This window comes from Solanum pennellii, chromosome 2 (assembly GCF_001406875.1).
Source record: "Solanum pennellii chromosome 2, SPENNV200".
In the NCBI taxonomy this organism is placed as follows: domain Eukaryota; kingdom Viridiplantae; phylum Streptophyta; class Magnoliopsida; order Solanales; family Solanaceae; genus Solanum; species Solanum pennellii.
The window spans coordinates 9174794-9244029 of NC_028638.1; the positions used below are offsets into that span (position 1 = coordinate 9174794).

The 69236-nt window shown below is 36.4% G+C and overlaps 2 protein-coding genes across 7 annotated transcripts in view; both read left to right on the forward strand.

Annotated features, from left to right (window-relative positions):
* The first annotated feature begins 11873 nt into the window (after window positions 1–11873).
* Window positions 11874–42309, forward strand: LOC107011312 (N-lysine methyltransferase setd6). Of its 5 annotated transcripts, XM_027914341.1 has the most exons (13): window positions 11874–12099; window positions 12591–12689; window positions 16203–16328; window positions 23304–23598; window positions 27619–27645; window positions 27735–27853; window positions 33877–34009; window positions 39873–39949; window positions 40678–40875; window positions 41155–41344; window positions 41444–41625; window positions 41819–41919; window positions 41991–42309. In XM_027914341.1, the coding sequence occupies exons 1-13, from the start codon at window positions 12094–12096 to the stop codon at window positions 42124–42126; spliced, it is 1689 nt and encodes a 562-aa protein (XP_027770142.1). In that variant the 5' UTR covers window positions 11874–12093; the 3' UTR covers window positions 42127–42309. The 5 variants fall into 5 exon arrangements, with proteins under 5 accessions (XP_027770142.1, XP_027770143.1, XP_015066233.1 ...); XM_027914342.1 differs by lacking the exon at window positions 16203–16328; XM_015210747.2 differs by lacking the exon at window positions 27619–27645 and having other exon boundaries at window positions 11876–12099.
* Window positions 42310–68167: 25858 nt separating this feature from the next.
* Window positions 68168–69236, forward strand: part of LOC107010530 (glycerophosphodiester phosphodiesterase GDPDL6-like) — a 5665-nt gene continuing 4596 nt past the window's right edge. Inside the window, exon 1 of one of the 2 annotated variants that reach the window (XM_015209818.2) lies at window positions 68168–68295. In XM_015209818.2, coding sequence (XP_015065304.1) covers window positions 68260–68295 — 36 coding nt within the window. In that variant the 5' untranslated portion in view covers window positions 68168–68259. Of the gene's footprint in view, window positions 68296–69122; window positions 69181–69236 lie in introns of those variants that run through there. The other variant, XM_027914406.1, reaches the window with a different exon arrangement.

Here is a 69236-nt window from a genome sequence, read left to right on the forward strand (position 1 = left end):
GGTTGGTTGATGGTAAGACCATGATGATGTCTATTGAAGGAGATTAAGTCCTTATGATCCTAACCTTTACTTCAATTATGATGACTTGCGATTGATGATGTTGTTCAATTGAACCATGCCTTGTGATTAGCCTAAGTAGGTGCTGGTATGATGTTTAATTGAAATGTCTTGACTATATGATTGTGAGATTTATTCTTAAGATGAAATGATATAAGGTTGGTTGTTAAGTACCTATGTGCCTTATTATGACATGATGATGATGTTATGCTTATGTAACATATGAGGGTTGCCATGAAAGGATATTCTCATGCAAATTCCTAATGAGCTAATGACAATGACTATACAAGGGATTAGACCCTATAACCTACATTAAGCAATGATGATTAATTAAAGACATTTCAAAAGGGACTTAGCTTAGCACCGAGTGAACTTGACAATGGGAGGTGATGACTTCCCATAGAGGAAGATTCACCCTATAGCTCCACATGTGGTATTGACTCCCCAATGAGGGATATTCATACAATGGATTCCCATGAGAGGAGGCCCCAATTGCCAAGTGGTATTAGAGGGATTATATCTATCTCCTAGTTCTTGAACTATGTTTCCTCCATAGGAAGACTAGCTAGTGGATCCACCTAGAAAGCTACGTTTATGTTTGGTTTTACTTTGGACGGTAGACCACCTTCCATCGGTGTAACTTTTACAACACCGGATTCCACACTTAGCTCATGTGGACTATGTCGGTCAAGGAAAGTGTTACCTAAACTAAAATGAAGTAATAAAGTACAAACCAACTAGGGTGACTTGAGAGGTTGACTTAGCTTAGGTAGGGGTATGGGACTCTACCTATGTCTTGCACTAGTTTGCCTTGAAGTGAACTTTTTGAGGTTGTTCTTACGTATGAATATGCTTATGATTATATGTGATATGTATATGATGAACTTTCACATTGTTGATACTATATATTGAGTAGTTTCACTTATAAATATGTGTTGGTCTATATTGTTAAAGTATGATGATGTGTACTCTTAAATGCTATGCTATGTAAAGTAGGATGTTAGTCATGATTCTTGTTGTGTTACTTGATTGAGTAAGATTTTTGGGCTTTGCTTGGTCATTGAATTTGTTGACTTAATAAGGGTTAATGGGTAATTGTCTTGCTTTTATTATGCTGTAACGAACTCTTATCTATGCTTGTTGCTATTATAACTTGATGATAGAGTTGCTTTGACTATATGTGTCCAATTATATGATATCCATGTTAACTTTAGTAAATTTAGTATTGTTTGTCTTGTGGAGTACATGCTTTGGACTTAATGAATGTGCCTAATTAATTGGTATGGTCTTTTTGAATGTGCATAAAGGTTTTTAAATGAAAAGTGCATACTTTATGAAATGTCCATTTTTCTTAGCATGATTTCAAAGTATGTGTACATATGGTCTCATACTTGGTACAAGTGGTGTACTAATCCCATTTCTTCCTTTTCCATGACATTTTAGGTTCTGGTCGTTGAAGGACTTTTGGAGACGACTTTGAAAATGACTTGGAATTCTTAATCATCCAAGTTGGGTAGGTCCTCACTTTCCGAGGGCAATGCCACTATCAAGCTATGAAGTTGTTTACTTTTAGGACTCTTATGTTTCTTTCCATTTCATTTGGATACTAAACGTTGTATGACCTATATGTGGTCTTATTGTATTGATGTATGGGCTAGGCCTAATTTGATATATTCTTATTAGATGGTTATGAGATGAGACAAGTTTCTGAGACTATGTTATATATTATATATCTCTATGCAATAAAATTAGAAGACTAAGTAATCTTCCTATACGAAGGGTCTATGTGTACTCGATATATATCTACTATGTGTATGTAGAAAGGTCTATGTAAACCTCAATGTAGAAGTAGTAAAAAGTTTTAAATTTTCCGCGTTTTTGACCTATGAATGTAATGATGTAAGCTATGAGGCTAGTCTTAGTCCTCAAAGAGGACGACGACACCAGTTACGTCTAGGGGGTAAACCCGGATGTGAAAATAACATAATCATAATTCAATGACCAACATGATAACAAGGCTAGAAGAATCACTACATCACAATTCAATACTAGATCATAGCTTAAGACAAGATACTTAGGTCAAACTTACATCATACTTCATAACCTAGATCACCTCTCAAGAACTAGCATGAAAGGACTATAAATCACCATAATTCGTTCATGATTAGTATAAAAACATCATCTTGTAGTAATTCAACCAATAACCAAGTCAATTGAATCAATATAACATAATTCATATAAGGATCATAACCTAAGGTTAAGGGGTAAAGGTCATCTTCTACAAACTAGACCAAACCATCAAGATATATCATAATTAAGTTAGAGTACATGTTAATGTATTCTTAATGTCCAAAAGATATCATAAAAAATCAATTCATAACATCAATTTCGAGATTGGTTGAAACCCACTTGAAAACTCAACTTTTGATATCAATTTGATGGAACCCTTTGAGGAAATAGGTCTCAAAGGTGAAATAGATCTCATATCTTACTTATTGATGAACATTGATGGTAAAACTTGAATATTTGAAGCCCTTAAACCCTCGCCTATCTAGGCTTCAATGGAGTTCTTCACTAGAGAGAGAAAGAAGAGAGAAGGAAGAGAGTTTGGGTTTGTGACTTATGAGAGTTTTGATTAGTCTAATGGGTTGGAGTCTTTATATGGGGTGTTAATTAACTTAATTAGGCTTCCTTTAACCCCTAACTAACGACCTAACCCCTTAATTATTTAATTGGAAATAAGTCAAGACGTGCAGCAAATTAGACCCCTCAGAGACGAGATCCCGATCGACGGTCAGTTTGTGAGACGACGGCCACAGGACCCTCCGTCCTGTTGGTCCATCGTTTTGGTCAGAGACTGGTCCAAAACCAGTCTTGGGAAAATTTATAAGTGTTCATCCGCGTGGAAAATGATGCCCCCATCGATTGACATAGGGATCGTCGACTGCTAGTCGTTGGTCACACTGCCCAGGCAGTCTTTGACCCCAACATGCAAGAGTCCTCCTCAAGGGCCCTTGGTTGGTCATTGGGGAGTCGTACGCAGACGTTTCAACCATGAATCAACCTAAACACATGCTAGACACCCTTCCACCAAATTTTAATCATTTTTCGACTTCTAAAAGCTAGTCAAATAGGCTAAGGCAGGCTAGTACCTCCTTGAACTGATTTTCAGACGTCATGGACATTCTTGGACGTTTTGGTTTCTAGTCTTCCTAAATGACTTATGATCATTATAATAGACCTTAAAACAGTGTCTAGACCTTATGACACTTATGTTAGGCTCTAGAACACGTCTTGAATTTTCGAAGTGTTACAACTTACCAATTCTCCAAGCCATGATTAACATAGATCAATCCTCCACAATTCATAATTAATGGATATAGATAATAATCAAGTCTAACAATCAATCCAATCCAATCCAAGTACAATTCATTGACATAAAATCATATTCATAAAGACCCACATTACAATTCAATTTTGAGAATTAGGAGGATCATGGGTTCTCTAATAAATTTCATATGAAAGCATCATAAAAACACTAATTCATCATTTATTCGTCATTAGAATGACTTACAAAATAGTTTGATAAGGAACCCATGCTTAGATTGAAAATTAGGAAATTTGATCATTGAAACTCTTTGAAAAATCTTTGATAGTGCTCCTTGAATGAAAGGTTATTCAAGAATCAAGAGTTACCATACCTCATTGGTTGAAGACCCAGAAAAATTGGAGAAGAAATCAGTTGAAAACCCATCTTCTAGCTTGAGCTTGGCCTCCAATAGAGTTTTAAGAGAATTAATTTGGGAGGGGAGGGTTTAGTTTTGAAGAATGGATTTCAATTCTAGGTTTAGGGGTTTTAACCAACTTAAAATGCCAAAGAATAGGTAAAATGATTGTCTCCCAAAAATTCCCAAAGCACCGTTGTACTTAATTGGACTTTTAGAAACGTCCAACTTGACTTTAAACGAAGCAACCAAATCATGGTAGCCACTACGCGACGCGTAGGCACCTCCCAGATTTGTTTCTCGAAACCATTTCGAGGCAGAGGGATAAGCGAAAAGCCCGCGGTGTGGGGCCAATTTTTTTCCTTTGAGTGAGAGCGTGCGACGCGCCACTGTCCCCAAAAGTTGCTGGCCACGCTGCGCATGACAACTTTCTTGGCCAACGTTTGGGTCCTCTTCAAGGACCCTTAGGGTTGTCCTTGGGGAGTCGTACCAAACGTTTTGACCCTAAACATGATCATTAAGAAACTAGGGTCACCTCCACTGATTTTAGACTTCAAACGACACACCGAAACAAGGAAAACATAGTAGAACACACTAGCACACAAAAGACTATTTCCGAACGTCTTGGTCGTCCCGTGACGTTTGACTGTCGAACTCTTTGAAACTGACTTCAAAGGTTGTACTTCATTATAGTAACAAGTTATTAGCTTGTAAAGCTCATGTGATCTCTAGTTCAACCTATTTCATTTTGAGGGTCGTTACACTCTCATAAGTTGCAACTTGGCTTACTGATGACAATGTTGCATTTCATGAACCTGATCACAAGATTAAACCTAGGAAATTTCCACTTTTTTATTCCTGTTTAATTCAGCCAATTTATTCATTTTTAGCTTTGATGATCTAGTTCAACCCTCTATCTTTCTTGTGTCTGTTCTCATTAATTAAGACGTTTATTTCACCATTTATTTAATTTAGTGTTAATTATAAATAAATAGTTTGTATATGTAAACCTTTTTTTGATAGAAAGAATATATATATTATATATAGTTGAAACAATACATGATCACAATTAGAACTAAATATTACAGATAAATTTCCGTAACGAGCTAACTTATTACATGGTGACCCAAGTATTTGCTTACTAGCTAGAACTCCTTCTTGTCTGCTTTGAGAAACTCAGCTATATCTTCAGGAGGATTATGTACTACATATAATTAAGGGGTCATTGTTAGCTGAGAACCTATCTTACAGAAAAAGTCTGCTACCTTGTTCCCTGCGGGAAGTTATGGCGGACCACTGGATTGCCCAACCTCCTCAACATTAACCTGCAAGAAATGATAATAGAAGAATATAGTGAGTACGTAAATATATTTCGTATTTATATTTTGGTTATTTTATCTTCTACTCTTATATGAAAATTAATAATTAATTTTTAATGTCATAAAAAATATTTTGTTTTATATAGTTAAAAATATATTATTATTATTATTATTATTATTATTATTATTATTATTATTATTATTTAAGAAACCTAATTTACATAAGCAAACTTTTACTATATAAAAACCATACCAAATAAATACTACTTAATAAGTAATACGTTTAATTATTTTATTTCTCTAACTTTTTATCATTAAATCACTTTTTATTACTACTTTAATGTTAAATTAGTAATATTATTTATACAAAAAAAATATGTCATTGAATTTGAAAAATAAAACGATCGCAAGTAAGACTCTTCAAATTTTATCCTTACAACGTAAACCATGACACAGAGAATAACATATTCTTTAAAAATTGTGTGAATTTTATAGGTCACAGTAAGTAACAACTTATTTTTCTTAGAAAATATATATTAAAAAATTGAATGGCTCTCCAAATTTTATCGTACCACATAAATTACGACAAAATAAGTAATATATGTTGTGTCCATACTGGCACGAGTTCAACATCTAGTTTGAACAGATATATTTAAAAAATAATATTTTAATAAAATTTATAAAATAATTAAATTGATTATCTCTTGTTTTGTAAAATTAGTTTTAAACTAGAATGTTTTTTTAACAAAATTCTATAAAATAATTAAATGAACTTTATAATTTCTTAAAAAAATTAATTTAATATAATATTTGTGTTTCAACAAAATTCAATATGAATTTTTTATTTAAATTGGTTGAGTGATTTTCTAAGGGAAACATTAATAGTTGAGTGATTTTGTTGGTAAAATATTCATTTTTGAGTGATTTTGAGGTTATTAAAGAAAGTTGAGTGATTTTATGTGAAAAAATACTTAGTTGAATGATTTTTTGAGAAAAATTTATAGTTGAATGAGTTTGATGTTATCAACGAGAATTGAGCGTGTTTAAGTGAAAATAAAGATTAGTTGAATGACCATATAATTTATTAATTTTTTATATAATAATAATAATAATAATAATAATAATAATAATAATAATAATAATAATAATAATAATAATAATATTTGTTGTAAATCCATTGTATATGTGGATGCTCCATTAGAGTTATCCAACAATTAATTGGATTCATGTATTAGTGTTTCCAATGTGATAAGATTTCAAGGGGATATGAACCTTGATGATAACTATGTATAATTCCAAGGTGGCCTTTGACTATGATATCTCAACACTATAAATAGAGATATCATCCACCATTGTATGATACACTTGAATAAGAAAATTTTCTCCTCTATCTTATACTTCTTGTCTTTTTCTTCTTATATTATGAGCTTTCTTTACAACACGTTATAAGCACGAAGTTGCTACTTGCAAAGGTATTATATAAATATTTTTAGTTTATTCACATATACTCTCATAATTTCATTATGTCGAATTTATCCAAACTTGAGTTTTTGGCATTAGATATTTCTGGAAAGAATTATCTTTCATAGGTACTCGATGATGAGATTCACTTGGCTGCTAAAGGTCTTGATGCCACTATTACTCAGGGAAATGAAACATCGAGTCAAGATAAGGCGAAGGCTATGATTTTCCTTCGTCAACATCTTGATGAGGGCCTAAAGATTGAATATCTGACGGTAAAAGATCCACTTGAATTGTGGACTGATTTAAAGGGGAGATATGACCACCTAAAGGCAACAGTGTTGCCAAGAGCTCGTTATGAGTGGATGCATTTACGGTTTCAAGATTTTAAGACCGTAATTGAATACAACTCTGTTGTATTCAGGATAACCTCCCAGTTAAAATTATGTGGGGAGACTATAAAAGATGAGGACATGTTGGAAAAGACACTTACTACTTTCCATGCCTCAAATGTGATATTGCAGCAGCAATATCGTGAAAAGGGTTTTCAGAAATATTCTGAACTAATCTCATGTCTTTTGGTGGCTGAGCAACATAATGTTCTTTTAATGAAAAATCATGAAGCTCGTCCCACTAGAGCTGCTCCATTACCGGAGGCAAATGTGGTGGAAGCACGTGATCAATCTAAAGTAAAAAGAGATGATCATCGGGGATATAATAATGCACGGGGACGTGGCAAAGATAAAAGACGATACACTAATCGTCAAGGTGGTGGTCATAATAAAAGGGAGAACAACATGCATTCTCAAAATAACCCCTCAAAAAGTAATTGTCGTCGTTGTGGCATGAAAGGCCATTGGAAGAATGAATGTCGCACACATGAGCATTTTGTAAGGCTCTATCAAAATTCCTTTAAAAAGAAGGGAAATAAAAGTGGTGCTTCCTCTTCCAATGCTCGAGCTGAGTCACATATGACTCTTAAAAATGATGATAAGCCGAGAACATCTCAGAAATATGATAAGGATGTTGAAGCAAATTTGGCTTTAAATGATGATGTTTTTTATGGCCTTGATGACATTACTCATATGGAAGTTGATGACTTCTTTGGAGATCGAAACTGATGTTTGATCTTTTAGCTGGGGAATGAAGTCTGTTAATATTTTACATAATATTTTACTTATGTATTTTTAATTATTATGTTATTCATGTTGAAGTATTTAAATTTCCGTTGTTAATTTTGTTTCTTCCTTCTTTTAATGTATTTTATTTTAATGAAAATTAATAGAAATCCCCAGTTGTCAGTTGGATTCAAGATGAGTAATGGAGATGTATGCCTTCTTGATAGTGCTACAACGCATACAATATTAAAAGAAAAGAAATACTTTTCTAATTTGGTTATGAAAATGGCATATGTCAACACAATATCAGGTAGTACAAAATTAATTGAGGGCTCTGGAAGAGCGACCTTATTACTACCTGGAGGGACAATATTAAGCATTGATAATGCATTATATTGTAGTAAGTCTCAAAGAAACTTATTAAGTTTCAAAGTTATTCGCCAAAATGGCTATCATGTTGAGACGGCTAATGAAGGAAAGGTTGAATACCTTTACATTACTATAATTAATGTAGAGAAGAAAATTGTGCAAGAAAAATTACCTGCATTTTCTTCTAGGTTGTACTATACAAGTATAAGTACAGTTGAATAACATGCCGTAGTAAACAAAAGATTTACTAATTTTAATGATTTTATCATTTGGCATGACCGGTTGGGCCATCCCGGATTTAATATGATGCGCAAAATCATTGAGAATTCACATGGACACACCTTAAAGAGCCCAAATATCCTTCAATCAAAGGAATTCTCTTGTGCTGCTTGTTCTCAAGGAAAGTTTATCATTAAACCATGAACAGTTAAGGTTGGAACTGAATCCCCTACGTTTCTGGAACGTATACAGGGTGATATATGTGGACCAATTCAACCTGCATCTGGACCCTTTAAATATTATATGGTCTTGATAGATGCTTCTACAAGATGGTCACAGGTGTGTTTATTATCAACTCGCAACATGGCTTTTGCGAGATCGCTGGCTCAAATAACAAGATTGAAAGCACAATTTCCAGACTATACAATAAAGACAATCCGTCTAGATAATGCTGGTGAGTTTACATCTCAGGCATTTAATGATTATTGTATCTCTACTGGTATAACAGTCAAAAATCCAGTTGCGCATGTTCACACTCAAAACGGTCTAGCAGAATCATTGATTAAACTTCTGCAATTGATAGCTAGACCATTATTAATGAGAACAAAGTTATCTGTGTCTATGTGGGGGCATGCTATTTTGCATGCAGCAACACTTGTGCGCATAAGGCCGACCAATTATCATGAATTCTCCCTATTACAATTGACTTTTGGTCAAGAGCCAAACATAGCCCATCTTAGAGTTTTTGGATGTGCGGTGTATGTCCCAATTGCTCCACCATAACGCACAAAGATGGGGCCCCAAAGAAGGTTGGGGATATATGTTGGGTATGAATCTCCTTCAATCATAAAATATTTGAAGCCTATGACTGGAGATTTATTTAAGGCAAGATTTGTTGATTGTCATTTTGATGAATCGGTATACCCAAACATTAGGGGGAGAACACAAGTCATTGGGAAAAGAGATAGATTGGAATTCATCATGTCTATCTCATCTGGATCCTCGAACAAACCAATGTGAGCAAGAAGTTCAAAGAATAATTTATTTGCAGAACATTGCAAATCAGCTACCAGATGCATTTACTAATCTTCCAAGGATTACTAAATCGCATATTCCAGCTGTTAATGCTCCAGTTCGAGTTGATATCCCGACGGGAAAAATTGTTAAGGCAAATGAGTCTAGACCACAGTTGAAGCGTGGTAGACCAATTGGTTCCAAGGATAAAAATCCTCGAAAGAAAAAAGGAATAAATGATCAAGATGATCATGGGTTGAAAGAAATTTCTCAAGATGAGACCCAAGTCATAACACATGATGATGAGGAGGTTCGAACTTCTGAAAATAATGAAATTTCAATGAATTATGTCTCGACGAGAAAGTTGTGGAACCGAAATAATGTTGTGATTTACAACATATTTGCCTATAATGTTGCTATTGAAATAATGCAACAAGATGAAGATTTTGAGCCAAAATCTGTTCACGAATGTAGACAGAGAAATGATTGGCCAAAATGGAAGGATGCAATTCAAGCTGAATGGGCTTCACTAGAAAAACGTGAAGTTTTTGGACCGATAATCCGAACACCTGAAGGTATCAAGCCAGTGGGGTACAAATGAGTTTTTTGTAAGAAAAAGAAATGAGAAAGGTGTAGTCATGAGATATATGACCCGACTCGTTGCTCAAGGTTTTTCTCAAAGACCTGGCATTGATTATATGGAGACATATTCTCCAATAGTAGATGCAATCACCTTCAGATATCTCATAAATCTGGCAGTTCATGAAAAACTTGAAATGCGTCTAATGGACGTTGTCACAGCCTATCTATATGGCTCATTGGACCACAACATTTTCATGAAAATTCCTGAAACATACAAAGATTCAAGAGAAACTTGTTCAATAAAGCTTCGAAAATCTCTGTATGGATTGAAACAATCAGGAAAGATGTGGTACAATCGTCTGAGTGAATATTTGTTAAAGAAAGGGTACAAAAATGACCCGATTTGTCCCTGCATTTTCATTAAACGATCGGGGTGTGAATTTATAAATAATAGCTGTGTATGTTGATGATTTGAACATCATTGGCACTCGTAAAGAGCTGTTAGAAGCTGTTGAGTGTCTGAAAAAAGAATTTGAAATGAAAGATCTCGGCAAGACAAAATTTTGTCTTGGCCTACAGATTGAGAATTTGTCAAATAGAATACTTGTTCATCAATCAACGTACACAGAAAAGATATTAAAGCGTTTTTACATGGATAACTCACATCCATTGAGTACTCCAATGGTGGTAAGATCGCTTGACATCAATACAGATCCATTTCGACCTCAAGAGAATGATGAAGAGTTTCTTGGTGATGAAACTCCTTATCTTCGTGCGATCGGGGCACTAATGTACCTAGCTAACAATACTCGACCAGATATTTGTTTTGCAGTAAGTCTACTGGCAAGATTCAGTTCCTCCCCAACAAAAAGACATTGGAATGGTGTTAAACACATACTTCGATATCTTCGGGGGACCATGGACATGAGTTTATTCTATTCCAATGAATTCAAGTCAGAATTGATTGGTTACGCAGATGCATGGTATTTATCTGATCCGCATAAAGCTCGATCACAAACAGGCTATTTATTTACATGTGGAGACACGGCAATATCTTGGTGATCAGTGAAGCAAACGTTGGTAGCCACTTCTTCAAATCATGCAGAAATAATAGCCATCCATGAAGCAAGTCGAGAGTGCGTCTGGTTGAGATCAATGACCCATCATATTCAGGAAATGTGTGATTTTTCTTTGAAAAAGAATATATCAACCACAATGTACGAATATAATGCTGCATGTATAGCTCAATTGAAAAGAGGATACATCAAAGGAGACCGGACAAAGCATATCTCACCAAAGTTCTTTTTCACGCATGATCTTCAACAAAATGGTGAGATAGAAGTTCAACAAATTCGTTCAAGTGATAATCTTGCTGATTTATTCACTAAGGTATTGTCAACATCAACGTTTGAGAAGTTGAAATACAAGATTGGAATGCGCCGTCTCCGAGATATCAAGTAAAGTTTTCATCAGGGGGAGCAAAATACGCGTTGTACACTTTTTCTTAACTATAATTTTGTCCCAAGTTGAATTTTCCTGGTAAGGTTTTTAACGAGGCAACATTCAAAGCGTATTATGAGATATGTGTACTCTTTTTCCTTCACTAGGCTTTTTCCAACTGGATTTTTTCTAGTATTGTTTTAACGAGACACATAATCTATGGATATCCAAGGGGGAGTGTTGTAAATCCATTGTATATGTGGATGATCCATTAGAGTTATCCAACAATTAATTGGATTCATGTACTAGTGTTTCCAATGTGATAAGATTTCAAAGTGATATGAACCTTGATGATAACTATGTATAATTCCAAGGTGACCTTTGACTATGATATCTCAACACTATAAATAGAGATATCATTCACCATTGTATGATACACTTGAATAAGAAAATTTTATGCTCTATCTTATACTTCTTATCTTTTTCTTCTTATATTCTGAGTTTTCTTTACAACAATATTATTATTATTATTATTACTTATTGATAAAATTAAAACGTCGCAGCTAGTATACGACTAATGATAAATTAGCGTTCCGAGTGTCTTCACCTCTTGTTCCTCTGCAGCTCTGCTTCTTCTTCTCTCCTCCATTTACTTCCCAAACATGTTTTGAATATCTTTGTTTGCTTCCCCCAACAAAATAAAGCTCAGTACGCACAAGCTTTCGGCTTCTCTGTTTCAGAATAGAAACAGCCACATCAACGAGAAGATTTACCAAGAAAAAAGCTTCAATGGAGGTATTTTGTTTCAATCTACTCAAATCCTTACTAATAGGGTTTTCCAGAGACAGAAAGTGAGAAAGAATTTCATAACATAATTTTGACTATTGAAGTTTAAGTAATGTGTGTATATATATTTTTTTCCAATGTTCGTAATAGTTCTATCAGCTTTTGCTTCCTTTAGCACCAAAATTAAATTAGATTCATGAGAAATAATTATATAAATATCGAAAACTGAAATACATCCCGAATCACCATTTCAAGTAAATTGGATGCTTCAATTGATTTTAGAGCAAGTTTTGAACCATGAACGCCCCTCATTTGACCTTAGGCTGAATGTTTCGATGCAATACATTTTCTGTACTTCTTTTTATCTGGAAATTTGAAAAACTACAGATTTATATTTTCTGTAACGCAAATGTAGTATATTATCTTTAGTTGCTAAAACAGTCAAATTATAGATTTATACTGTGTAAGTTGAAATACTTCCTTTTTCTATTTTCTTGTAGTTACTGAACCAGAACTTGCCTCATGGTGCTAATATTGGCGGTGACATCTCGTTGATGCTTGAGCTTCCAGAAAATGACAGGTTCTTCAAGAAAAAGAAGGTTTGAGGATTTGAAGCAAATTATTGATTATCTTTATTCCTTCTAGTTGTCTGTCAGGACCCAAAATCCCAAAGCCTCATAGCAGACGCCTGACAATTCCCATGTCGAGCGAATCCCATAAAATCCAAAACCATCACATACCAGATGAGTGCAAGTCTAATAATAAGAGAAAGAATCACATAATCACCCGAAACTAATTATCCAGATGCAATGCGGAAGCTCAAATAAAACAGGACTAGTTACATACTAAATCACGACTGTCCATCAGTATATAAGTTCAAGTCTAAAGTGTAAAATAGTAATCAACTGAATAGCGTAAAAGAACTTCCAGCTACCGCATAACTAAGCAGTTAGATCACCAGTGGAGGCCATACTTGAACAATCAACAATGATCAACCCAGAGGCTCGCTGGTACTAAGAACCTATCTGCATTTAAAGTGTAGGGAAGAGAAGAAGGGGGGTGAGTACGGTGAAATACTTAGTTAGTAATGTGATCATCCTAACATGGCAGTGGCATGGGTCATGATATGAAAGTATTCTTTTAAGAAAATCCTACACATATATTTAACGACAATAACATGCACTTAAATATGGTATCAACATAGCCCATATATGATGGAAATATAATCTGAATATGAGTCCACATGCCCTAACATATCCCACAATTCAGTGTGAATTGTATATGCAATTCAACATACATATACACAGTGCGTGACAAGCAATACAACCATGTAAACTAATGTACATGACATTGATAATATTATTCTTGCATCAAGTGATGCATATAAGCGACTCCAAGTTTGAGAATAGAATCCAATTGAGGTCATAATCTTAACTTACCTTAGTCCAAGCTAAGTTTAACCTTCCAAAACAACTTTACCGCATTCGGAATGCACGAAATGACTTCAAAAACAATTAGTTATGTCAAAAAATGCCATTGAATTCAATTCTATAATTTACAACAACAACTACATACTTAGTGTGATCCTACAATTGGAATCTGAGGAGGGTGGGGTGTATACATACCTTACTTCTACCTTTTATGAGATAGAAATGCTATTTTATAGACCCTCAACTCAAGAGGAACATTTTCAAAAATAGGTTTGACAAGTACGAGAGTAAAAAGCTATGTTGAAAAAGTATCGTTGAAAAGAGAAGTATTGACTACGAACATAGTAAAGATAACCCAAGTTAAAGAAACAACAATGATTGTACAAATGAATATACGATAATAATAAATAATAATAATGATACTGATAAGTATAAAAGGGAGCCAACAAGGTGCTCTAAGCTAGAACCATACTCTCTCACTCTCATAAGAAAGAGAGAAATGACTTCGCTATATACTAACCCTCTACCCTAATTCTTCACCTTCATGCTTGCTTATCGAGAATCATATTTGAAATGTATTATCACCTCTTCCCAATTCTTCCTCAGTTTACCTGTACCTCTACCGCTCTTTAGACAATCACCGCCAACCTATGTACACTGGGGCATCTTTGCTCCTCCTCTTTATATGTACGATCATCTCAACCTTGCTTTCCGCATCTTGGGGCCACTCCTATCTTACCCTATACATAATTTTATCCTAATCTTATCTCTCCTAGTGTGCACATTCATCTAAGCATCCTTATCTCTACTACATTCATCTCCTGAGCATGTGAATTCTTGAGCGGCCAACACTCTGCTCCATTCTTATGTTGCTCGGATTCTTCAAAAATGCCAACGAGGTGCGTGTTGGATCGCCAAAAGTGGTGTATTTTTGATGAATCCGAGACGGGTGTGGCATCAAAAGTGAAGAGTCCGCACAACTAAGATCCATACAACATAGTTGGCCTTATAACCACTTTATAGAACTTACCTTTAAGTCTATTCTTACCACATATGAACATTGGATGCAAGCTTATGTTCATCTACCCTGTTCCAATACAATGTGTGACATCGTCGTCAATCTTCCCATTTCCTTGGATTATTGACCTGATATACTTGAAGCTTCCTCTCTTGGGAATGATGTGTATCAGTTCCCACTTTCAAATTTGCCACATTTGATGTATCATTGACCTTCCACTCCATATACTGTGTTTAACTCTTGCTCAACCTAAAACCTTTAGGCTTTGGGGCTTGCCTTAAAACCTCTACTTTATCGTTAACTTCACCGCATGTCTCTTTAATCAATACTATGTCATTTGCAAATAGCATACACTATGGTAGCTTAGCTTTAACATGTCGTGTCAATTCATTCATCACCATGGCAAATAAGAACGAGATAAGAATACATCCTTGATGCAACCCCATCTTGACTTAGAAGTGTTTCGAGTTTCCTCCCCTTGTTCTCACTCAGTTTTTGGCTCCATCATACATATCCCTAATCACTCTAATATATGTCAAAGTACACCTCTAGACTCCAAGCATCTCCATAAAACCTCCTTCGGGACTTTGTCGTATGGCTTTTCTAATTCTATGAACACCCATATGTAAGTCTCTTTTCCTATCCCTATACTACTCAACAATCTCCTTAGAAGATGAATGACTTGCATAGTTGATCGCCCTAACATGCTTACAAATTGATTCTCGAAAATAGACCTATCCCTCCTCATCGGCTCATCCTCATCTCTTCCACCCTCTCTCAAACTTCCATTGTGTGGCTTAATAGTTTAATTCTATAATCTAAGAGTCGATAAAAGTAAAAGTTAACCCCGGGTCAACATGGTCTAACCCCAAATTAAAATTGAAATTCAGATTACGCATAACCGAACGAGTTCAAAGCTATGCATGGATTTCCATTTGAGACTTCTAGTCTATCAAATCTAGGATTTATTTTTTTTGTAGTGTTTCGGCTCTAATTCCCTAATTTCCGCCGTTAAATTCCATGTTATAGGGTTAACGTTAGCACACTAACATGATATAAACTTAAGGTACTGATTAAAATACTTATCCCAAGTCAAAGGGGGTAATCCCAGTCTCTGATTACCGAAACTTAGAATGTAAAATATGGTGATATAATAGCTGCTGTCCACCAGGCTGATCTTTATATACCCTAGGAGCTTGGTCGTGATCGTGACACCCTACTCGCTATCGCAGAAATAATCCAGGCCCAGGCTCAATGCACTCGTGACAAGTTATCCACGATAGGGAAGTCTTGCTTGACGCCTAATCCAGTGTTCACGATCTCCCACCATATGAATGGCGAAACTAGATTGTTCAATACCTCATGGCCGTGAGACAAGCTTTGTGATCGTGGTTCACACTTGAAGCTGTCTCTAGTTCCAAATTGTGCCAAAACACACTCGAGTCCCTCAGATCCCAAACCATACCCTACCAACAAGTCCCAAATAGTAATATCTATTTATGCAAAAGCTTAAAACATAAATTGGATGCCAACACGTGAAATGAGCGGTTGGGTTGTTACACTACGTCCTTTGACTTTGTTACATAGTCCATAGAAAAACTTAAAAACTCTGTTCTTAATCTCGCATGTGCTCTGGTCATGGTGTTATCTAATCTTGTCTGCAGAAACTGCTGGAAGACATGGGTTCTCATGCAAAACATACATCCATACATAGCTCTGCAAGTCCTGGTGAAGTTGAGTCTTCTTTACTTTTGATGCTTCAGAGAGCTAGAATCATAAACTTAGATGAGGTATTCCTTTCTCAAAATCTAACATCTAGAAGTAGTTGAGTAACTTTTAAATGCTAATAACACTTCTGTTTTTCTTTCTGACTTGGAAAATGTGTTGAAAGTCTTTCCTCGGACAAAATGACTTCAGTAATTTTCCAGCAAAATTAAGCTTAAACTTCACCTTACTTTTATTCTGATCTATTCAATTCTTCATCACAATTCTTACGAGGGTTTAGATGGAAGATTTATTTCTTTGTTTCTGCAAACAAGTCATTTGAAATCAAGGAAAATGGGAGAGATTGAAACAGTTGGTATATTTGGGTGGAAAGGAAGAATTTTGTCAGTACACTCCCCATCAATGCTAGAATGCTGCTATGGGTTTGTCAGATTCTACATTTGGCATTGGAGGGTACTGATAAACTGTGCAGATGATGGAAATTCGTGGATGATGTTTTTATTGTTAATGAACTCTTGGACACCAGAAAGAAACAAAAGAAGAGTTGAGTCATCTGTAACTAGACTTAGAGAAGGCTTATGATCATGTTAAATGGGAGCTTCTACTTTACCTTTTGAAGGTTTTGGGATTTGGTAACAAGTGGATAAAATGGATCAAAATGTGTAATATGTATTTTCTACTTGAGGTTTTACAGACTCACATCCTATGTATGCCGTCTCTGTTCTCTTCATCAAAATAGGTGGAAAAGAGACTAGATACTATAAGAGGTGAATTTCTCCTGGAGGGGAAACAAGGAGAAAAAAGCATTCCACCAATTGAATTGGACATCTATTATTCAATCAAAATGAAGGAGCTTTATGGAAAGTGGTGGTTACCAAAAAGTACGGAAGAGAGCACAACTACAATAAGAATAACATACTCATTGTAATGCCACAATGGGGTCTGGGAGGTGGTGTGTGTAGCCTTACCTCTACCCTATAAAGATAGAGAGGTTGTTTCTGAAAGACCCTCGACCTCAAGTAATGCATATCAAAAATCAAATTAGTAGAACAATTACAGTAGTAAAGGAGTCATACTAACAACAATTTAGAAGAGAACACAAGTTACAACAGATAATATGATACTTGAAGAAATGGAAACATCATATAGCTCTAAAATCGAAGAATAACCTAGTAGGAGAGTAATAACAACAATATTGATTAGGGAACTAAACAACGGTTAGTTACCTTCTAACCTTCTACTTTAATCCTCGGCCTCCATATCCTCCTATCTCGGGTCATGTCCGAGGTTAGCTGTAGGTGTGTCATGTCCTGTCTAATCACTTCTTCCTAATACTTCTTCGGCCTTTATCTGCCTCTCCTTATACCCACCATAGCCAACCTCTCACACACCTCCTCACTGAGGCGAGGCACCTTTGCATCTTCTCTTCGCATGCCCAAAATCACCTTAGCCTCGCTTCCCTCATCTCAGTGTTGTGAATGGCGAGCGCCTCATCGCCTTTGGCGAGAGGCGAGGCGAGGCCTCCTCGTCATTCCCCACTGAGGCGAGGCGGTATGCAAAAGGCGGCCCATGGCGATTCATGGCGACCTAATGGCGCCAAAAAAGGCGGTGCCTTTATTTTTAAAAAATATTTGACTTAACAATATTAGTCAAAATTAGGGCTTTTTTTTTAATATTTTCAAATCTGCTGCTGTGCACTCTTCTCCCCGACTCTCTTCCCCTCGCGACTCTCTTCCCCTCGCAATCTCTTCTCCTGGTCTCCATCATCTTCGAGTTGCTGCTGCTGAAGACCTGAGGTATACCTCTTTTTTTCTGTTCTTCTTCTTCAATTTTCGTTTCAGACTTCCAATTCTGTTTTCTTCAAGTTTTCTTCACTACTCTTTTTTTCCTCTATTTTCTTCACTCTCTGTTTTGTCCCAGATTACTGTAAAATGCCTTCTGTTTTCATTGTGCTGTGAGTCTGTGACTGCTGTCCATTATTTTTTTGAAAAAAAAAATTAATTCTTTCTATAGTAATTATTATAGTATTTGTAATATATGTAATTGCTATTGAAATTTTGATTATTATATGTGCAATTATTTTTAATTTTTGGTATTAATTGGCGCCTCTATTCAAAAAGGCGAGCGCCTCGCCGCGTGGCGAGGCAGACCCTTGTCGCCTTTTGTCGCCTCTCGCTGTCCAAAACACTGCCTCATCTTGTCTGCCACTAAGTCTACTCCACCTTTTCCCTGATGTCTTTATTCATGGTCCTATATTTTCTAGTATGCCCACACATCTATTTCAACATCCTCATTTCAGCTACTTTTATCTTCTAGCCGTGAGAGTTCTGGACCCACCAGGCGCCAACACTCCGCCCTATGTAACATAGCTGGTCTGACTACCACTCCATAAAACTTACAACCTAAGGCTTGATGGCACATTATTAACACACAACACACTAGATGTGAGCCTCCATTTCATCACCTCACTCTAATATGATGTGTAACATTCTTATCAATCTCTTCATTTCCTTGGATTATTGACCTCAAATATTTGGAACTCCCTCTCTTGGAGATGATTTCTATATCAGTCCCTACATCCACATCTGCCACGCGATTTATGTATCAATCCCCACATTCACATCCCCACATGATTTATGTTAGTAAACTTGTATTCTACGTATTTTATCTTAGTCTTTCTCAACCTGAATCCTTAAGACTCCAAGGTCAAGTCTCCAAACCAATAATCTATTATTATCTCTATTGCGTGTCTCGTCAATTTAACTATGTCCTTTGCAAATACCATACAACAGGTCACCTCTCCTTGGGTATGCCGCGTTAGTTCATCCATCACCAAAGTAAATAGAAACAATCTAATGGCTGATCCTTGGTGCACCCCATCACGACTGGGAAGTGCTCCGCGTCTCCTCCGACATCCTTACTCGGTTCGTGGCTCCATGATACATGTCCTTAATCCCCCTAATGTAAGACACAAGTACCTCTTGACTTTGAACATCTCCATAGAACCCCCTAGAGACTTTGTTGTATGTGTTTTCGAAGTCAATGAATACCAGATGTAAGTGCTTGTTTCTCTCCCTATACTACATCAGTCTCCTTACTGGATGAGATGTATGGCTTTGTAGTGGAACATTTCAACATGAATCCAAATTGGTTCTCGGTAGTAGACACACCCTTTCTCATCCTCATCTCTATGACTCTACTATCCTCTCCCAAACTTTCATATTGTGGCTTAACAACTTAATACCCCTATAGTTGTTGCAATTCTGAATATCCTTGTTCTTGTACAGCAGGATCATATTTCCACTTCGATTCTTCAGGAATTTTAGACGTCCTAAAAATGATGTAAACAACCCAGTTTGCCACTCCATACCCGCTTTACCTGCACTCTTCCAAAAATTTCATTGGACCTGGCTGGCTCGATCGCCCTTCCCCTTCTCATCCAAAGAATAACCTCCTCAAACGTTATACCCCTACAATACTCAAAATCTTGACTACTCCAGGATGCTCTAAATCACCCAAAAAAATATTCGTGTCCCCCTTCTTCATTCAAGAGTTTTTTTTTTCTGGAGATAGCAACAAGTTGTAGTAAAAATCAAAATCAAAAGGGGCCAGTGAAGACCTAACTACAAGGCTAAATCGAAAGTGCAGAAATTATTAACTAGCAACTAAAGAGACTCTAGGAATATTAGTGTCTCTGCGTCATATATGTACTTGTCTTTACACCAGAAATGCAAAGTTGAATACAATTAAGCTTTGTATTCTGAATAGGGTTGCTTTTGTTTTGAAAACATCTTGAGTTCCTTTTCCCCCAGATAGTCCACCATATGCAACCTGGGATCAGACTCCAACATTTTTTTGAGCTCTAGTTCCTCTTCTTCTGCTCTACGTAGTACATCTAGTGTATTTGTTGGCATTGCCCAACTCAAACCAATGCTTGCAAGAATATGTTCGACAGTTCAATAGTCACCCTAAAATACAAAAAGAGGTGACTATTTGTTTCAGCATCATAAGTGGTGGATAGAGCATAGGTGTATTCTCTTTCTTTGCAGTCTGTCTCGTGTCAAAAAAGCCTTCTTTGATGCCAACCAAACTAATTATACCACCTTCTACGGTATGTTTGTCTTCCATAGCTGTCTCTAGGGTCAGTTTACTTGAAGATTGTTGTTATGATTCCTCAAGTGATATGCTGTCTTGACTGTGAAAACTCCTTCTGTCTCTCAATTACCACAATCTACCTTTTTCTGTTGAGGTTCCATTGAAGAAAATTAAGTGTGTTAAGGAAGGCACTAAATCTGTCCATTTTGCAGTCACTCAAAAGTTTTCTGAAACTCAGGTCTCATCCTTTGATTGTTCCATACCCTCATTGATACTGGCCCTTTGCTGCAAGTCAGGATGTAAACATCCTAAGTAAGCCATTACCTAGCCAATTATCTCCTGAAAGAGAACTATCTTGCCCATTCCCAACTTTGAATCTGATATTAATGCTGATATCATCCAAGGATTTCTAATAGTCCTCCAAACATGACCCAATAAACAGTGCTAACAACTTCGGTTTTCCTAGTATTCTTTTCCATATTTTTCTTTAATCACCCTCCATAATGATTGATCTTGATTTGAGTATCTCCAGAGCCACTTCATGAGTGAACTTTGATTTTGCTTCCTAAGGATTTGTATGCCAATCCCCCTTTGTTGTTTTCTTAGTGTTAGAGTTTTCCAGTTGACAAGATGAACACCCTTTTTTTCCTGGTTGTGTTGCCACAGAAAGTCACTTCTCAACATATCCAGTCTTTTGTCAACTTGTGGAGTTATGTGAAAAATAGACATCGTATGAGTCATACAAGGCCCCCCATCGCCATCAACTTCTCCCCCATCTCCTGGGTTTTGACAGTAGTCAAGCCACTGCACTTGATTGTTGATAGGTCATACAACGTCCTATTCTTCCTCTTCCTCTTCCTCTTGATCTCTAAATCCATTGCTATGAGCTTATGTTGAGTTGTAAGATACTCAGTCAGGATGGGGCATAATGATGAAGGAAAGTTCACAGTAAGGCAGCCTACAAGATAGAGATGAACCTGAATACTATCACTGACAACTGGGTTTGGAAGCTAGTCTGGAAGGTCACCTTCCACCCAAAGTTGTTTGCTTTAGCTGGACAGCGATCCGTGAAGCCAGTTCTACACAGGACAACCTTGCAAGGAGGAAGATTCGGATTGTGAATAGATGCCACATATGTTATTGAGAAGCAGAACCTCATAGCCATCTGTTTCTGCAGTGCCTGGCCACAACAGACTTATGGCACCTGGTTCTCACCCTTTTTGGCCTCAGATGGGTAATGCCAAACTCTATCAGGGAGTTTTTGAATGCTGGAGCCACTGAAAACTTGACAGCACCGTCAAAAAGATTTGGAAGATGATACCAACTGCCATCTTATGGACTATCTGGAATGAAAGAAATAGAAGATGTTTTGATGGCCTCTCAACTAGCCAATCTATGTTCAAAGCTAAATGTATTTTGTATTTATATAGTTGTTTTTTCCCCCAATAGATTCCTCTAAAACGTTTTTAGGTTTTGTTTGCTCTATGATAGTGTACTAGAGATAACATACTAGTGCTCACTATCGTGTAACTTCTTTTCATCTTCTTGATATCATGAATGGAATCAATTACTTCATCTAAAAAAAAAGATACTCGAGATATCCTTGCAGTGCTTACATAGACTTCTATCACACTTTCTAAGGAGTAAGTAATTTATCTAAATCTTTGTCACCGTACTACAAAAGTCACCCAGTGATCCTCCTTCTTCGGGGAACTCGAATTAGCTATCACCAAATCAAAAGCATTAGCAAAGTCCGAAGGCGAAACTCCTTTCATTTCTATCCCAAAACCGAAACTGCCATGAACATCAACATAACCCGTTGAAGTATTCCTGATGTGGCCATTGGAATCACCTCCTATGAATAGCTTCTCGGTGTGCGGGACCCCTCACTACCTCGTCCAAATCCTCCCAAAACTGCCTTTGTTCCTCCTCATCCAAGCTCGATTGTCGTTCATTTGCACTAATAATATTCAAGGTAAGTCCTCATAATGACCACTAAAATTGAACAGAATCACGGCTTGTTTGCTTGGAGGCAGATAAGATCCAGGGCACCTTACAAAGTGGTACATTTTGTTGGACTGTCATATATGAAGCAGTTCTTACACAACACTGTGACAAGAATAAGTATTCTTATCATCTGCTTTTGCCTTGTAGCTTCACAACTCAAATCTGGAATATGTTTTTCAACACTACTTATGTTAGCTGGGTGATGCCTAGAAGGCTACGACTATCGAGCAATTGCTTCACATTTGAACTGGTAAGGGTATTGAGAAGAAGAAAAGACGAGTCTGGGAGACCATTCCCGCCTGCATGTGGTGGGTGATTTGGAAAAAAAGGGAATCAAGGATCTTCTGAGAGAAAACGTGGGAGTGTACATACATTGAAATAAGTGTCTTTTTTTTGGGCTTTTTGGTATAACTAGAATATGTTAAGTACAAAAGATGAGATGTTCAGTTTCCTGAAGTGATTTAAATGAATTGATTTGCGTGTATTTTTTCATAAACTTTGTGCCTGTCTATAAAATCTTACCCTTCTCAAAAAATATGAAATAATGCTGATAACACTTTTTTGAGTAGCTTTCCACGAGTAGTAGTTCATAAATCCTCTTTAATTCTATAATTATGTGGACAATCAGTTGTCAATAGAACTGTTATAATTTACCTATGGATGGTTGGTGAAGCAAAATTATGTAATCAGTTGCTTTCTAACAACCTCCTTACTATGTCGGTTTATATCTGCCAAAAGAGCAGTTTTACTATAAGTTAAGTTTTCTTTATATGTTGTTACCTTTGTCAAAAAAAAAAAAAAAATTTTCTGAATATATCACAGTTTGTCAAAGGAGCGGAAAATTCATTAAAGTGCCACTAACATAATGCAAATCAAGATATCTCCAAGTATCATTTTGTTGAGATTTTTCGCACTGATAAAAGTTGTCTTTGGTTTAGCTGGAACTTTACTTTGGTGGCGAAGATGTCAAGGACATGGTAGGCTTTAATAGTCCAAGGAATGAGATGGAAGCCTTGAATTCAATTCTTACAGCCATTGCTAAGTTGGATGGAGAACATTGTTCAACCACCACATTGGAAGAATTACGAGTTGCAGCTGTCAACTTGATTTCTGAATTGGGAAAGAAATGTGAAGAGGAGAGCAAAGTTGTTACTCGGTCTAGCTGTGAGGCAGAGAAATGTTTACAACAGTGGGGCGAAGACCAAGGTGTGAAGTCACAATTGGAGATATCTTGTAAGTTCTCATCTCACCATTAATCCAAAAGTAACGTATTTATTTTTGCATGCATGATCGAAAATGCTATTGAGGAAAAGGGGAAACTTCTATTTTTTCTCGGCTAAGCTTTGGAGCCTAATCTAGGACTGTAGAATTGCATTTCAGTTTACCATTGTGTATATAACTTCCCTGTTTACGTGGGACTTTTGTATGATTGCCATTTAATTGGTGTTTCTAAACCACTTCTGTGAATTTCAATTCTTTTCGTTTGAGTTGTACTTGTCTTTAGTGTCAGAAAATTACTTCAAATAAAATGGAATAACATTCACTACTGTCTTATTTTCACTTATTTGAAAGTTTTTCAAGGCAACCTCCCTCTTCTGGCTGCCTTTCTTGCACCTACCCCGGAGAACCTCTTCTCCATACTCTCCTCGTCTTAACCTCTTGCCATCTACTTTGTACTTTCAACTTGTTGCAAAAACATTAAATGCCTATCAAACTTGCTCTTTGTTTTTTTATTATATAAATTCATGTCTTTCAATTTTCATTACATGTTTAGTGAAACAAATTAGCACATGTTTCAAATAAATGCGTTGTGGTTGAGGCATGGGAGTAACAACTTGGAACACTTGATGTGGGCCCATCTGTGTCAATCTTGGTGGGCAGGATTACCATAGCAACCTGTGGTTGTGGGCTGGGCAGGCTGCAGGGTTGATAAGTCGAGGTGCAATAAAGCTGGCATGGAGATGGCTAAGATGGATGAACTTCGGCATTCAAACTGTCAAATTCTCAATTCTTATCAATGGCTCCCCTACAGGCTTCTTCTCTGCTCAAAGAGGCCTAAGGCAAGGTGACCCTTTATCACCTTTTCTATTCATCATTGCAATGGAAGGGCTAAGTGATAGCTGAAAACTGCTCGAGAGAAGCTATGGTTAAAGAGATTCAAAATATCAAACAGAGTGGGATGTGAACTGGAGATCACCCATTTACAATACGCAGATGATACTCTCATATTTTGTGATGCCAACAAAGAACAACTCAGGATGCTGAGGGTGATTTTTATTCTCTTTGAAGCTATATCAGGACTTCATATAAATTGGAACAAGAGCTTCTTATATCCAGTTAATGTAGTTCCTGACCTATCCTCTCTGGCTAGGACCCTTGGCGGAAGAACTGGTGACCTCCCTACTACTTATCTGGGGATGCCTCTTGGAGCAAACAGTAGGTCTTTGGGTATTTTGAATGGGGTGATGGAAAAGTGTGAAAGAAGATTAGTGAATTGGAAGAGCCAATACCTTTCCCTAGGGGGAAGACTAACACTTATTAATAGTATATTGGACTCTATGCCTAGTTTTATGATGTCCCTTTTTCCTATCCCTGATGGAGTAATTGATAGATTGGATGCTCTAAGAAGGAACTTTCTATGGGAAGGCAACAACGAGAAAAAAAAATTTCACCTGGTTAAATGGGCAGCCTTGATTGGGAATAAACAAGTTGGAGGTCTAGTGGTCAGAAACTTGAAGACTCAAAACCAATGTCTACTAATGAAATGGCTTTGGAGACTAGCCTCCAATGAACAAGCTTTGTGGAAGGAGGTAATTCAGGCAAAATATGAAATGGAAGATCATTAGTCAACTAGCATGGTGACCAACACTTATGGAACTAGCCTTTGGAGAACCATAAGGAACCTATGGCCAAAACTTAGAGGGAATTGCAAAATCAAAATTGGAAATGGTGTGAAGGTCTTATTTTGGGAAGATAACTGGCTGGAACTAGGTCCTTTAAAAACACTTTTCCCTGATGTGTTCATCCTCAACCAACAACAGAGGGCTACTGTGGCAGAGGTTTGGTCAAACCAAGGATGGAATTTCAGTAGAAGACCTTTCAATGATTGGGAGATCCAGAGAGTAGTAGAATTCTACAGAACTCTCGAACAATTCAGAGGAGGAAACAACGTCCAAGACTGCCTGGAATGGAAGGATCTCAAGCAAGGAAGATTCAGTGTCAAGGGGGCTTACAAAAAGTTCAACCCTTTCAATAACCAAATTAATGGGTGGCCCTGGAAAATGATTTGGAAAGGCAAAATTCCCTATAAAGTGTCTTGGTTTACTTGGCTACTTGCTAAATAGGTTGTTTTGACTCAAGAAAACCTCATGAAGAGGGGTATCCAATTGAGCCCTAGATGTTTCCTATGTGGGAAAAAGGCTGAGACTGTGACTCACGTGTTTCTTCACTGTAGGATAACCAACCAGCTATGGGACCTTTTCATCAGTAAAAAAGAATTGAATTTGGTGATGCCAAGGAGAGTAACTCAAACCCTGAAGATATGGAGTAGCTATTCCAACATCTCTTGTCACAGGGAGAGATGCAAAATCATCCCAGCTTGTATTTGGTGGTCAACGTGGAAAGAAAGAAACCTTAGATGTCATCAGAACAAGAGCAACACTATTCAGAAGATGAAAATGAATTGTCTTGTGCTGTTTCATTTTTGGTGTAAACAGGAGTATATGGAAGATCTAGAATTTATGAATATCTTAGGATCACTGTAATTTTTGTCATAGGATTGAAGATCTTCTCTTATGCTCTCTTTAATCTGTAACATGTTGTGGCAGGTTTTGATTTTTTGGAAATAGAAATATAAATCGTTACCTTCTAAAAAAAAATTTCTCCTTTTTCCCTTCACATCTTCGCCTGCTCTACCTACCATCTTCGCTACAATGTTCTCTGTGGATTGTTTGTTGTTCTGTTTGGTTGAGCTGTCGAGAGATGGTGAAGGAATATGGTAGAGGATTGAGAGGTGGTATCAGGTCAATTACGGGAGGGGCACTACCGGCTGATCAACTCATTTTGTGTTTAACCTGTTGATCAACTCTAGGCTGAGCTTCTAGTGAAAAACTAAAGCACTACTTTACACAATGAAATCCCGTACTTTTGCAATAACTTAGCTTCTCAAATAATAAGTAATTTCTGCTGGGTCTTTGTAGACCTAAGGTGAATTAGATAGGTTTTACACTTTTATCTGTGGTCTTGCAGTGATTTCAGGTGAGTGGAACTTTGGACGCGTGTCATTCTTTTTATACTCTGTGTAAAAAAATGGTGAATTCAACTGGAAATCTGTTGGTTGCTGCTTGTTTAGGACGGAATGCATGCTGTATGTTTGTTAAAAAGAGTGAGTCAGTGAAGAATTTTAGTGAAGGTGTCAAAAGATGGATAAAATTGGTAGAGATTTTTCGCATTGAGAGTCTGTTTTAAATGTATATGGACTATTATAACGAAGGTGATCTTTAGCTTGAATGGTGTTGGGTGGAAATGATGGCTGTGTTTGGTGGTGAGTATGGATGGTTTACATGGTGAATAGACGTGGTATTTTTCAGAGGATGGCTTGTACTGTTGCTGAAAAATGGTTGGAGAGGTGGTACAGGTCCTATGTATGTCAATTTATCTTGAAGAGTAAGGTTTTGTGGAAGAAAATAGTATTTTTCCAAGAAAAAAGGATTGGAACTAATGAACTTCAAGGCGGACTGGCGGAGTGAAGCAAACATGTTGTTCCAGCATGGTCCAAGGTGAAACGCTGGGGTACTAGCTACGGAATTTGAAGTTAAGGTGTGTAAAGGGTGTGTGAGTGTCAATGGGAAAATAATGCACATCAAGGGGGGAAGTATGCAATTAAGTCTGTGCTTCTATAATGCTTTATGATGCGGTCTTACCTTTGGTGTCTCTCTAGGGAATTTTTATGGTGAGATTCCTGGAATAATTCTCAGCCTCTTCCTCTTGAAGTTGCAGTTTGCCAATGCCAATGGCATAGTGAATTTCTGTTCTTGTTCTCTTTTGTTGATTGCCCAAGTTCTCACCATCCTTCAGTTATAGCACAACAACTTTACCATCAGACAATTCCCATTGTTGCAGCCGTATGGCCTTATAAACTGTTACTGTTTCAGCAATTTACTGTCCTAGACTTGCTAGATAGCTGGACAATTACCTTCAGTGCAGGAGAAAATTTTCACTGGTTGATCTGACACTTCCTATGTTCATTTCCAGTCATTATTTCACCAACAAACTGTATTAGTAAGCTCCTTCAATGGCTAACTTATTGATTGAATAAGGTAGAAATACTATTTTCATTTCCTTGCACATTTGTGTATCTTGTGATGCAGACTTTGAAGGAGCTGGAAGGGGAGCTATTGCAAGACAAGATCTGAGAATTGGAGACATTGCCTTGGAGATCCCTTTATCCATTGTCATTTCAGATGATATTGTGCATGAATATTACATGGTATGCTTTGTCAATGTTATGGGCATTTGTTGATTGAATCAGTTATGCTTTTTCTCCTTGCCTTCCCACTTGGCTTGCTAAAACAATTCGACAATCAGATTTCACTGTGTCGGCTTTTGCAAGCTTGACACTTCAAAATTTTAAACTATAGCTGATTAAAGTGCCTATAAATGAAGTCATCATAATTTTGTAAAGTACAATGTCTAATTTTCTGTAATAGAGCATGCGATTGGGTAGGAGAATTGCAAGTCCATTTGGAGTCGACACTTCAGTTCTAGTAGTCTTGTAGGAACCTTGTCTCCACACACTGACTCTCAACTTGATACTTTGAAGGCACTTCTCCATTTGCTTTGAGTTCAAAATTTTGCCCTGTGGTACCAGTTAAGAAGCTTTCTTCTGTGCAATAATGATTTATCTTTGAAGAAGTGTTTGGGTAGTATTGGGAAATTGATATAGCACTAGAGACGAGAAGGGAGAAACAGAGAATAGTAGTGTGGAAATAAGAGAACTATCAGAGAAAGATGAGAGTTCAAGAGATCAATGATAAAGTACTAAGTGTGTCAAAACATAGATGAACGGGATATATCTATAGTAGAAAACCATGTACTTTTTGGAGACACTTAGAACTTTGTCTTTAATAAAAAGTCAAGGATAAAATTAAAGATTCTCTCAAAACCTGTATGGGCAGAAAATCCTTTAGGTTCTTGTGCTTGTGAGGGGGACCATTTACCTACTGAATTAGTCGAGGTCTGTGTGAGGTGGTGAATACATCACCACTTCTAAAAATAGGCTATATTAAAAAATATGATAAATCAAACTAAGATGGTGATTTTAATAATAATGAGGATAGAAATATAATGTACAATGATTTGAACATAATAAAAAATCTGAAAGGTGAAGATGAAATAATAAAATATTCTTAAATCTGACGAGATTTCAAAATTTTCCCGTTCTTCATTTCCTACTTTATATTCTCCCAAATCACTTGAAGGTGCATCATTCTCTTCTGGTTGAAGTGAACTCGACTACTATGGATACCTAAACAAACCACTAGTTGAGAAACTATGATTGCATTGATCAACATACTAGAATCTGAGAAGGTGTAGGCTCTAATATACGTGCAGAGCTACTAGAGAATGATACTCAAATCTAATGGCCATATAATTTGGTGAATCCATCAAAAATGTATTTTATCCCAAGCTCATTGACAATAGACTGGCACTAACTTTCCACGTAGTGCTGAGAGTTGTGGAGAGTTAATCTTTTTCTTAGACCACTATGATAGTTGGGGTCCTAGTAGAGTCAGGTCAACCTTAGAATATTATTATTAAATTAGTATCATTGATGATTATTCAAGATGTACTTAGAATTTATTAATAAAAGATTGTTCTGAGCTGTTTCTTTATTTAAGAGTACTTGTGCTAAAATACAAGATCAATTTGGTGTCTCTATTCTTGCCTTTCATAGTGATATGCCTTTCACCAAGGAATTATATCAAACATCTTGCCGGTGTTCCCCTCAATAAATGGGATACTAGAGAGGAAGAACGGGTAACTCTTTGAGACTTCACACACTTCTCTAATTCAATCTTTTTTGCTGCTGTGTTTTGGGGCGACACAGTTCTTACATCTTGCTATTATTAAATTGGATGTCCTCATCTTCAACTCCGCCGGATAACTAAGCTGTCCCTCTCAGACTAGGGTTTTGGTGGATGGATTGTAACAAAAATGGGATGGACTAGCTCGGATGAAGAGGTGAACAATACAGAAGAAGGAACCTCACCGGAAAGTCTTTAGAATTACTTGCATACGCAGGCGTGTGGACAAATCTAGCCAAAAAAGTTGGGGTTTTCCTGCCGCATGACAACTTCGACAGGGTTGCCCATTGATGGGTTTTCTCACCAAGATGTGCCGAGTCCGAATCATATGTGGTTGACGCGCCACACGCACAAAATCCACAAAATTGAAGTAGGACGAGACAATTGCTGGAAAGGAAGAATAATTGCATGATGGCTATTTACATTCTTCTTGATATCACTGTAAATGCACAAATAACTACTAACTCACAAAAGCTCTGTTACCATGTTAGAGATGAAACAAGGAAGAATATATTGAGAGACAACACTTCTTGATTATTTCCTCAAGCGATTGAGGTTTAAATATCAAAGTGTACATGTCCTAAGAAAGTAAAATATAATCAATCACATAATTATAGGAAACTACAATATTTACAAGATTCTTAGTAAGTGCCAAGACTGATGTAACACTAGAAAAGAGAGGGAAAAGGGATAAGGATAGATAGAGAACAACAAAAATAGGAGAGAAGAATAAGATGAGGAAGTAGAAAAACTGATTAAAAAAATATTTATCAAATGTGTCAAAGAAAAGTACTAAGGATCCTGTTTATAGAGTAGGGAACTCTAAGCATATTGGGAAAAATGATTGTCACATCCAGATTTACCCCCTGGACATAACCGACGTCGTCGTCCTTTTTAAGGACTAAGACTAGCCTCTTAGTTTCATGCATTACATTCATAGGTTGAAAAGTGCGAAATTTTTTAAAACTTGTATTATTACTACTTGGAGGTTTACATAGACCTCTACATACACATACTATATATTCATATAGAGTATACATAGACCCTTCATATAGGAAGGTTACATAGCCTTCTACTTTTATTGCACATACATATATAAGAATATGGAATAAAGTCTCAATGATTGTCTCATCTCATACCATCTAAACGAATATCACAATGTGGCATAGCCCTTACATCAATTCAACAAGATCATGTATAGTCGTACAAAAGAATAATATTCAAATAACAAGAAAAGGAATGATAGAGTCAATAAGCTCATAACAAAATCCAAAGCTAGAACATGGCATTGCCCTCGAGAGTTGAGGACCTACCCTACTTGGATGAAAGGAAGAATCCAAGCCTTCAACAATGACGCCTCCCAGAACTCTTCAACGACCGGAACCTAAAATGTTTGGGGAAAAGGGAAGAAAATGGGGTTAGTACTCCACATTTACTAAGTATGAGATCTTATGCACATATACAAGCAAAATATGCAAAAAGCGAGCTTTTAGTTAAATCATGCCATTTTACTCCTTTAAGAACTTATGCACAACCAATAGTTAAGGAAGTCAAATGTATATCAGCACGCTTGAACCCATAATATCGTATGCTTTATCACCAAGTAATATCATCACAAGCATGAATAAGAGTAATCACATAAATAGCAAAGTAAGGTAACAAATCATATATTCCCATATAGTCAACAAGTGCAATGACCAAGTAAAGCCCCATAACCCTACTTAATCAAGTCACCCAACAAGAACTATAATTAGTATCATACTCCACACAATATAACCTCATATATTCATAAATTCATATCTTTAGTAATTAAGACCATTAAGGCCATTTGCATGTTCGTAAGCATCATATAAAAACATTTACATTTAACACAATCCATATACACAATATTAACTTCCCAAAGCTCTCATCAAGGCAAACTAGTGCAAGGCATAGGTAGAGTCCCATACCCCTACCTAGGCCAAGTCAAACCCCTCAAATCACTTTAGTTAGTCTATACTTCATTCTTTCATTTTAGTTTAGGGAACACTCGATTTAACCGACATTGACCACATGAGCTAAATGTGGAATCCGGTGTAATAAGACCTTACACCGATGGAAGGTGGTCTACCGGCCAAGGTAAAACCTCATATAAACATAGCTTTCTAGGTGGATCCACTAGCTAGTATCCTATGGTGGCAACATAGTTTAAGGAACTAAGAGATAGGTATTCCCTCTACATACAATTTAGTAATTGGGGCCTCACCTCATGGGAATCATTGGATGAGTATCCCTCAAAGGGGAGTCAACATCACTTATAGACCTATAGGGTAACACTTCCTCTATGGAAAGCCATCACCTCCCATTGTCATGTTCACTCGGTGCTAAGCTAAGTCCCTTTATTGAAATGTCATCAAGCCTTTAATTATCAATCATAACTTAATTTAGGCCACAGGATCTATCCCTTGTATAATCATCATCATCAATAGCTCAATAAGAATTGTATGAGTATAAGTCCTTTCATCACAGTTCATATAAGTGAGGTTAACGCTTTAGCATTTTATAATATATTCAGGCACATTGATAGTTTTCACCATCCTTATAGCACATACACCTTAATCAACCTCACAACATAGTCAAGACATTTCAATTAAACATCATACCATCATGTAATCCCAATATAAGACATACTCCAAATGTAATATCATGACTTAACAACAATTAATCACAAGTGGAAGTGAAGATAGAGATTCTAAAACTTACCAAGTCTTCCTCATAGTCTATCATCAAGATCTTACCATCAACCCATAACTCAACCCGACTTGGGGCGTAACATCATCACACAATGATAATCAATAGAATAACAAGGCCAATTGCATATCTATAACACAATTCATCTTTAGATCACAACTTGAGACACGGTACATAGGCTAATTTCACATTATAATTCATAACCTAAATCACATCTCAAGAACTAGCATGATAGATCTATAATTCCTCTTAATTTAATCATAATAACACCACAAGATAGTAATCAAATCAACAACCAACTTAATTGAATGATCACAATACAATATAGGTCAAGATCACTACCTACGGTTAGGGATAGAGGATCATATTCTTCAATTTAAACCAAACCATCAATAATTATCATAAACAAGTCGAATTACATGTTAATGTACTCAATATAACCCTAAGAATTCATTAACAACTCAATCCATAACTTCAATTTCGTAATTGAATGAAACCCATAAGAAAGCTCAACTTTTTGAAATCTCTTTTGAAGGAACCCTTTGAGGAAAGGGTCTCAAAGGTGAATAGAACCCATACCTTAATGTTTCTGAACAATTTGATGAAGAATCCACCCTTTTCCAGCCCCAGTTCACCTTCCAAGCTAAGCTTCTATGGAGTCTTCCAATTAGACAGAGAAAGACAAGAGAAGGAAGAGGGTTTATTTGAGAGTTGTGTTTTGATTAATGAGGGTTGAGGGTATTTATAGTAGGACTTAATCAACTTAATTAGTCTCTCTTTAATCCCCTACTAACACCTAAACCACTTAATTAATTAAATGAACTTAATTTAAAACTTGCAGGAATTTGCAGACCCAATCGATGAGACCTCGATCGACAGACCGTTGGTCCACCGACAGTCCGTGATGCACATCCGTAAGTTCGGTCAGAGACTTGTGCAGGCGAGACTTTTCTCCAATTTTCTAAGTGTGGGACGACAGTGGCATCGACGCCCCATCGATCCACACACGGACCGTAGCCTGCACTACTGCATTCCGTCGATGATTCTAGGGACTGTGCAGGTGAAGGGACCTTCTCCACCAGCCTACGTGTGGGACGACGGTGGCATTGACGCCTGGTCGATCCACACAAGGGCCGTCGTCTGTCCAGTCGATGCACACTGCCAGGCAGTGCTGCATCAAACTACAGGGGTCCCCCTCAAGGGCCCTTGGTTGGTCCTTGGGGAGTCGTACCCGGGCCTTTTAACCATGGAACAACTTGAACACCCATTAGCTACCTTTCCACCTATTTTTGTACATTTCCGACTCCTAAAAGTTAGTCGAAAAGGCTAAGGCACACTAACATCCCTCTGAACCAACTTCCTGAACGTTTTGGACGTTTTGGTTCTTAAACCTCCTAAAAAACCTCATTAAAAAATGGACTTAGAAACACTGTTTAGACTTTATGACACCTATGTTAGGCTTTACAATGAGTCTTGGATTTTCAAGGTGTTACAATGATATAGATGAAATCCAATCTGAAAAAATCCAAACCTCATTTTTAAAATCTACAATAATTCAACTTATTTTATGAAACCTCTCAACTGCAAATTCTCATGCTTTATCGGCATGAAAAGCTGAGAAGAGTGTATAGGTATTTGCACCCTAACACTGACAGTCTTATAAGAGTAGCTAACAAAATTTTTCATTATGTGACAGTATTCCATTTTGGAAAAGATCGAGGGCATGTCAGCAGAAACAATGTTACTGTTGTGGAGCATGAAGGAGAAGCACAACCGTGATTCCAAATTTAAGTTGTACTTTGATACGCTGCCAGAGGTATTTAATACAGGTTAGTTTCTTGAAACAATGTTTTAACTCGAATTAAAAAAAGTATTTTTTCGGTTTGTAATTGCGTCTAATATGGAGTTGGGCCTTCCTCTATACTTGTCCCTATATTGTGAGCACTAAGTAGTTATTGACCTTAGCCTGTTGATCCATAAGTGGACAATTTACATGTGTGCATATGTTTATGTATCAGGTGCGCAGTTGGTTTGAGAATGGCATGTGTCCTTCTGGTTGTATAAATTACCAACCTTCTTTTGTTATATAAAGTAACGTTTTGCTCCTTCCCCCGTATGTTTTACCCACCTGATCGAAAGAAAGAAAATTGTTCAAGAGTTAGACATACAACGATATGGTCTGGATATTGTTAAAAGAATGCATGTGGACACTCTTCTTTATAATGTAAATGGCATAACATATCCTTGGGGATTGATAAACTTTCTCTTTTTTGGTTATTTCGTTAATTAGCATAACATGAATGTATATATACCTATCACATTGTTGAATAGATGACAAGGAAATTACTCGAAATTTTTGTTAAGTTACATGGTATAGAGCCTCTAAGGCTCAAATTTTTGCTCAATGATTTCAAAATCTGTTGTTTTAGAAAAACTGTACTTATCAACTACCCTAAAAGAGTGACTAGTTTGTGTCTCGGACTCTCGACCAGCGAAGAGGATTTTAGGCCACCAAGCTCCATTTCCAGAAATTGGGTGAGCTTCGTCTAAGGCTCAGCGCCACCTCCACTTCGCAGCTGTCTCCCACTTCTCAATTGTCTCCCCCTTATGGGAGCGTAGGGGCACGTGCTCCAATAGAATCAGCCCCGACTCAACTTACCAGTCTTGCCTCGCCATTTCCCGTTCCTGGTACTCTTTTAATCATCCAAAGTTGTGTGTAGACAGATTCATGGATTCACAGCCTTGGCTACATAAATTTCATATATTCAAATCGGGTTTGATGCTGTCAATTTTCTTTTCAAGTTGAGCACTCTTTCAGTGGGATTTGTTTGGAGATTTTAAGAAGATTTTGATTTGCAATTCCTTTTGGTGTCAAACGAGTTCCGATAGATTTGATCAATTTTGTTTGCATCTTTTGTCTTTCGATTGTTGATCGAGTAGTTTGCTTTTGTGGAGAATTTTGCAACTAAGTTTGATAGTGTTGAAAGTTTGGATTGATCTTCTCTGACTTTGGGTGTTTGTATTGGGGTTTTCTCTTGATTTTCACTCCACTTTATTTTTGATATTGTGAGTTATAGGGGATTGGTGGTGGAATGTAGAAGTCTGAGGAGAAATGGAAACAAAGAAGGCTTCCTATGCTAAGTTGTGGAGTGCAAGGACGAGGAGAAGAAGCAGATGAATAAGGTAAAGTATAAGGTGACGAAAAAGAAGGCTAAGGTAGAGGTTATAGAGGAAAAGACACAACTTCAAATGCTTGTATGTTGAACCGGGGGACAAAGATGGAGATAAGAAGTTGTATAGGTTCTCGAAGGCTAGAATGTGGAAGGTTTGAGACCTGGATCAAGTGAATTTCATCAACAAGGTGTTGGTGGAAGAGACACTCATTAGACAAAGATGACAAGTATACTTGCATACTCTTGAATGAAGAAAAGGATAAAGACTTGGTGCTTGGTGATTTAGAGCACTCAGAGAGACATTAAAATTTTGGGTAGTTTAGGTGTTTTATGCTTGAGGAGGGTAAGCTTGGTATTTACTTGAGGAGTAGGGGAAGAGCGACCTAACTAGATAAGATTCTGGTAGTGTTTTAGTTTTAGAAGGGCACAAACAAGGTAGACATGGAGTGATTAATTGGGTTGTTTAATGTCATTTTAAGATAACAAAAGTGCTTGAAGAATGAAGGTGGAGTATGATAGTTGTGTCGTAAAAGAAAAAGGGTTATACCATCCCTTTTTGGAGGTAGCCAGCATCCCTTAATGCTGAAGAATTCAACCTTACCAATTTTTTTTAAAAAAAAAACAAAAAAACAACAAGGGTTATATCCAAAATTGTAATTGTTACTAGTTGTTAAACCACCCTATGAAATTCTGGGAGAGAAGGGGGAAGATGAGAATTAGGAGGGATGTGTCCATTTTCGAGAACTAGTTCAGGTTCAAGCCAGGGCAATCTACAGCAGAAGTCATCCATCTTGTGAGGAGATTGGTGGAGAAATATAAGGAAACAAAGAGGGATTTACATATTGTGTTTATTGACCTTGAAAAGGCCTACAACAAAGTTATGAGAGAAGTCCGCTAGAGATGCTCGGAGGCTAGAGGTGTACCAGTGGTTTATATTAGCGTAGTGAAGGACATGTATGATGGAGTCAAGACCCATGTTAGAATGGTGGGAGAACACTCGGAACACTATCCAGTTGAGATGGGGTTGTACCAGGGATCAACACTTAGCATGTTCCTATTTGCCTTGGTGATGAATGAATTGATGAGATATATCCAAGATGAAGTGCTACGGTGAATGTTATTGGCAGTTGATATCTAATTTATTTAACACGCAACAGGGTTAATGCTAGGTTGGAAGTGTTGGAACAAACTTTGGAGTTATAAGGGTTGAGGTAGAGCACAAACAAAATGGAATATTTAGCGAGCAAATTTAGCGGTGTAATGCATGAAGCAAATTTGGAAGTGAGGCTTAACTGCAAAACTATCCCCAAGAGAGTTTCATGTATATTGGGTTCTTAATTCTTGGAAGTAGGGGCATCAACGATGTCACACCATATTGGTGCTTTGTGAATGAACTAGAGCCTTGCCTTCGGAGTCTTCTCGGACAAAAAGGTACCACCTAAACATAAAGGTAAATTCTATAGAGTGGTAGTTAGACCGACTGTGTTGTATGGGAGTGGGGGGTGGGAATGCTAGCTAGTCAAGAAATCTCAAGTTCAAAAGATGCAAGTTATGGAAATAAGGATTCTAAGATGGATGTGTGGGCATATTAGAAGCGATGAAATTAGGAACGAAAATATTTGAGCCAAGATGGGAGTGGCCTCCATGGTGGACAAGATGAGGAAAGTGAGGCTAAGATAGTTTGGCCATATGAAGAGGAGATGCACAGGTACCCTAGTGAGAAGGTCCGAGAAGTTTGATATAGTGGACACAAGGACAGATAGAGGTAGGCCAAAAAAGTATTGGAGAGAGGTGATTAGAAAAGACATGGTATAACTGCAACTTACCGAGGACATGACCTTAAAGAGAGGAGGTATACTTCAAAAAGGGTATCGTTATTCACATGATGTTTATCGATACCTTATGTCCGCTGATGTTTTTTTGAGTCTTAGCCTTACTATACATCTTCTAATCATCTTGATGTATCTATGGTCTTGTCCATGCCTCAAGTTTTACATGTACCTACTTTTGAGGAATCTACGGTTACTTCTACATCTCCAATTTTAGTGTCGCCACTCCTAACTTATCATCGCCGTCCACGTCCAGCGCTAGTCCCGGATGATTCATGTCATGTGTCGGGCCCTGCTCCTATTGTGGACTTGCCTCCTCCTAGCCAACCGCTTGCTCTTCAAAAAGGTATACGATTCACTCGAAATACTAACCCTCATTACACCTTCTTGAGTTATCATTGTCTATCATCACCCCATTATGCCTTTGTATCGTCTTTGTCCTCTATTTCCATTTCTAAGGCTATAAGTGAAGCACTTTCTCATTGTGGATGGAGGCAGGCTATGATTGATGAGATGTCTTCTTTGCATAAGACTGATACTTGAGAGCTTGTCTCCCTTCCTCCCGGTAAATCTATTATTGGTTGGTCTAGACAGTTAGGTTGAACGACTTACGGCTCACCTTGTTTCCAAAGGGTATATACTAAGATATTTGGGCTAGATTATAGTGACACTTTTGCTCCTATGGCCAAAATAGCAAATGACCGTCTTTTTCTATCTATGGTTGTCGTTCGTCATTGGCCTTTTCATCAGTTGGACATTAAGAATCTTTTCTGCATAGTGATATTGAGGAAGAAGTCTATATGGAGCAAACACCTAGTTTCGTTGCTCAGGGGGAGTCTAGTATGCAGTAGCCTTGTATGTCAATTGCATAGGTCACACTATGGTTTGAAACAGCTTCCTAAAGCTTGGTTTGGGAAGTTCAACACAGTAATTCAGCAGTTTGGCATGACTCGTAGTGGAGCTGATCACTCTTTTATCAACATGCTGCAGCAAATCGATGTATCATTTTGGTTGTTTACCTTGATGAAATTGTTATCACTGGTAATGATGAAGATGGTTTCACCAAATTGAATCAACATCTCTTTAAGCACTTCCAGGCTAAAGACCTTGGTAGATTGAATTTTTTTTAAGGTATTGAGGATGCTCAGTCCATATTAGCTCTTGTTATTTCTCAACTCAAGAATGCCTTAGGGCTTAGACATTCTTGAGGAGACCAGAATGATGAGATGTAGACCTATTGGCACTCCTATGGATCCAAATGTTAAACTCCTTCCAGGATAAGGGGAGCCACATAGTAATCCTGAAAGGTATAGACAGCTCGTTGGAAAGTTGAATTATCTCACAGTAACTAGCCCTGACATCTCTTTCTTGTGAGTGTTGTAAATCAGTTTATGACTTCCCCTTGTGATAGTCATTGGGATGCAGTTGTTCGTGTCCTGCGATATGTAAAGTCAGCTCCCATTAAAGGACTACTTTATGAGGATCAAGGCCATAAGCATATCAATAGACAAACAGACGCGGACTGGGCAGAATCACCCTCTGATAGACGTTTGACATTCGGATATTGTGTTTTAGTAGGAGGTAATTTGGTGTCGTGGAAAAATAAGAAACATAGGGTGGTTGCTCAATCTAGTACAGAACTAGAATATCGAGCAATGGCGAGAACAACTTATGAATTAGTTTGGATCAAAAAGTTGAGAGAACTAAAAATTGGTGAAATTGATCGGATGGAACTTGCTTGTGATAATCAAGCAACTTTCATATCGCATCAAATCCATTGTCATGAAAGGACTAAGCACATTGAGATTCACTTTGTTAGAGTAAAGATATTGTCAGGAGATATTGTTACGAAATTTGTGAAGTCAAATGATCAGGTTGCAAATTATCTTCACCAAGTCCCTCCCAGGCCCTTGTATTAATTACATCTGTAACAAACTAGGTACATATGATTTGTATGCACTAGCTTGAGGGGGAGTCTTAGAATAGAAATAAGTATATACATTCCTACTTAGAATAGGAATGGGAATAGGAATCCTAGTTGGAAAAGGATTCCAATGTAGTGTCTATAAGTAGAGTAGGGCCTCGATGTAACAATTTAGATACACAATTCAATAATATTTTTCCCATATATTTCTCACAGGTATGATGGTCAAGTTGCCCTTCTATCGCCTCAATCCGATTTATCATTAAAGAGCTAAATATATTGAGTTAAATGCGATTATATTCATGAGAAGATCTAGAAATATGTGATATTCATTGCTGCGTGAAGACGAGAGCAACTAGCTGATTTGTTCACAAATGCTTTGAATGGAGGTTAAGTTGGTTATCTGTGGAACAATTAGGCATGATCAATGTCTATGCTCCAACTTGAGGAGGGTATTCGAGATGGCATGTGGATACTCTTTTGTATAATATACATAGCATAGCCCATCTTTAGGGATGGATAGAATTTCTCTTTTGATTATTTTCTTAATGGCATAGCAGTAAATGTTTGTGTACCTATCACATTGTGGAATGCATGACAAAGAAATCCATATTCTTGTGTACTTACATAGATCATTGTACTTATTTGAAGCCATATTCTTCTAAGTTTATTGTACTTGCTCCTCTATTACTATTTCCTTAGGTTTCTATCATGGTTCAGCTTTATGCCTTATATGACGTCCTTTTGTTTGTTTTATACTATACAGGTTTGAGTTTTGGAATGGAGGCTATAATGGCTTTAGATGGAACCTTGCTGCTAGAAGAGATTGTCCAAGCAAAAGAGGTACCAGCCTTTGATCCAATTCACTATAGGCTAGTACGTTCATAGAACAGGGAAATTCTCCAAAACTGCATAAACCAGTGTTTAGGAAAGCATGCAAGCGATGAAGCGAAGTGATGCGAGCCTTCTACGCTTCACAGACTAGAATGAGTATGTGAGCTCTTCATCGCTTAAAGTGTGAAACGAGGCCTTATCGCTTTTTTCTGCTTCACGCTTCCCTGAACACTGGCATAAAGTTGTTAGGTAGAAAAAAAAGAGGCACGTTTTCTTGTTGCTAAAATGACTGATAACATGTTAACAAGGTTGTTCAACCAAGCCAGTCTCAATACAAAGCTCTATTTCATTCAAGATGGAGTCATATTTTGATGGTTAATAATTATTAATTGGTATATGTCTACAAGCAGTATGGTGGCAAAAGAATAATTACATTTGAGATTCTTTATTTTGTTTCAGAACTGTTATTCCTTCATCTATCACTCGATCAACTAAATTTTATATCATATTCCTTCAGTTGGTAATGGTATAGTAAGTTGTTCTTTTGCCTATATTTGGTTTGCCATCAGTGTTTCCTTTTAGTTCCGGTACTTCTTTCAAATGTCATTAGAATATGTGACAGGCTGGACCGCTGGGGCAATGCAAATAGGCTTGTTTACACTTTTTAATGCTTTATTTCTCATCTCTCATTTGCTATGTGTCCCATTTCCGGCATGACTTGAATAATATTCCTGCAGCACTTGCGTGCACAATATGATGAACTATTTCCATCCCTATGCAATGATCACCCAGATGTATTTCCTCCGGAGCAATACAGATGGGAGCAGTTCTTATGGGCTTGTGAACTTTGGTACTCCAATAGCATGAAAATTATGTTTAGTGATGGAAAGCTAAGAACCTGCTTGATTCCAATTGCAGGTTTACTTAATCATTCGGTAAGTTTATTCTTCCCTATAGTATATTTTCTTTCCCTTCATGTGCTTGATATTGCTGGTAACGGGGAACTGTAATATTCCAGAGCTAGAATTTTACTTGCTGACTTGAGCTCTTGTAACATGCCATCTGTGTCTCCAAAAGTTTAAATATCAAAAATTGGAATATCTGTTGTGTTCTGAGTACTTAAGGTGGAGTATAGTACAGAAATTTTTTATATCAGGTTCTTCACATACAAATTTTGACATCTTCCTCATTATGCTCACTTCTCTTTCCTTCAGACTTGTCCACACATAATGCACTATGGGAAAGTTGATTCCACGACAAATTCTATAAAATTTCCTTTGTCAAGGTCGTGTAATGCAGGGCAACAATGTTTTCTTGGCTACGGGAGCTTCTCTAGTTCTCATCTACTGACCTTCTATGGTTTTCTACCACAACTAGATAACTACTATGATGTGATTCCGCTAGGTAATTTCCTCTATGTCAAGATCTCTTTACACCTAAATACCGTAGTTTCATGGGCACTCCTGTAATTATTGTTTGAACAAGGGCATGTTTTCCTGGCAGATATTGATGTTGCAAGCAATGAAGATTGTGCAGACACAGACCCTACACCTGATTGGACCTCCCATATGGTCCGTGGAACGTGGTTCTCAAAGAATCACGGCATCTTCCATTATGGGTTACCACCGCCTCTACTGGATAGTATGCGTAGATCTCGGAATCCTTCCTTGCAGTCGATGACCCTTGTAATCCCACATTTATTTTTCTGTCACGGCTTTTCTTATCCTGTAACCCTTATATATGTTGCATACTTTCTTCATTTATCAAGTTTCCCTTGTATATGTTGCATACTTTCTTCATTTTATCAAGTTTTTCTTCCTCTTATCTAATCAGCTATATGATTTACTTCACCTGAAATACATATATCAATCTTTACAGACACCAGAGAACTTGGAAATTGAACTCGACATACTTAGGGACCTTTGTTCTATGTTCGAAGAGATGCGGGATGGACTAGGAGATCCTGAATTGGATAACAGGTAACGAACAACATTTCATTCTAGAGAGATGAATTGCATTGGCCTAACCAAAATGTACTTTAACATATCAGGGAGACCACAAGTTGTGATGTAAAGCTTGCAGCGGATTTCAAAGATTTACAGAGGAGGATTTTTTCCTCCATTGTTGCTTCATGTCAGGCAGGATGTGAGTTGGTAGAATGTGAACTGCAAATATACACACTATAACAACAGTGCTGAAGCTCTTCTATGTTTTAGAATTGTTAAATTATTATTGCAAGTTATTTTAGATGAATCTAGTCAACTAGTTAGCCCTTTTAATTAGGAGTTGAATTCTATTTGAATTTTGAATAAGTTGTATTTTACACACTTTAGGAGTGGTATTTTCAATATATCTTTTTGTTTATTTTAGGTTTAGAAGTTAATAGTTTTATTATAAATTGCATTCTTAGACTGTCCTAAAATATGTCAAAATATCAACTCATTTTATAAGTTCTGTTTCTTGTTTTTCATTCTTCCAATATTTTTATTCTTTTAAAATTCTTCTTTTCTAAAACCAACAATTGGTATCTAGAACCATTTTCTCAGGGGACCTGAGTGAAGAGATGAATTTTGAAAATAGTTTTTCACAAATGACATGCATTTTACATGGTGAAAATTATCAATTACGGGCAGTAAGAATGGAAACATATTTAGAGGCTCTTAATCTTTGGAAAGATTTTTGAAGAGGATTATAAAATTAATCCATTGCCAAATAATTTCACCATAGCTCAAATTAAGAGTCACAAGAAAAAGAAAGTTACGAAGTCTAAGTTGAAGGGAATTTTGTTTGTTGATGTTTCCGACTTCCAGTAACTATTTTCATAAGAATTATGCCTCTCACATCACCAAAAGAACTATGAGATTATCTAAAGAACGTGTTGGAGATGAAAGAACTTGGGAAATATAAGTATTGAATTTAACAAGGGAGTTCGAGTTGCAGTGAATAAAAGACTCTGAGAAAGTTGAAGAATATTCAAACAGATTGCTTTGAATAGTTCCCTCCAACAAATAAGGTGGAGTGCGCAAGGTAGAGAATATAGGAAAAAAAACAAGCTCAAACTTCAACATTTCCATACTTGTTCTAGTAAAGGAAGCATTTCTTGTGAATAAGAACTAGAACTGGAATTTGATTGGGAGCTAAGAGAGATTAGAAACCATATATAAGTGTGTGGCTAGGCATCTTTTGCTCTCTCTTATAAGAAGGTAAGATTACTAATTATTGAATTTAAAGATTCAAGAATTCTTGAAAACAATTCTTGTAAAAAATCCAAAAGATATGAAGTATGTATAACTTGATATAATTGTTAAATTATTTTTAGGCATAGAAACATAGAAGACTTACGAGGCAAGTTGGTATGGTTGAAGGAGCCTTAGCAGCCAACTATAAAGCTCGAAATAGGGGTAAAAATTACAAAAAATTCCCACCTCGTGAGAATTGTGGAAAAATTAGTCATCCTCCAGACAAATGTTGGAAACGGTAAGACATGTAGTGTAGAAAGTGCAATCAATTTGGCCATGAAGCAATGATTTGAAAATATAAATTTGAGGACCATGAAATAGATGTACGTGTGGCTAATAAAGAAGAAGACCATCTTTTTGTTGCAACATGTATCTCAAGTATGGTTTTGACAAATTTTTGGCTGATATATAGTGATTGTACTAAACACATCACTTATGACAAGAGTTCGTTTAAGAAAATAAAGCTTATTAAAATATCCGAAATTAGGATTGTAAATGGTGATCAAATTTTTTTGTTGAAAAAACAAAAGAAACTATTGTCATCAAAATACGTCCAGGTAATAAGGTCATTTTAGCTGTTCTTTATGTACCTAATATTGATCAAAACTTGTTGAGTATTTGTTAGTTGGTAGAAAAAGGGATACAAACTATCTTTTTGAGGACAAGCATTGCTTCATGTTGGTGTTGGATAAGAAGTTTAAAATTTTAATGTCGACCCTCGATCCTACATCCTAGACGTAACCGACACTCAAGAAGTTTAAAATTTTAATGTCGACCCTCGATCCTACATCCTAGACGTAACCGACACTCGAGAACCATTGTTGCTCCCGAATCGAACCCTTGGTCAGGCTCATTACTCAGTGGAAGACTTACTCAATAGTGTACAAACTCAAAAGTAAAGGTTTCCCAAAAAGTCTCAAAGTAAATAACTCAGAAGATTTAGAAAAACATTCAACTAGCCAAAATTACAACTCAAGTCTTGAGCATTAACAATTAAAATGGAAAAGACTCCTCAAAACACTACTGTCTGTGAAGCCTTTAATAACTATGATGGAAGTCGGGACAAGACCCAAGATATCCTAACAAGACTGAAAGTAAATGTGAAACCCTCTAGGAGCAAGGAGGCTCACCAAAGTTAACTAGGGGTGCAAGTGGTACCAACGAAGCGTCTGCTGATGACCCTGAATACCTGTATTTACATCATTAAAAGGTGCAAGCTAAATGACGTCAATACATTGAATATAAGAGTATGCAAGGGGGGCTCTAAAGCATAGACATAAGCTTGAACTGATAAAAAGGAAAAACATACTCACCTCATCTCAACTCAACTCAACTCAAGGATACTTAACTCAGAAATACTCAACTATATTCAATATAAAAGCAACAATAAAGATGCAGCGTAAAGAAAGTTTTCAAACGGTAGATAATAACTCAAATGTATATAAAATACAATAGTAATCTCTTTACTCTTATTTGGGAAATTTTCTAACCAACAACCATCACTATGAGCTATGTGATGATACAACGTCTCATCCACGCAGCCAAAACTGTCATATACCTTTCCAGAGTATAAAACATCCTCAACTAAGTGGATCCACTAAGTTATGCTTAAAAATAAATAAAGAATCATCCAAAAAGTATGACCCTTTGCCCATGTTGGCATACATGGTTTATAAGGACTTTTATTTTTCTAAACTCATCCCCATATCGGTGATCAATACTACTTCAAATAATCTAACACATGCTCATATGTTTAAAAACATTTTCTCATACTCAAACTTTTAGATTATTACTCAAAAGCTTTTCGTAAAAGATAGATGCTCAAAAACTCCTCATGAACCCATTTGAAAATCAAGGTTTCCTCTCATTTTTAAATGTAAAACATTTACATTCGGGAATACTTAGTTCCCTTTTAGTCATTTCATAAACATGGACTCAACTCTCCTCATGCTCAAGAACTCAAGTCTTAAAACAAGTTTTTAAAATTCGTTAAAGACAGGACTTAAAGGACTCCCTCAAACTTTACTGTTAACTCTATCTTGAATTTGAAAAACGAATTCAAGAATTATGATTAGGATATATAGTACTTCTCAATGATTAGATGTAGTTTGGATAGTTATAATCATAAAGACAGCAAAAGATATATTTTAAAAAAACTCAGACGGAACTGTATTAGACTCTAGAAGTCTAAAGTCTAATATAGAGCCTAACATGAGAGTCTAAGAGTTGTAACACTGTTTTAAGGTCAATTATAATGTATATAATTCATTTAGGAAGTTTTAGAATCAAAACGTCAAAGAACGCCCATGACGTCTGGAAACTAGTTCAAGAGGTTCTAGCGTGCCTTAGCCTATTTGATTAAATTTTAATAGTTGGAAAATGATGAAACTTGGTTGTAAGGTGTATAAAACGTACTAGAGTTGCGAAACTTCTGGGTACGACTCCCCAAGGACCAACCAAGGGCCCTTGAGGAGGACCCTTGCAATTTGGCAAAAACTGTCAAAGGCAGTGTCCATCAACGAGTTGCAGGCGACGAGCCGTTGGAGGATCGATGGGGCGTCGATGACTCCGTCGATGAAGACTTAGCCAAATTTTAGAAGGTTTCATTTTGGCAAATATCTGACCAAAACTACGGGTGTGCAACACGGAAGGCCACACTGCCCGTCGACTGACCTATGTCTCATCGGTCGGGGTCTCATAGGTTAGGCCCCTGTGTTGCTGCCTTGTTCTAATTAATTCATTTAGTTAGTTAGTTTATTTAGGAGTTTAATTAGGGATAATAGTATGGTTAATTAAGTTAGTCAAGTCCCTATATATACTACCCTAAGCCTAAAACCTCACTTAACTCTCATAATTTCCCAAACCCAAATTGCTCCTCCTTCTCTCTTCTTTCTCTTCCAAAGAAACCCCATTGAAGACCAAGAAAAAGAGGGTTCTAGGGCTTTCAAATATCAAGTTTTCTCCATCAAACTTCATCAACTAGTAATGTATGAGATTCCTTTCACCTTTGGGATCTCTTTCCCCAAAGGGCTCCTCCAAATTGATTTAAAAATATGAAATTCAAGTGGGTTTACTTCCAATACAGAATTGATCCAGTGAATTGATTTGTTTATGATTTATTTTGGTTATTATGAGTAGATTAACATGTATTATGGTTACATTATACTAATTCTTTATGAATTGACCTAGTTGTGGAAGCTGACCTTTCCCCCTTAACCCTAGGTTCTGATCTTGAATTGAATCATATAGTATTGATATAATTGGCTTGATTAGTGTGTCAATAAATATCCTATGTTGTTATCATGCTAATTTATGATTAGATTGTAATATATTGTAATCCAATTATTCTATTTCTTGAGTAATTGAGTTAGGTTGTAAAGTAGATCATGAATTAGACCTAAGTCTATAATTCTAGGCTATGAACTAGTGATGAATTATTCTGTAGTGATCTAGTGATGAATTGTTGTGTAGTGATTCAATTGACTTCATTATTATTTTGATTACTATTGTGTGATGGCATTACAATCATTTTTGGGTTGAATTGGATGGTTGATGGTAAGCCTTGATGATGGCATTGTGAAGGAGATTGGGTAAGTCTTGTGATCTCAATTCTTTACTTCAATTATCATTACTTGTGATTAAGTGATGATGTTGTATTTAACTATACCTTATGTTAGGATTGATAGGGTTGGTATGAAGTTGAATTGGAATGTCTTGAACTATGGATTGTGAGTTGTTGGCTAAGATGTAAATGTTATAAGAATCGTGATAACTTACCAATGTGCCTTATTATGATGTGTCTATGTAAATGTGGTAAACTCACATGTATTAATTGTAATGAAAGGAAAATACTCATGCAATTGTTATTGAGCTATGATGACGATGATTATATAAGGGATAAACCCTATAACCTACACTAAGCTATGATGATTAATAAAGACATTAAAAGCATTTCAAAAGATACTCTAACTTATCATAGATTGAACTAGAGAGAGGAGTGTCCCTTCCTACATAGGAAAGGTAGGATCACTAATGTACTCATGAGATTGGAGACTATAATGCATGTAGCATAAAGAGGGTCCCAACAATATCTCCTAGTTTTTGAACTATGTTTCCCCCATAGGAATAGTAGCTAGTGGATCCACAATAGATGCTATGTTCATGTTCTGGTACTACCTTGGCAAGCAGTCCGCCTTCTTTCGGTGTAGGGTTACATGAAACCCGATTCCCATTAGCTCATGTGGTCTATGTCGGTTAAGGCAAGATGTTCCCAAAAGGTAAAATGAAGTAAATGAATGAACTCTAACTAGGATGACCTAAGGGGTTTAGCTTAATTTAGGTAGGGGTATGAGACTCTACCTATACATTGAACTAGTTAGCCTTAAAGTAAGTTTTGGAAGGATGTTCTTTTATGTGTATATTCTTATAAATGTATATGATATATATATGATGCTCCTATATGTTGATGATACTATATGATGTTGGTTTCACTTATGAATATGTGTTGGGTCTCTATTTCTAAAATATTATGTTATGTACTCTTAATGATATGCTATGTGAAGTTGGACATTATTTATGGTTCTTATTGGGTTTACTTGATCGAGTAAGGTTATGGGGTTTTGCTGAGTCACTGCACTAGTGGACCCGATGAGGGTTCATGAGTAATAGTCTTGCTTTGGTTATGATGTTATGAACTCTTGTTCATGCTTGTTGATATTATAACTTGATGATAGAGTTGTCTTGATTATGTTCTCAATTATGTTGATATGCATGTAGACTTGACTAGACTTAGTATCGTTGGTCTTGTGATATACATGATCTTGACTTAATGAATATGTCTTATTGAGTGGTATGGGTTCATGAATGTGCATAAGGCTTTTCAAGGTAAATTTCATAATTTAATGAAATGCCCCTTTTTAGCATTACATTATGTTGTGTGTGCATATGGTCTCATACTTAGTACAAGTGATGTGCTAACCCCATTTTCTCCCTTTCCCCCCAACATTTTAGGTTCCGGTTGTTGAAGTGCTTGTGAGACTTTTGAAGGAAGACTTGGATTCTCACTCTCCAAGTTGGGTAGGTCCTCACAACTTCGAGGACAACGCCACTTTCTAGCATTGGATGTTGATTAGTCTTAAAGACTATATGTTCACTTTCTTTCATTTGAGTACTAATAATTGTATAGCCTATATGTGGATTTTATTGTATTGATGTATGGGCTATGCCCAATTGTTATACTCTTGTTTAGATGGTTACGAGATGAGACATCCGGTTTTAAGACTATGTTATATCTTATATATATGTGCAATAAAAGTAGAATGCAATAAAAGTAGAAGACTATGTAATCTTCTTATGCGAAGGGTCTATGTATACTCGATATGAATATATGTTATGTGTGTGCGAGAGGTCTATGTAAACCTCATGATAGACAGAAGAAAAGTTTTAAACTTTCCGCATTTTTAACCTATGAATGTAATGATGCTAAGAGGCTAGTCTTAGTCCTCGATGAGGATGACGACACCGATTACTTCTGGGGGGTGCTCCCCTGATGTGACAAACTTGGTATCAGAACATGATGTTGAATATCTTTAAATTCGATGTCTCACTTAACCACATGTATGTATATTCTTACTCATAATTGTGAAGCGCGCCACACTTATGAATAGGGAACTATATGATTCTTAGGAAATTCTCCTTTCCTTGGAAATCCATTATCGTGCCTTAAGATTCTTGAATCTATTTGACCTTAGCATATAATTCTTTTATTGTGATTATAGGAAATGAATACTCGAAGAAAAGCCGCTCGAAGACTTGATGAAGAATTTCCAATGCGGGAGTTCCTCCCCGGGGCAATCAAGTCCCTCCTCTTGAAGAAGTTGCTAATGATGATCAAGCTCTGGTCAATCCTCCACCTTTGAAGGATGGGGACATAAGGGCAGCCTTTATTCAAATGGACCAAGACATTACTACTCAAGCACAAGCTGTCACTACTCAAGCTCAAGCCATGACGACCCAAGCTAATTGAGAGGTTGTACCCTGAGGAAACGAACATGTTTGCACCATGGGATTTCACAAGGATGAATTCCCCTACTTTTTGATGGGTCCAAACTTGAGGAAGACCCCCAAAATTTCATAGATGAAACCTACAAGATTCTCTATGCTATGGGGTTGAATACTAGTGAGAAGACCGAGTTAGCCAGTTACCAACTCAAAGATGTGGCCCAAACTTGGTACGTCCAATGGAGAGACAATAATCCTTTAAGAGGTGGACCGATGACATGGAAGATTTTCAAGAAGGGTTTTCTTGATAGGTTCTTTCCTAGGGAGAAGAGGGAAGCCAAAATGGAGGAATTCATCAACCTTCATAAAAGAGGTATGAGTGTACTTGACTACTCTTTGAAATTTATTAAGTGTCAAAGTATGCTCCTTCTTTGGTTTCCGACCCACGGGATGAAATGAGCCGCTTTGTGACGGGGGTGTCAGATGACTTGAATGAAGAAAGTCGTTCGGCTATGATACATGATAATATGAACATTTCTCATATCATGGTTCATGCTCAACAAGTGGAAAAGACAAGGGTTAAGAGAAAGAGTAGGGATGCCAAGAGGACAAGGTCTTTTGATGGTGGTTCTTCAAAGGGTAGGCTTGATATTCAAGACAAGACTAGGTTCAAGACGAGGTCTTCTAATCAAGTTCCTTCCAAATTTACCAAGGCTCGTGATGATAGAGTGTCTAACCCTAAGTCTCAAAAGGAAAGAGGTACTAGCTCACCCAGCAAGAAGCCAACTTGTGAAAAGTGTGGCAAGAAGCGTTATGATGATTGCCTTGTTGGGACAGACAATTGCTTTGGGTGTGGCAAGAGTGGCCACAAGGTTAAAGATTGCCCAAATTTGAAGGGTCAAGACAAAGGTAGCGGGCAAGCTCAAGCTAGTGGTTCTAATATGAATCCTTCAAAGAAGAATCATTTTTATGAACTTCGCTCTATTGGTGAACAAGAGAGTTCTCCCGATGTGGTGATGGGTATGTTACAAGTCTTCTCTATTGATGTATATGCTTTAGTTGATCCAGGTGCTACATTATCTTTTGTTACTCTCTTGATATCTAGGAAGTTTGATATTTTTCCCGTGAACCTTTCATGGTAACTATCCCGGTAGGTGAGCCGGTGGCCGCAAAGAGGGTGAATAGAATTGTCTTATATAATGTTGCCCAATAGAGTTACTCATTTTAAATTAGTATAACTTTATATGGTAGATTTTGATGTCATTTTCGGAATGGATTGATTGCATGATTGTTTTGCTTCCATTGATTGTAGAACTAGAATTGTCAAGTTTAATTTTTCAAATGAACCTGTTTTAGAATGGAAGGCGGGAAATTCTATTCCTAGATGTCATATTATCTCTTGTCTTAAGGCTTGTAAAATGATCTCAAAAGGGTGTCTATATCACATTGTAAGAGTTAAAGATTTAGACTCCGAGAATCCTCCCATTGAGTTAGTCCCTGTAGTAAGGAAATTTCTGGAGGTCTTTCTTAATGATCTTCTCAGCATCCCTCCCGAACGGGAAATTGATTTGGTATTGACTTGCTACCTGATACCAATCCCATTAAAATTCATCCTTATCGGATTGCTCCAACCGAATTGAAAGAGTTAAAGGCTTAAATCAAAGATTTACTAGACAAAGGCTTCATTAGACCTAGTATTTCTCTATGGGGTGCTCCAGTTTTGTTTGTGAAGAAGAAGGATGGGTCCCTTAAAGTGTGCATCGATTATCGCCAACTCAATAAATTTACTATTAAGAACAAGTATCCTCTCCCTCGGATTGACGACTTGTTCGATCAACTCCAAGGGGCAAGCTACTTTTCAAAAATTGACTTGAGATCGGGGTATCACCAACTTAGGGTGAGAGGTGAGGATATACAAGAAATGGCATTTCGGACTAAATATGGTCACTATGAGTTCTTAGTAATGTCATTTGGTCTCACTAATGCCCCGACACATTTATGGATCTCACGAATAGGGTGTTTCGAAGTTACTAAGATTTATTTGTCATTGTATTCATTGACGACATCTTGGTATATTAAAAAAATAACGTTGAACACATGGATCACTCGACGGCGGTGTTATAAGTTCTTAAGGAGAACCAACTATTTTCCAAGTATAGCAAATGTGAGTTTTGGTTGAGGTTGGTGGCATTTCTTGGTCATATCATCTCTAGTGAGGGAGTTGAGGTTGATCCAAGGAAAATCGAGGTGGTGAAAAATTGGCCTAGGGCATTGAGTCCAACCGACATTAGGAGTCTCTTGGGTCTAATGGGTTATTATAGGAGGTTTGTGGATGGATTTGCATCCATTGCATCTCCCTTGACTAATTTGACCCAAAAGAGTATGAAATTGAGTGGTCGGAGGCATGTGAAAGAAGCTTCCAAATCTTGAAAGATAGGCTTACTTCCACTCCGGTGTTGACTTACCAGAGGGTACCATGGGCTTCATTGTATATTGTGATGCATCCCGAGTGGGCTTGGGACGTGTGCTTATGTAACATGAATAAGTAATAGTCTATGCCTCTAGACAACTTAAGGTGCATGAGAAGAACTACCCAACTCATGATCTTGAGTTAGAGACCATGGTATTTTCCTTGAAAATATGGAGGTATTATTTGTATGGTGTCCATGTTTATGTGTAAACCGACCACAAGAGTCTTCAATATGTGTTTACTCAAAAGGAGTTGAATCTCCGACAAAGAAGGTGGTTGGAATTGTTGAAAGATTACGACATGAGTGTTCTCTACCACCCCGACATGGCCAATGTAGTTGCGGATGCTCTAATCATATGACCATGGGTAGTGTGTCTGATGTAGATGAAGCCAAGAAAGACCTAGTGAAAGATGTTCATAGGTTAGCTATATTTGGTGTTAGATTGGAAGATTCTCCAAATGGTGGTTTTATGGTCCATAGTAACTCCGAGTTATCTTTGGTGGTTGAGGTGAAATCTAAGCAACACCTTGATCAACCATTGATGGAGTGTAAGGAATTGGTTGTTGGTAAGCTTAATGTATCATTCTCCTTAGGGGGGATGGTGTCTTGAGGTATCAAGGAAGGTTGTATGTTCCCAATGTAGATGGCTTGAGGAACCGAATTCTTGAGGAAGCTCATGGGTCCTGTTACTCTATTCATCCGGGATCTACAAAGATGAATCATGACCTTAGAGAAGTTTTTTGGTGGGGAGGCTTGAAGAAGGATATAGCAGAATTTGTTGCAAAATGTCCATATTCCCAACAAGGGTAAGCCAAACACCAAAAGCCGAGTGGTTTACTTCAAGAAATCCAAGTTCCTACTTGGAAGTGGGAAGACACTAATATGGATTTTGTGGTAGGTTTGCCTCGGACACAAAAGCAATATGACTCCATACTGGTGGTTGTGGGTAGGTCGACCAAATCTGCTCATTTTATTCATGCCAAGTCTACTTACTCGGAGGAGGATTATGCAAGGATCTTCATAAATGAGATTGTTGGCCGCCATGGTATTTCGTTATCCATCATATCGGATAGGGGTGCACAATTTACATCTAGGTTTTGGAGGTCAGTCCAAAAAGGGTTGGGTACCAAGGTGAAGTTAAGCACCGCTTTTCACCCCGAAATGGATGGTCAAGCTAAGCGCACTATTCAAACCCTTGAGGATATGCTTAGAGCTTGTATGATAGATTTCAAGGGAAATTGGGATAAACACTTGCCTTTGGTTGAGTTTTCTTAAAACAATAGTTACCATTCATCTATATCTATGGCTCCTTATGAAGCCTTGTATGGTAGGAGATGTGGATCTCCCATTGGATGGTTTGAAGTGGGCGAGTATTCACTTTTGGGTCTCTATTTAATTTATAAGACTTTGGAGAAGGTTCATATTATAAAGAATTGCTTGAAAATAGCCTATAGCCGGCAAAAGTCTTATGCCGACCGTAGGAGAAGAGAATTACAGTTTGAAGAAGGTAATAGAATGTATCTAAAAATTTCGCCTATGAAAGGGGTGGTGAGATTTGGCAAGAAGGGAAGTTGAGCCCTCGTTGTGTGGGTCCCTATGAAATTTTGCAAAATATTGGTAAGGTTGCATATGAGTTGAAGTTGCACAGTGAATTGACTTTGGTTCATCCGGTGTTCCATGATTTCATGATTAAGAAGTGTATCGGTGATCCCAAGTCCATTCTTCCTATTGAAGGTCTAGGTGTTCAATATAACCTATCTTATGAAGAGGTTATGGTTCAAATCCTTGATAGACAAGTAAAGGAGTTAAGGAACAAAGAGGTGACTTCCGTAAAAGTGTTATGGAAGATTCACCTAGTTGACGGTGCAACATGGGAGGCCGTGGTCGACATGAGTCCCGTTACCCTCATCTATTTGATAAATAAGGTTATTTATTCCTTCTTGTAGTAAAAATAATGAGTTTAATTGAAGTTGCCTTGATTTTTGGTAAAGTTGTGCAAAAAGTGCATGTTACAATGAATTACAATGAAATTATGCCAGAAAAATGAAAATGTTGCTTTTTACTTGTTTTGAGTTTATGTTGTGAATTTTTTTATATTGTGCCTTCATAAGTTGTATTTCCCATGATGATATGTGTTGAATAAAGCCTTGGCATAATGAATAGGCATGAAATGAATGTTGAACTCTTATGAGTTGAAAATGATGTTTTGAGTTGCATTGTGAAAAATGTTATGAGGTTATGTGGTTTTTGATTGTGACTCATGTTTTGATATGTTGTTGTTGGTTGGGATGCTATTCTTGAGTCTATTCCTTCCTTTTTAAAGAATTTTAGTGTCATACAGGGACGAATGTTCCTAAGGGGGGGGGGGATAATGTAATACTCCGGAAGTCTAAAGTCTAATCTAGATCCTAAAATGAGAGTCTAAGAGTTGTAACACTGTTTTAAGGTCAATTATAATGTATTTAAGTCATTAAGGATGTTTTAGAATTAAAACGTCAAGGAACGTCCATGATGCCCGGAAACTAGTTCAAGAGGTGCTAGTATGCCATAGCCTATTTGACTAAGTTTTAAGAGTCAGAAAATGATGAAATTTTGTGGTAAGGTATCTAACACGAATTAGATTTAGTTTATATTCGAAACGTCTGGGTACGACTCCCCAAGGACCAACCAAGGGACCTTGAGGAAAACCCTTGCAATTTGGCAAAAACTGCCAAAAGGCAGTGTCCATTGACGAGTTGCAGGTGACGAGCTGTTAGAGAATCAACGGGGCATTGATGCCTCCGTCGATGAAGACATAGCAATTTTTTTAAGGAGTCGTTTTGGAAAATCTGTTACATAAACTACGTACGTGCAGCACGGAAGGCCAAACTACCCGTCGACTGACCTACGGCCCGTCAGTCGGGGTCTCGTAGGTCAGGCCCCTACATTGCTGCCTTGTTCTAATTAATTAGTTAGTTTAGGTAGGAGGTTAATAAGGGATTAGGGTGTTTTTAATTAAGTTAGTTAAGTCCCTATATAAACTACCTATAGCCTAAAACCTCACTTAACTCTCATAATTTCCAAAACCCAAATTGCTCCTCTTTCTCTTTTCTTTCTCTCTCCCAAAGAAACCCCATCGAAGACCAAGCAAAGGAGGGTACTAGTGTTGTAAAATATCAAGTTTTATCCATCAAACTTCATCAACTAGTAAGGTATGGAATTCCTTTCACCTTTGGGATCTCTTTCCCAAAGGGCTCCTCCTAATTGATTTCATATTAGGATTTCAAAAATATGAAATTCCAGTGGGCTTACTTCCAATACGAAATTGATCTTGTGAATTTCTTTGTTTTATTTTTTTTGGTTGTTATGAGTATATTAACATTTATTATGGTTACATTATACTAATTGATGAATTGACCTAGTTGTGGAAGATGACCTTTTCCCCTTAACCTAGGTTCTGATCTTGAATGGAATCATATAGTATTGATATAATTGGCTTGGTTAGTATGTGAATTACTATACTATGTTGTTATCATGCTAATTTATGAGTAGATTGTGATAAAATGTAGTCTAGTTATGCTTTTTCTTGAGTAATTGACCTAGGTTAGATCATGAATTTGACCTAAGTCTCTAATTCTAGGCTATGAACTAGTGATGAATTGTTGTGTAGTAATTCGACTTTATTATTATGTTGATTACTATTGTGTGATGATATTACACCCATTGTTGGGTTGAATTGGATGTTTGATGGTAAGACCTTGATGATGGTATTGTGAAGGAGATCGCGTAAGTCTCGTGATCTCAATTCTTTACTTCAATTATCATTACTTGGGATTAAGTGATAATGTTGTATTGAAGTATACCTTATTTTAAAATTTTTAGGTTTGGTTTGATGTTGAATTGGAATGCCTTGAACTATGAATTTTAAGTTGTTGGCTAAGATGTAAATGTTATAAGGATGGTGATAACTTACCAATGTGTTGTATTATGATGTGACTATGTAAATGTGCTAACCTCACATGTATGAATTGTAATGAAAGGAAAATACTCATGCAATTCTTATTGAGCTATGATTATGATGATTATATAAGGGATAGACTCTATGACCTACATTAATCTATGATGATTAATAAAGGCATAAAAGACATTTCAAAAGAAACTCTAGCTTAGCACCGAGTGAACTAGAGTGAGGAGTGTACCTTCCAACATAGGGAAGTAGAATCACTAATGTACTCATGATATTGGAGACTATAATACATGTAGCATAAAGAGGGTCCCAACTACATCTCATAGTTCTTGAACTATGTTGCCCCCATATGAATACTAGCTTGTGGATCCACAATAGATGCTATGTTCATGATTTTGTACTACCTTGGCAAGTAGTCCGCCTTCTTTCGATGTAGGGTTCCATGAAATCGGATTTCCATTAGCTCATATGGTCTATGTCGATAAAGGCAAGATGTTTCCAAAAGGTAAAATAAAGTAAAGGAATGAACTCTAACTAGGATGACCTAAGGGGTTTAACTTAGTTTAGGTAGGGGTATGGGAATCTACATATACATTGCACTAGTTAGCCTTGAAGGAAGTCTTAGAAGGATGTTCTTATATATGTATATGCTTATAAATGTAAATGATACTATATGATGTTGGTTTCATTTGTGAACATGTGTTAGATCTATATTTCTAAAGTATGCTTATGTACTCTTAATGATATGCTATGTGAAGTTGGACATTGTTTATGGTTCTTGTTCGGTTATACTTGATTGAGTAAGGTTATGGGACTTTGCTGAGTCATTGCACTAGTGGACTCAATGAGGTTTCATGAGTAATATTCTTGCTTTGTTTATGATGTTATGAACTCTTGTTCATGCTTGTTGATATTATAACTTGATGATACAGTTGTCTTGATTATGTGCTCAATTATGTTGATATGCATGTTGACTTGACTAGACTTACTATTGTTGGTCTTGTGATATACATGGTCTTGACTTAATGAATATGTCTTATTGAGTGGTATGGGTTCATGAATGTGCATGAGGATTTTCAAGGTAAATTTCATACTTTAATGAAATGTCCCTTTTAGCATGACTTTATGTTGTGTGTGCATATGGTCTCATACTTAGTACAAGTGATGTGCTAACCCCATTTTCTCCCTTTTTCCCCTACATATTAGATTCCGATCATCGAAGGGCTTAAAACGACTTTTGAAGGAAGACTTGGATTCTCACTCTCCAAGTTGGGTAGGTCCTCACTACTTCGAGGACAATGTCACTTTCTAGGGTTGGATGTTGATTAGTCTTAAAGACAATATGTTCATTTTCTTTCATTTGAGTGCTAAAGATTGTATAGCCTATATGTGACTTTTATTGTATTGATGTATGGGCTATGCCCAATTATTATACTCTTGTTTAGATGGTTATGAGATGAGGCATTCGGTTTTAAGACTATGTTATATAATATATATATGTGCAATAAAAGTAGAAGACTATGTAATCTTCTTATATGAAGGGTCTATGTATACTTGATATGAATATATATTATGTGTATGCGAGAGGTCTATGTAAACCTCATAATAGACATAAGAGAAGTTTTAAATTTTCCGCATTTTTAACCTATAAATATAATGATGTAAGCTAAGAGACTAGTCTTAGTCCTCAATGAGGACGACGACGCCGATTACGTCTAGGGGGTGCTCCCTAGATGTGACAGGAACAAACGACCGAAGAAGAACGGGGACAAGCTACCCTACCATAGGCACTAGCGCCTCAACTTCAGAGGGTTAATTATGGCGCATTGCAGGCGCCCCACGCCAGCCACTCTAGCGCATTTGGGATGCGCTGATCCACCCTTTCCACAAAACATTCTAACGATTTTTTCTTATCGTTTTTTGGTCCTAATTTACCTAGAATCAATTGATTTCTTCCAATCTTAGATTCATAAATCCAACACAAGTAAACAAAATTCTACTCAATTTTCCTCAAGAACAAGCCTCAAACTCTTAACCCTCACCTCAAGAACTCATCAAACTCTAGTAATAAAGATTGAAGAACAAAACTTCAAGAAAACTCTTCAAGAACTCAATATACGAAATCTTATGAACAAATTCCAACGAAAATCACATGATTGGAGTGAGGGAAAACTAAATTATCACTATGAAAACTTTTTTTACCTCGAAAGAATCAAGTTCTTGGAAAAAATCCTCGAATTCAAACGAACGCTTGAACTCTCCTTTTTCTTTTGTAAAACTTCTCTCTAAAAACCCTAAGAGATTTATTTTTGGAATGGATAAAACTGATCTCAATCATTTTAGAGTCCTAATAAGGTGAAGAAAACGTGTAGGCCTAGTGGAATAAGGAAAAAGACAAAAATAGTCCTTCTTGACAGACTGTACTAAAACAGACATATCTCCCTCATCTGAACTCAAAATTTAGATAACTTGGTGATGTTCGAAAGAGGACTCAACGACCTTTGATTTGATATCTCATGGGTCACCTAACTCATAAAGACTATCCTAGAAAAAAATATATGGAAACTGGTAACTCCGAACATAAGAGCTCACCATAGACTCTAAGTCCCAAAAGTTGCTCCACAAAAGCTTCAAGTCACTGGCCAGAACCCCTATAGTGATATGCAGGTTATAGAAGTTTAGTATGATTTTCAACAAGTGATACACAACAGACATCGACCAACAAAGTTCCAAATATAAAGCAAGTATAAATAGATTGTAGTAAGGAAAGTACATGACAAGTATCTAAGCAAGCGATATAATATAACAGGACATGCAATAAGAATGAAGGGATATGATACATAGAGTAAAGAAATAGAGTTAAAGAATGTACCTTGAAATGCAACAGAACAACTTACTCACAAGCAAACTATGATACCAGAGTCAACTACCAAGGTTATTAGGACTAACGTCCACAAATCTAAAGCACAACTTATCAACTATCATATCAACAACAAAGGAATACGCAATATAGTAAAACAATAATCTAACTGTACACCTATAATCATGAAAGGTACAAATAACAAACATAAACACGTGAGAATGAACAACATATGCAGTGCATGCCATCATCATCATTCAAAAAGTTCTCATGATTTGATATACAATACCAACCCTACCACACTACAAAGACGGAACATACTAACCTAAAATCCAATTAATCTTCGACCATTTCCTCGAGCCCAATAATATAATAATAATTTAATAAATCAACTCAAATCTACCGTTAATCAACAAGAAAAGGAGTCTAGAAGAGCTTCTAAATCAACAAGGGAGAGAAATAACTTAAGGAATGGTGTCTTACCCCTTTCATAGTGATCCAACCCACAACTGAGCAGAACTAATGCTAACCTACGGCTATGAAGAGACTTTAAGGTCTCAAGCACTAACATAAGATACACCATAGAAACAAGCCCTACCAGAAGCAAGACACCACTACAAGGGTGATAAAGCATACTCTAAGGCTCAATACTATCTTCAAACCAAAGGTATCAATCCTAAAAAGGATAATCACGCTAATTCATACTCAAGTAAGGCTATACGCCTAAACTAATGATACTTTTACCCACAATAAGCCCAAAGCTTATATGGGAATCAAGAAAAGGTAGAATAAAAGAAGCAGGTCTAATGTCCGACAAATATAGTCCTAAATTACATGTAATTTATTCTAAATATTATCTAATAAAGAAAAATAAATAATGTATATCAAAATCTACCTCCGAACACTATTATGCTGATAAATTATTGATCACAACGTCAATACGGATGTTTACACACTGAAATCACAATAATTGGAGATGGTTCGAAAGTCGAATCAAAATGGGAATGTGGGACACACATTAGGAATCCCAAAATTGACTCCTTCAGAAATTCATACATAGCTAAGGAACTTATGCCATGAAAACAGACCCAATCCAAGCTCGAAATGGGCTAAAATAATCCATGCAATAAAATCACCATAGAAGATCCAAAATCAAGCTTAGAAAACACCTTTGGGGTGGAAATCACCTTGAAACAATTACTTACAAGCTTCCTGATCACTCCAAAATGTAGACACGCCAAAACCCGAGTCAACGTAACTGAAATCGCCTTAACCAGAGCTTCCTAGTTCAGGAAATTGAATTTAGAAAATGTAGACGAAAGCTGAAATTTGTCATTTAAATATCAGAAATTTAGTCGCTAAAATTTATTTCTGGTCTCTATAAGCCTGATATACAATCACTAAAAGTCTACACAAGCAAAATCAAGTTCTATTAATTTTAAAAGTCTTTGAACGGACCCTCATGATTTGTTCGACCAAATATCACTGAAACAATTGAAGTGCAAATTTGGGAATAATGAGGATGAAGGGACTTGGGCTCTTTACCTTGAAAATTCAATTTTGATAAGATTGGAAATGAAATAAATTACATATCTAATTACGGGAAAATGTACAAGTACCCCCATAGACTATGACCGAAATTCCAGAGACACACCTTTACCTAACTTATCAAGTTTGTGATTTTGTATACCACATTTGTAATTTTGTACACCTTTTGTTTTATGTGGCACACTCCGTAACTCATTTTCTTTTTACAATTTTGTGCACCTTTTTGGTTTCCATGACATCCAAATATCTTCCACCTGCCTCAATTGTGTGGAGTCACGGAGTATGTCACGTAAGACAAAAGGTGTACAAAATTACAAAAAAAATAGTTCAGGGGGGGGGGTAATAGGACCTTAACTTTGATAAGGCGTGTTTCAGGATTTCGGTTATAGTGTAGGGGGGTACTTATGCATTTTCCAACCTAATTAACTATAAAGCTTCTTAACTTTAGCAATTTGAATATAATGGTTTTTAAGATAAAAAACTAGCTATATTAAATAACAAACATTACTTGAGTATTTAGGCAAATTTTCTCTACTAGAATTGTTGAAGGTATAATAAAAAAATCTCTTACAAATCTCTAATTACTTCATCAACAACGCCATTCCTGCACATTTAAGTATGCAATTTTTTGTTCATTAAAAAATAATTTGAGAGTTAATAACTTTACATGCCCATATTTTTTGACTTTTATATTGCAAGTTATCTATTTTTACTAAATTTTATCAATGGGTATTATGAGTACTTTAAGGATTGAAAGTTGATTGAAGTGTTAGTCAAACTTTTGAGGTATGCTATTTCAAAATATAGGAAGTTTTCTGGTTAGAATTATTTGTTATCATAATTCGATATCTAATAGTTTACTCCATTTAATGCATGTTTTTCTCGCAGTTTTGTTGTCTATGTAAAATTGTATTGACTATTTTTCGTTTGGTATGTATATGATCTCACTTGGACAAAGCTTTCGTCCTTTAATTGTTTTTTTTCCTTCTCATTCGACTCTTCTAAATATTTTTTGTATGAGTCATGACTATTTTCGGCAATCTTAATTTGAAGAATATGAAAGAAAACCTACGATAAATAAAAGTAGTATCTTAAGCTACAAAATATATATCTATTAACATAGATTTGTTGGCCTTCATGTCCAAGTCATTGATGAGGATTTGCGTTATCTAGGTCAGACCATTTTTAATTTTTTTCATGTTCGAGATTAATTCTTTAACATGAGTCTAGAATCCAATATTTAATCTACTTGCACTATTATAACACAACAATTATACGTACATATTTTTGAAAAAATCATAAAGTTACCTTGATGAAGCATATAGAAGGGGCTTCAGAGCAACAATTTGATGAAGAATAAATTTCTAAAATGGTGAACAATATTAGTTTGCTGTTGTTTCAAATTTATTTTTCTCCTTATGTAAATTTTGTTAAAGTAACAAAGTAACAATAAGGAAAACCGTTGAACGTTTCACCTCAGACAAGTAGATTGTCTCTAAAAAATTATTTATGTTGTTGTGGTATGCTTTAAAAATAGAAAAAGTGATACTTCATCACTACATAAAAATATCACTTAATTTTAATAAGACAATTATATCAACAAACATATATTATGATAAATTATGTTACAATTCTTAAGATACGTGATAATGTCAAATCATTTAATTTCTATTGAAATGTCATAAAACCTACTAAAAATCATTGCTTTTTCTTTATTGAAAGAGTGTTGATTTATTTTCATCGAACACCACCCTAGGCAGTCTGCAAACGTCTGCAACACTTAACCTTATCTTATTCACATTTTTTACTAAGTATAGAAATACTTAAAGACATCAAACATTAACAATGAACAACACTTTACATGAACACTTCCCAACCTTTTATTAATATCAAAATCAACAAAGTAAAAGGTTTCACAAATTAGTCTAAGGATAGAATCGAACTCCCCTGCCTTAGACGAATTTTCATCCTATATAAAAATTCTCCACAAGGCAATTACATTGTTAGTTACATCTGACATGTGTCTAACACTTGTCCTCACATAATTCAAAATAAGTTCCAGCACTAAATATTCTAAGAAATAGAATATTTTCAAATTCAAAATACATTCTAAAGCATAACCGAAATCAACCATCCTAATATTTATAATATTTCAGCTTATTCCAACACTTTAGAATTATTTCAGCCTGCTTCCAACACTTAAAATATTTCAGCATGCTCTAACACTTAGTTTTGTTTCAGTTTTTGTCTTTCCAAGGCCAAGTCCACAACCTTGCCTTGTCAAGCTAACAACCCGTCTTACCTTACCGATGATCCTGCCCACACGTAAACCTTGTGCATCCAAGCTGCCTTGCCATCACTCAAGCGTTTTGAACTCTTTGCTACTCACTAACTCTTAGTTGCACAGCTGCACTGTTTTGCCCCCATCATGCCAAGACCAATGCCCGAATTCTTGCCATGTCTTCAAGTACTTAGATCAAGTAGTTTATGGGTCTAACAGACCCTCACACCACTTGAACTCGATGTCCTCATCGAGATTGTTTTGAGATAGTCATCGATTTGAGCATCGAACAACCATAAGTCCTTTGCTTTCTCCCAAACTGCATCAGTCGCACTCTTGACTTTCCAATGAATCAAGAATTCTGTCTTCGTATTCTTTTTACTTGTGCCCATAACCTGGTGATCAAGGATCTTCTCAATTTCAGCATCAAAATGTGTAGGTACTAATGGAGGAGCCCTCTTTCACCTATTTCTGTCTGGATCATCTACATCTGCAAAGTAAGATTTTAAGAAGATCGCATGGAATGTGGGATGAATCTTTAGCCTTTCTGGCAGCTTCAATATATAAGCAACTTTGCCCACTCGTTTCACTACTTCAAATGGACCATCATACTTCGGAATCAAACCGAAATATCTAGTCTTACTTACAATCTATTTCCAAATTTGTGGAGTAAGTTTCAGAAACACTTTGTCACCCACGTTAAACTCAAATGAGCGACGATGTTGATCAACATACTTCTTCATGCGACGCTGAGCCTTGCACAAGTTGTCTTGTGCCTTAGATAACATTTCAATTCTATCCTTGCAACCCAATATGCTGATGGACACTTTCCCTGATTCTTAGTCTTAGCAATATTCAATGGTTTCATAGGCTACTTTCCTAAAACGATTTCTAAAGGGCTCATTTCTGTTGCAGACGACTTGTGCATATTGTAACAAAACTGCGCAGTGTCTAACAAAGCAACCCAGTTCCGTTGACTTGCTATCACATAGTGCCTCAAATATTCTTCCAATTAGTGATTAATCCTTTCTGTTTGTCCATCTGTTTGTGGGTGATTCGCAGTAGAAAAAATCAACTTAGTTCCCATCATGTTGAACAAAGATGTCCAAAACCTGTCGTGAACCTTGTATACATATCACTCACAATGTCAGCTGGACCACCAAAGTATTTCACCACATATTTATTGAATAAATCAGCAGCAACTTCAGATGAACATAATTCAGTTGCAGCAATGAAATAGAATATACCTGTCCACCACAACCATAATAGATGCTTTGCCATCTACCTTAGGAAACCCATAAATAAAATGCATGCTTATTGACAACCAATGCCTTTCTGGCATAGGTAAGGGTCGTAAAACCTATCTTCCTTCTTACGTTCAGTTTTGTCCACTTGACAGACATAACAAGTCTTCACGTATGCGTCTATATCATCTTCCATCTTTGGCCAGAAATAAACACGAGACAGTAAAGCCAACATCCTTTTAACACTCGGATGTCCAGCCCAAAAAGAATCATGTGCCTCTTTCATCAAGTCTTTGCATAGTCCACCCTGATTTGGTACAACGATTCTCCCCCCTTTAAAATAGAGCAGATCGTCCTCTATCCAATACCGTCTCATTGTGCCATCTTTCACTTGACTCATCCACTTAACATATAATGAGTCATTTACAACACACAACTTGATTCTATAAAAGAAATCAATTTCAAGTTACGAAATTGAATAGACTACAACAAATTTATCTTTTCGACTAAATGCATCAGCAACCTGGTTGTGTTTCCCTGGCTTATGCTCCAACATGAAATCATATTCTGCCAGAACTCCTGCCACCGTGCCTGTTTAGGACTCAACTTTTTCTATGTCTTGAAAAATGTATTGGCTACACTATTAGTTCTCACCATAAATTTAGTACCTAAGAGATAGACTCTCCAAACCTGCAGACAATGCACGTCAACAACCATTTCCTTCTCATGTGTCGAATATCTCTGCTCAGCATCATTCAATTTTTTACTTTTAAAGGCCACAAGATGACCTTCCTACACTAACACGCCACCAGTAACTTTGTCAAACGTATCAGTGTGCACTCCACATGGCAACTCAAAATCAGGCAGTTTTAGAATGGGTTCAGACGCAATAGCTTCCTTCAAATTTTGAAAAGCTTCTTCACATCGTACATCCCATATCAATTTAACATCTTTCTTCAACAAATCTGTCAGAGCCGCTGCCCTTTTTGAATAACCAAAACTGAACTTTCTGTAATAGTTAGCCAACCCAAGAAACGACCACAAATCCTTAACATTTCCTGGTGCTTGCTAGTCAACAATGACCTGCACTTTCTTAGGATCCATTCGAACTTTGTTTTTACTAACAAGATGCCCCAAAAATTTTATCTCTTGTTGAGCAAACTCACACTTTTCCATCTTAACATAAAGTATGTATTTTATCAATTGAGACAAAACCAAACTTAGGTGATTAACATGTTCCTCCAACGTTCGACTAGAGATAACAATATCATCTAGATAAACAACCACAAAATCATCAAGATAGTCAAACAGTACATAATTTATCAAGTTGCAAAACGTAGTCGGAGCATTAGTTAGTCCGAATGGCATGACAAGGAAATCACACGAACCATACCTAATTAAACACGTAGTCATTGGTTCATCACCCTCTGCTATTCTAACCTTCCAATAACCTGCCCTGAGATCAACTTTAGTGAACCAACATGTTTTGCTCAACATGCCCATCAAATCCTGCACCAATGGAACCGGATATTTGTTTTTTACAGTTGCCTTGTTCAGCGCCCTATAATCCACACACATTCTCATCGTCCCATCCTGCTTTTTTTGAAACAAAACAGGAGCACCATAGGGATCCTTAGATGGTTGAATCAGACCAGCATCCAACAAATCGTTCAACTGTTTCGGTAATTCAGCCAACTCCTTAGGAGTCATATTATAAGGAGCTTGTGCAGGAGCAACCGTATCTAGCAGCAACTCAATTTTATGATCAATATCCCTCCTTGGTGGTAACTTCTTTGGTAACTCAGGTGTCATAACATCAGCATATTGTTTCAACAATTCAGCAACATAATTAGGCAATTCTACCGTAACATCAGGCTTCAATTCGACTAAGACAGCAAGTATAGTTTCATCACCTCTCTTCAACCCTTTGTCGATTGACATATCAGACAACAACATTCCTTTGTCTTTATTCTTTGCTACTTTACTAACTTTTTCTAACGGATGAACACCCTTAAGAAATCCAGCATTGCTCTCATTCATAACCATCATTCCATCTAAATGAGGAAACAAAAAAAACTGAAATTTTCTTAGAAAATCAATCCGAAGTATGATATCAAATTCCCCAAGTAACATCACCATCAAATTATGTTTTCTCACCGAACTTCTAGTCGATATTGACACCCCAAAAGCTATTCCCACAATGACTTGTGCCTTAGAATCAACCATAGCCATCACACCTTGTTCTTTAACCTTCATTTCTATATGAATTAGTGGAGCATGAGGATTCGAAGTACGGGACTTTTCTCCAACATTATTAACCAAGTAATCTGATTAAAAGACAATCCCAATGGATTTGCCATAGTAGCCACAAGTTTCTCTTTCTTCTTCCCTTGATTCACATTTCCAACAAGAAAAACATTAACTTTTTCCCGATTTGGACAAGACTTAGCCAAATGAGGACCACCAAAAGTCAAACAACCCTTTGAATTACCATCTTTATTCTTTGGTCTGTCTTTACAATCCTTCATTGGTGCCTTTCCTTTTTCCATTTGAAGTAGTGAAACGAGTAGGCGAAGTTGCTTACACGGTGAAGCTATTAGAAAGGTTAAATATTCATCCCAAATTCCATGTGAGCTTCTTATAACCTTAATTTGCAGATGTAGATGATCCGGACAGAAACAGGTGAAAGAGGGCTCCTCCATTAGTACCTATACAGTTTGATGCTGAAATTGAGAAGAAGCTTGATCACCGGGTTATGGGCACAAGTAAGAAGAATACGAAGACATAATTCTTGATTCATTGGATAGGCAAGAGTGAGACTGATGCAGTTTGGTAGAAAGCAAAGGATTTATGGCTGTTCGATGCTCAGATCGATGACTATCTCAAAAAAGTCTCAATGAGGACATCGAGTTCAAGTGGTGTGGGTGATCTGTTAGACCTGTAAACTACTTGATCTAACTACGTGCAGGCATGGCAAGGATTCGGGCATTTGTCTTGGCATGCATGGGGGCAAAATAGTGTAGCTGTGCAATTAAGAGTTAGTGAGCAACAAAGAGTTCAAGATGCTTGAGTGATGGCAAGGCAGCTTGGACGCACAAGGTTTACGTGTGGGCAGGATCGTCGGCAAGTTAAGGCGAGGTGTTGGCTTGACAAAAGGCTGTGGACTTGGCGTTGACAAGACAAAAGCTGAAATAAAACTAAGTGTTGGAAGCATGTTGAAATATTCTAAGTGTTGGAAGCAGGCTGAAATAATTGTAAGTGTTGGAATAAGCTGAAATATTCTAAGTGTTAGGATGATTGATTTTGGTTATGCTTTAGAATGTATTTAGAATTTAAAAATATTCTATTTGTTAGAATATTTAGTGCTGGAACTTAGTTTGAATTATGTGAGGACAAGTGTTAGACACATGTCAGATGTAACTGCCTTGTGCAGAATTTTTATTAAGGCTGGAAATTCGTCTAAGGTAGGGGAGTTCAATTCTAGCCTTATACGAATTAGTGAAGCCTTTTCCTTTGTTGATTTTGATATTAACAAAAGGTTGGGAAGCGTTCTTGTAAGGCGTTGTTCATTGTTAGTGTTTGCTGCCTTTAAGTATTTCTATACTTTGTAAAAAACGTGAGTGAGGCTGAGTGTTGCAGACGTTTACAGACTACCTAGGGTGTTGTTCGATAGAAATAAATCGACTCTCTTTCAATCTAATAGTCGATTATTGTAAAGTCTATTCAAAAGCTTAACAAATTATTTATGTTTGCGAAGCGCAGATAAATTACTAGTCTGAAAATAATTGTTTTGAAGATAAAAAATTAGCTATATCAATTAAATTGTGAATTAATCATTTTTAAAGAAAATAAAATCCGTATTTAATTCAAACACTATTTTATGGTTTTCAAGTATTTATTCAAGGGGAAAATTATATAAATCTATATATATTTAAGTATTTAGATATAAATATATTTATAGAAAAATGGCAACGTTGCCTTTAAAATAATTTTGAAAGTATTTTTTATTTTTAAAATATATTTCAAATTGAAGAAGAAGCTTGAAAATTAAATAAATTGTGGAGAGAAAAAATTGGGTGTCAACCATATAAATTAATTGAAATATGAAAATGATTCACCTGCTGAGTTGAGTAAATGTCTTCACGACAGAAAATTTTGAATTGAGATAGACTAACCCTTTGTTAAACTATATTTATCTTCCTTTTTTTGAATCTGAATTGTAATCTCAATTATTAGAACAACAAATGAATTAAACTAAAAAGGTGGTTTCCTTTTACAAAAATCCACATTTAGCATAGAAAGATAAAATTAAAATGTTTTTTTATAATTAATTAATTCAAGTCATTATGCTAGGAATTAGGATGCATCAACCCTAATTGACAAACATGCATGAGTAAATGTTTATTGACAAAATGAGAATAATTGTTTGAACTGTAAACACATGTGCCAAGATAGAAAAAGAAAATAAATAATTCAACCAAAAAGCTAAAACGAAAGAAAAATAGTAAAATCGATTAAAAAGGAAAATAAAATGTAAGAACCAAATATAATCCGAGATATGCGAGAAAGAAAATTAATTAAAGCCTCTAAATATTCTCTTTATTTTATATAAAACTCTTCATTTTCTTTTCCGTTTTTTCTCCATTCCCTTGAGAGTTTCATACCTCATCATTTTTTTTCTTTTTTTCTTTTTTATCTTTATTTTTTTGTCCTTCTGAAACTCAAAGGGAATGCTTCTCCCTTCCTTTGGTGGTCTCAAGATTCAAGTGAGTATTATTCTATTTCATTGCTTAATTCTTGATGACATATTTTACTGCACATATTTTTCAGATTTACGTTTATGATGATGTAACATGCATGTTTGATTTTTAGTCATTTAATTATTCAAGAAAGTTATTTTAAATGAGGTAACTTATGAATTATGTAGATAAAGAAGAGAAATACATAAATTCTTCTATGTATTTATTCTTCTAAAGAATGTGTGGTTTGACAGTTTCAATTGTTGTTACAATATGCATTTATGGTCTTTTACACTTTTTGTATACAACGAGGCGACTTATGAACAATTACAGTATGTGTACTAATTAGACTATGGATGGTAAGAAAAGTTTCATTCTTGAATCATAAGTGGAATATTATCCATCTTATATAATTTTGAGATGGTTTTAAAGCATTTAAATTTAGAATATATTAGTAAAATAAATATATTCAAAGTTAAGAGAGTTGAAAAGGGTAAATTTGTCAAAGTCTACGCTTTTATATTAAAACAAACAGATTAAAAAGTTGTTACCAATATATCAAACTAAAGAAGATAAACAACATATAATAAATCACAAAAGCTATTAGTATTATAAAAATAAATTTAAAGAAAGGTCTTTAAAATTATTTTCGAAGAAAAATATTAATTTTGCGTTAATATTAACATCTCGATTATTCCAAAAACAAATAAGAACTAACTAGATATTAGTTGGAAATATGCGGCAAAGAAAATAAATTAAAGCCTCTTAATATTCTCTCCATTTTATTCAAAATTCCCTCTTTCTTTTTATTTCTTTGATACTTTCCTACCTCATTTTTTTTTTACCTTTACTTTTGTCCTAGTAGAACTCAAGGGAGAAATGCTTCTTTCTTCCCTTGATCTCAAGATTCAAGTGAGTCTTAATTGCATATCTTGCTTTCTTCTTAATTCTTGATGTTATATATATAT

Coding starts and splice junctions, on each gene's coding strand:
- LOC107011312 (XM_027914341.1), top strand. Junction 39,950..40,677: donor AGATTGTCCAAGCAAAAGAG/GTACCAGCCTTT, acceptor ATATTCCTGCAG/CACTTGCGTGCACAATATGA. Junction 41,920..41,990: donor GATCCTGAATTGGATAACAG/GTAACGAACAAC, acceptor TTAACATATCAG/GGAGACCACAAGTTGTGATG.